General features: G+C 33.8%; 5 protein-coding genes across 14 annotated transcripts; 3 read left to right on the top strand and 2 right to left on the bottom strand.

Moving 5' to 3' along the window:
• Nucleotides 1–22,059: 22,059 nt before the first annotated feature.
• On the top strand, nt 22,060–26,263 carry LOC107912464 (acetyl-CoA acetyltransferase, cytosolic 1). The gene is made up of 14 exons (XM_016840650.2): nt 22,060–22,215; nt 22,823–22,882; nt 23,241–23,339; nt 23,446–23,619; nt 23,719–23,824; nt 23,900–24,038; nt 24,124–24,201; nt 24,280–24,345; nt 24,493–24,578; nt 24,902–25,001; nt 25,129–25,239; nt 25,324–25,365; nt 25,561–25,752; nt 25,971–26,263. Exons 2-13 carry the CDS (start codon nt 22,837–22,839, stop codon nt 25,735–25,737), a joined length of 1,224 nt encoding a protein of 407 aa, XP_016696139.1. The 5' UTR covers nt 22,060–22,215; nt 22,823–22,836; the 3' UTR covers nt 25,738–25,752; nt 25,971–26,263.
• Nucleotides 26,264–26,549: 286 nt separating this feature from the next.
• On the top strand, nt 26,550–28,776 carry LOC107912466 (protein NOI4). 2 transcript variants are annotated; one of them, XM_016840652.2, is made up of 3 exons: nt 26,550–26,835; nt 27,916–28,095; nt 28,399–28,776. In XM_016840652.2, the coding sequence occupies exons 1-3, from the start codon at nt 26,830–26,832 to the stop codon at nt 28,438–28,440; spliced, it is 228 nt and encodes a 75-aa protein (XP_016696141.1). In that variant the 5' UTR covers nt 26,550–26,829; the 3' UTR covers nt 28,441–28,776. The 2 variants fall into 2 exon arrangements, with proteins under 2 accessions (XP_016696141.1, XP_016696140.1); XM_016840651.2 differs by having other exon boundaries at nt 26,574–26,835; nt 27,916–28,099.
• Nucleotides 28,777–28,844: 68 nt separating this feature from the next.
• Nucleotides 28,845–31,474, bottom strand: LOC107912463 (uncharacterized). Of its 6 annotated transcripts, none has more exons than XM_016840648.2 (6): nt 31,032–31,474; nt 30,275–30,577; nt 30,136–30,181; nt 29,767–30,043; nt 29,315–29,378; nt 28,845–29,174 (listed from the first exon to the last, which is right to left on the bottom strand). In XM_016840648.2, exons 1-6 carry the CDS (start codon nt 31,383–31,385, stop codon nt 28,977–28,979), a joined length of 1,242 nt encoding a protein of 413 aa, XP_016696137.1. In that variant the 5' UTR covers nt 31,386–31,474; the 3' UTR covers nt 28,845–28,976. The 6 variants fall into 6 exon arrangements, with proteins under 6 accessions (XP_016696137.1, XP_040962197.1, XP_040962196.1 ...); XM_041106263.1 differs by having other exon boundaries at nt 29,315–29,405; nt 29,767–30,007; nt 31,032–31,459; XM_041106262.1 differs by having other exon boundaries at nt 29,315–29,405; nt 31,032–31,456.
• A 1,507-nt stretch (nt 31,475–32,981) lies between these two features.
• On the bottom strand, nt 32,982–37,174 carry LOC107912467 (indole-3-glycerol phosphate synthase, chloroplastic). Of its 4 annotated transcripts, none has more exons than XM_016840654.2 (10): nt 36,965–37,174; nt 36,621–36,863; nt 36,354–36,530; nt 35,600–35,674; nt 35,467–35,511; nt 35,199–35,363; nt 34,836–34,914; nt 33,851–33,933; nt 33,614–33,687; nt 32,982–33,243 (listed from the first exon to the last, which is right to left on the bottom strand). In XM_016840654.2, the coding sequence occupies exons 1-10, from the start codon at nt 37,112–37,114 to the stop codon at nt 33,222–33,224; spliced, it is 1,113 nt and encodes a 370-aa protein (XP_016696143.1). In that variant the 5' UTR covers nt 37,115–37,174; the 3' UTR covers nt 32,982–33,221. The 4 variants fall into 4 exon arrangements, 2 of the variants coding, with proteins under 2 accessions (XP_016696143.1, XP_016696142.1); XM_016840653.2 differs by having other exon boundaries at nt 33,619–33,687; XR_005921157.1 differs by lacking the exon at nt 32,982–33,243 and having other exon boundaries at nt 33,613–33,687; nt 33,851–34,764.
• Nucleotides 37,175–44,052: 6,878 nt separating this feature from the next.
• Nucleotides 44,053–52,520, top strand: LOC107912468 (GBF-interacting protein 1). The gene is made up of 11 exons (XM_016840656.2): nt 44,053–44,615; nt 45,893–45,936; nt 46,469–46,574; nt 46,981–47,110; nt 47,242–47,642; nt 47,731–47,910; nt 48,583–48,973; nt 49,130–49,412; nt 49,693–49,854; nt 50,289–50,780; nt 51,642–52,520. The coding sequence occupies exons 1-11, from the start codon at nt 44,450–44,452 to the stop codon at nt 51,930–51,932; spliced, it is 2,646 nt and encodes an 881-aa protein (XP_016696145.2). The 5' UTR covers nt 44,053–44,449; the 3' UTR covers nt 51,933–52,520.
• The last annotated feature ends 19,208 nt before the right edge of the window (nt 52,521–71,728 follow it).

Below are 71,728 nucleotides of genomic sequence, written 5' to 3'. Positions count from 1 at the left end.
GAATTGATAATAGTAAATGAAATGATATGATAATATGGAACTATATGAGTGCATATATATAATTCCCGATAAGAAAGTATATAAAAGATTATGCGATCCATTTAGAATCGAGTTCTGGGACCGAATTGAATATGAATGAGTTAATAGACTCTAGAAAGATATTCAAATGGTAAGTTAAATGGTTAAATGGTATTGATTGAACATGAAAATTGAAGAGCTTAATATCAAATGTATACATGTTTGATACATAAATGGTTCTAAATGTTTAAATGGTATAAAGATTGGCACTTGACAAATGGTATGATTTGGTCAATTCCATTGTAATGTTGAATGGCATGATATGATAAGTTTAAATGTTAATATCAAATGAATAGATGTACAAAATGGTTATATGCATATTTCATATGATATTGGAAGCTTTTGGCATGTATGTGTATGTGAAATGACTAAAGATTGAACTTGAATTGGTTAAGTGCATTTAATTAATACTTGTGATATATTGACTTGAATCATGGAAGTAACACTGATCTTTATCACTCAGCATCTGGTTTGTTTACTCTGTGCGCAAATTTAGGCATACCTCAAAGTTTTGAGGTGTGATTTATCATTCAACCATCAATCCTCAACTCAGCAATATTTGGATAGTCTCTTTTCGTTTCGATATATGGTAAGTACTTGGGTTGTGAATCGGTTATATGGCAAGTACTTGGGTTGTGAATCGGTTTTGTATATTATATGATTATATGGTTAATTAATGCTAGAAATGGTTAATTTTAATATGGTCAAACGGTGTGTTGCGTAATTGAAATTGATATAATATAAGAAAAGTTAAGTTTGCACATGTATATATGTAATGCCTAAAATTTTTGATGGTTCAAATGGTAGAATGGTATTGTATGATAAGGTTTGTTCTAGAATTAAATGGTTAATTTGATAATTTGGTTACTGATGAAACATTTAATGTAATATTTGAGGTATTGGATGTATGTGATATGTTAAAAATAAGTTGAATATGAATTTGACCAACTTGTTAGGTCATTGCGAATTGGTACCATTTGAACCATTTGGAAATAGGCAGTCACATCACGATGTTGAGCTCCTTAATGTCGAGACGAGATCGAGTTAGTGAGTTTAATCGTGATGAGGAACGTCGAAGTCGCGATGTCAACCCGATACTTTGAAAACTTTATAGTTTGGCCCTTAGTTGACCCCAAGTTACCTTAAGAGCTTTCTTAAGCTCGTAAAGGACCTAGCAATGAATAACATATTATGAATGAGTATTATGATTAATAACACGTTTACGTGGTTAAATTGAATCATAGTTGCTCCGACAACGTGTAACACCCCAAACTCGTATCTATCGCCAGAACAGGGTTACAGAGCATTACCGGAGTTTACATAATAATTAAACAGATATTTTATATAATATAACATTCATGTCGAAAACCAATCAAAATCAAACATATTGTTCCTTATACGAGCCCTTGGAGCCCAAAATACGTATTAAAAACAAGTCGGGACTAAATCGGGTACTCAAAGAATTTTTCAAAAAATATTAGAAATTTTCAAAGCTGCAGGGGTCACATGGTCATGTGGCCAAGCCGTATGACTCATATAGTCAAGAGACAAGCCCGTATCTCAAGCAGTGTGACCCCTATATATTCTCAAGAAGGCAAGTCAATATGCTCACATGGCCTAGCACACGGGGCGTGTGACTTGGCCATGTGACTCAAGTCAGAGAGTTACACGGGTATAGACATGGGCTGGACACAGTCGTGTATCCCTATTTCGAATGCGCACACGGCCTGAGACACGGGTGTGTCTCCTGACCATGTGAGTCACATGGCCTAGCCACACGGCCATGTGACCCCTGCAGCTTTGAAAAATTCTAATGTTTTCTGAAAAATTCTTTGAGTACCCAGTTTAGTCCCGATTTGTTCCTAATACGTATTTTAGGCTCCGAGGGCTCGTATAAGGGACAATATGTTTGATTTTGATTGGTTTCCGACATGAATGTTATATTATATGAAATATTTATTTAATTGTTCTGTAAACTTCGGTAATGCTCTGTAACCCTGTTTCGACGATAGATACGGGTTAGGAGTGTTACACAACAAATGTGGCATCCCATAGCTTGGACTCAGCAATCGGATCGTGTATGAAGTTTTACACTTTTCGTACAAGCCATCCTACTATGTCATATAATGCTATATCATATCATATAGTTTATAGTATATTAATAGTTTATATATACATCAATGATTGAACATTATAATATCTTGCAATACTATATCTTTTAATAATTATTAATTTTATATATTTATTATACATATATCATTATAGTATTTAAAATATTTTTAAAAATTAATATTTTAAAATTTTTGTTTCACTTTATAATTTAACATATAAATTTATTATTAATTACTTTTCCTATTAATAAAATGTTAATATAAATATGCAACGCTTATGAATATATCTTCATAAAATAAAGATTTATATTTTATTTATATTTTATTTTAAGTAATATTATAAAACTATATTAATTGTTAATGTCTATTATGGTTGTTTAGTAAAGGTGTTCATGGTTCGGTTAGGTCATGTTCGAGTCGGATTGGGCCTAAGCATGATATTAACATACTTTATGATTGCCCAAGCCTTGCTAAACTTGAAATATTGACAAAAAATTTTGCCAAAGCTCGTCCATATTTATAAATAGCTAACCTAGACCCATTTTAAACCCATCCATATTATTTTTAATTTAATATTTAATAAAATTATTTATTTAAAATTTTATATATAATCATCTTAAAATTAATTTTTAATTTAATATTTAATAAATGTTTACACTATAGAATCTTGTAATGTTGACATAATATCAAAACATTTCTAATATTACAAACAATGAGTGGCATCTAGCAGTGCATAACTGTTACCTAAATTACAATAAGTCATGGTTGGATATAACTTTTTTGTGATAATATTGTCGTGTAGTATATCTTTTTGTCTTTGATATCCAGATTGAGTAGAAGTCATGGAATAGTCATACTTATATAGTTCAATCTCTTATTTCTCGATTCTCAAGTATAATGAAATAAACAAATAAGTTTGATATCATATATAAATTCATATGAGTATGATCATACATTTCTAGTCTCACCCAATCAAGAGGCTTGAGATATCACTCCTATTATGTAAGAGAGACAAATTATATATTGATCATTCATATCTCACTACATGGATTGTGGCATATCTAGCAACAATCTTTATAGTTCAACCATTTACAAAAGATGTTTGACTATGTTAAAACATATGGTTCACAATGTTGGAACTATGGCGATCTCAAGTCTAAGAATCATATATGCAATTAACACTATGAGAAATGTTGTGACTATTACATAATAATCCAATAAACATTCTAATGATAGGTTAGCACAATATATTGCTTTCTAATATATACTTATGTGTTGACTTGATATCACATATTTGTAACAACACTTATCATCAACCAAGCATGTATTAATCTTGTTGTAATTTTTATTTTTTATTTTTTTATTTTTAAGATGCCCTTTTCGGGTTTTCATCTTAAGCATAATATTTCTTCACCGCATCCGAATTCACCGAATTCGGTAACTCCTTCCCATCCATCTCGGTAAGGATTAAAGCTCCTCCTGAGAATGCCTTTTTTACAACGTATGGTCCTTCCCAATTTGGTGCCCATTTTCCTCGCAGGTCTTTTTGTATTGGGAGAATCTTTCTCAGAACGAGTTCTCCTTCATGGAACTCTCTTGGTTGTACCTTCTTGTCATGGGCTGCGATCATTCTCTTTTGGTACATTTGCCCATGACAAATTGCCCTTAGACGTTTTTCTTCAATGAGGTTCAACTGATCATATCGAGCTCGAACCCATTCTGCTTCTTCTAACTTTGATTCCATCAATACTCGCAGAGAGGGGATCTCAACCTCGATAGGTAGCACAGCTTCCATTCCATAGACTAGAGAGAAAGGAGTTGCTCCCGTAGATGTTCGCACAGATGTGCGATATGCAAACAAAGCAAATGGAAGTTTCTCGTGCCAATCTTTATATGTCTCAGTCATTTTCCCAATGATCCTCTTAATGTTCTTGTTAGCTGCTTCAACAGCCCCGTTCATCTTTGGGCGATAGGGCGATGAATTATGATGTTTTATTTGGAACTGCTCGCACACTTCTTTCATCATCTTATTGTTCAGATTCGTGGCATTATCTGAGATGATTCTTTCAGGCAAACCATATCGGCAAATGATTTCCTTTTTCAAAAACTTGCACACTGCAGTCTTCGTCACATTGGCAAACGAAGCGGCTTCAATCCATTTTGTGAAGTAATCGATAACCACAAAAATGAATCGATGTCCATTTGAAGCTTTTGGAGAAATTGGCCCTATGACATCCATGCCCCACATAGAAAAAGGCCACGGAGAAGTCATGACATGAAGGGGTGAAGGGGCTACATGAATTTTATCGCCGTAGATTTGACATTTGTGGCATTTTCTGGCAAAATTGATGCAGTCACTTTCCATTGTCAGCCAATAATAACCGAGTCTCATGATCTTTCTGGCCATATTGAAACCATTGGCATGCGTTCCGCAAATTCCCTCATGGACCTCTTCAAGTATTTTTCTGGTTTCAACATCATTCACACATCTCAAAAGTATCTGATCCTTTCCTCTTTTATACAGGATATCCCCATCAAGAACAAATCCCGCTGCCATTCTTCTAATTGTTCTTTTATCGTTCTCATTCGCTTGTTCGGGATACCTTTGATTCTTGATATATTCTAAGATATCATGGAACCAAGGCCGTCCGTCTACTTCTTTCTCAATGCTACAACAGTGTGCAGGGACCTCGTATATGCTCATTTTGAGGGGCATTATTTCTGCTTCTCTACTTGCTTTGAACATTGAAGCCAAAGTGGCTAGGGCATCAGCCAATTGGTTCTCTTCTCGTGGGAAGTAATAAAAAGTTATTTCTTTGAATTCCTTGATCAATCCAGCCACTAAATTGCTGTACTTAATCAATTTTGAGTCCCTCACTTCCCATTCTCCACGGATTTGGTAAATCACTAGGGCTGAGTCCCCGTACACCTCCAAGATCTCGATGTTTCGTTCGATAGCTGCACGAAGCCCCATGATACAGGCCTCATATTCTGCGATATTATTGGTACAGAAGAAGTTCAGTCTTGCAGTGAACGGATAATGATTCCCGTCTGGTGATACCAGGATTGCTCCAATTCCATGCCCTAAAACATTTGACGCACCATCAAAGCACATCTTCCATGACTTCTCTTTTGATGACTCGGATTCTATTTCTATGATGCACATTAAGTCTTCGTCTGGGAAATCGAATCTTAAAGGCTCATATTCCTCTGTCGTTCGAGTTGTTAAGAAGTCAGCTATTGCGCTCCCTTTTATTGACTTCTGACTTACATACGCAATGTCATATTCCGAAAGGAGGAGCTGCCATCGTGCCATTCTTCCTGATAGTGCCGGTGATTCCATCATGTATTTTATTGGGTCCAGCTTTGAAATTAGCCATGTCGTGTGATACAACATATATTGTCTGAGTCTCCGAGCTACCCAAACCAGAGCGCAACAATATTTCTCAACGGACGAATATTTTGCCTCATATTCAGTGAACTTTTTGCTGAGGTAGTAGATCGCCTTTTCTTTCTTTCCTGACTCGTCATGTTGCCCCAGTACGCAACCCATTGAACTTTCGAACACTGTCAGATACAAAATTAATGGTCTTCCCGGAGTTGGCGGTACTAGCACTGGAGGACTGAACTAATATTGTTTTATCTTATCAAAGGTCACTTGGCATTCCTCGTTCCATTCTCCCGGGTTATGTTTTCGAAGAAGCCAAAAGATTGGGTCGCATTGGTTGGTAAGTTGAGCGATAAATCGGGCGATGTAATTTAATCTCCCTAAAAATCCTCTAACTTCCTTTTGCGTACGCGGAGGTGGTAATTCTTGGATAGCTTTTATTTTATCTGGATCAATTTCGATACATCTTTCACTGACAATGAAGCCTAGCAACTTTCCCGAGGTAGCCCCGAATGTACATTTGGCTGGATTAAGCTTTAGCTGAAATTTTCTCAGCCTTTCGAACAACTTCTTGAGGTTCATTACATGCTCTTCTTTTTCCCGAGATTTGGCAATCATATCATCGACATAAACTTCTATTTCTTTGTGCATCATATCATGGAACAACGTCACCATGGCTCTCTGATATGTTGCCCCAACATTCTTTAATCCGAATGACATTACCTTGTAACAGAAGGTTCCCCACATTGTTATGAATGTAGTTTTTTCCATGTCCTCAGGAGCCATCTTTATCTGATTATACCCCGAGAATCCGTCCATGAAAGAAAACAATGAATGTTTTGCTGTGTTGTCCACCAACGTGTCAATATGTGGCAAGAGAAAATTATCTTTTGGGCTTGCTCGATTCAGGTCACGATAATCCACGCACATTCGTACTTTTCCATCTTTCTTTGGTACCGGGACTATGTTAGCCACCCATTCTGGATATTTGGAGGCTTGTAGGAAGCCAGCGTCAAATTGCTTCTTGACTTCCTCTTTTATTTTCAACAGCATTTCGGGCCTCATCCGTCTTAATTTTTGCTGGATGGGCTTGCATTCTGGCTTTAATGGGAGCTTATGGACCACTAAATCTTCATCTAGCCCTGGCATGTCCTGGTATGACCACGCGAAAACATCTTTGTATTCGCGGAGTAAAGTGATCAAACTACGCCCGGTACTTTCTGAAATAGAAGTCCCAATCTTCACTTATTGTTTCCTCTCTTCAGTGCCCAAATTTATTGTTTCTACAGATTCTTCATGAGGCAGAACCTGTTTATCCTCTTGTTCCACCATTCTTAACAATTCAGGATACGAGACATAATCTTCAGCATTTTCTTCGGCTTCAAATTCTCCTAAGCAAACAGCCTTCTCAACATCAATTTCAAGATTCGTAACGGGCTTATTCATGTCGTCAATATCTGAGCACCTGAAAGTTGAATGGAAAAGGAAGCTATCAGGGGACATCCAAGTATTGGAAACAACAAACAAAATGTTATGTCATGGCAATGAGGCAAATGTAAGGATAGGCTATGAAATGAGAAAATGATTATGAAATTAGTGATAATGCGAAAAATCATGACAAAATACATCTTCATTGAAATTCATTTAAATGATAAAGAGCAAATGCAAACTCTTACAAAAGAACTCCATTATATCTAAGGACACAATAGAAGGTTGATGTTTGGCATTACTCTGAAGGCTTATAAACTACAAGAAGCTCCTCAGCAATCCAATTGTTCAACATGAAACCAGGAGGGCAAAGGCGTATCCTCGAGACATCTTTACTTGCACCAGCTTCTTTGTCAATGACATTTATACTAGCATTCTGAAAATCCTTTTCAATTAATCCCAGCATGTTTCGTGGATCCTCTTGTCCAGGGTACATCATTCCCGCAGATGTAAATGTTTTTGACAAAGGAGGGTACTCTATTGGTTCCCATTCTGGTTCTCGGCCCAAAGTTCTTGCAATTCTTCTCTCTTGATCCTTCTTCCACTGTCTTCTTCTTTGGCGCATGTCAGGCTGGAACCCCAAACAGTATCGAGCCTTGTGGTGCACTGGCTTTAAAGCCCTCACTATTCCTTGCAGATGTCTCCCTAAACCTCTTCTCGCACGAGCTCCCCTTCCTATGGTCAACTTGACACCCATTCTGGTATTTCTCGACAGTTTTGGCATCGGAATTCTATTTCCCTCAGCGACGAAAGTGGCATTGATGAATTCAAGGGATCGAAAGGAACATTCCACTGCATCTTTGTTCACTTCCAAGTACGGTGCATCGGCAGAGACGGATGCGACAATGTCTTCTTCTCCCTCGACAGTGACCAAACAACCGTCCATGATAAATTTCACCTTTTGATGGAGGGATGATGGGACTGCTTCAGCGGAATGGATCCAGGGTCTTCCCAAAAGGCAGTTATAAGAGGGTGTAATGTCCATGACTTGGAACTCGACATCATAAATGTAAGGGCCCACTTCCAAAGGGATTTCGATCTTTCCCATGACTTCGCGCCTCGTCCCGTCGAATGCCCTTACCGTGGAATGACAGGGCCTTAAGTAGGACAAATCTATCGGTATTCTAGAAAGCGTGGCCAATGGCATAACATTTAACGCTGACCCATTATCGATGAGTACGTTCGGTATTATGTAGCCCTTGCAGTGAGTCGTGATATGTAGCGCTTTCACCGAGCCTCTACCATTTGGCGGTATCTCATCATCACTAAAAGAGATGAAATTATCTGCATTTAGATTATTTACCCACCTATCAACCTTCTCAATGGATATGTTGTTGGCCACATAAGCTTGATTTAACACCTTCAATAAAGAATTCCTGAGCTTCTTCCTCATTCACAGGCTTTTTGGTTTCTTGCACGGGTGGAATTTCTTGCTCGACTTCGACTTCGTGCATCACTGCTTTCCCTTTTTGCTTCGAGTCGCTACTTTTCTTTACCGGTTCAACTTCTTTAGAATAGCATCATCCACTTCGAGTAAAATGACCTACCTCCCCAACATCTTCAATTATGGCTTTGGACTTTTCAACTTCCAGTGTAACGATATTAACATCATATCTCCACGGTACTGTTTTGTTGTCCTTATACGGGAAAGGAGATGGTACTTCAATTACCATCTGTGGTTTCAATGGCTCTCTCATCGCGTCGTAATAAATTACCAACGGTCGATCAGCACTATAAGGGGGCCCTGATGATTGGCTATCAGAGACGCATACTTCTCTTTCGTTGGCATCTTCACTCTTGTTAAGGACCTTGATCTCCTTATTATTCATCCGGTCTTGAAGTAACCTTTTAAAGTCCTCGCACGACTGAATGTCGTGCCCAACAATCCCATGAAAATTGCAAAAACTTTGACCTTCTTCTCCAAAAACTCTATCAGAGTGACAGAGGTTCGGCATGGCTCTAATTGGATAGCTCGTATGGTTCACTATATGCGGTTTTGGTTCTAGGTGGGTACTCGAATCGTCTGCACTGTCATCTACTAAGATTAGTACAGAGCCTCGGTCATGGCCCATCATAGGCTTACGAGATCAATTCGAGGGATTACATTTACTTATGCCTATGCGGAGGGACAAGTTAACTCACGAAAGCATAAGTCATATGTAACCCGAAAGTATTCACTAGCCTGTGCGGAGGAACGAGTTAACTCACGAAGGCGTAGCGTTTACTTTCTCTTAACAGGGACGGAGCCCGGGTATAGAGCTCATGTTATGCAACATAAATGCACGTGCACGGTGTGTGGGGAGAAACTTGTAAACCTTTACGTTTTATTTAGAAAAACTAAACCAAAACTAAAACCGCAAAAATTTAAAGCTGAAAAACAACCTGATAAAACAAGTTAGAATATATACAACACGATGCAAATGCATGATTTTTTTTGAAAACAAAAAATTTAAGGATCACGACTAAATGTTAATTTGAACAAGAAATTTTGAAAATTTTGACAACACGCGTTTAACATTAGACTCGACTCTCGAAAAAAGGTCCCCAGTGGAGTCGCCAGCTGTAGCGACCTAAAAATTGGGCACGGGCGCTAGTCGAAGTAATTATTAAAAATTTGAAAACTGAATCTCGATTTTATTTGAAAAATGAGTCGCCACCGATCTTTTTTTTTCTAGGTGTGATCGGACACCCACGAAAAAAATCAAAAAAACTTGCAAAAAGAGAGATTTTTTCGAAGGAAAAAAGAAGAAAAGAGAAGAAAAGAGAAAGAGGAGAAGAAAAGAAAGAGTACCGGTGTCGGAGGAGGTAGCGGCGGCGCAAGCGGTGGTGGCGGCTAGGGTTCGTGTAGGAGGAGAAGAAGAAGAAGAAGAAGAAGAAGAAAGAAAAAAAAGAAAAAAAACTTAACAATCGGGTCAAACCGACCCGACCCGACCTGTGACCCAAGAAGACCCAGCAGCAACCCAAACCCAAACCCAACAGCCCAAAAAAAAATTAATTAAAAAAAACAACACAAAAAAAAAACAAATCAGCCCAAAAAAAACCAAAGCAAAAAAAAGCAGCCCAAAAAGAAAAGGCCCCCAAAAAAAAAAGAAAAAATAGCCTAGAAAAAAGAAGCAGGCCACAGCAGCCCACCAGCATCAGCAGCCCGCGCGGCCCAATCCCAGCAGGCCCAGCAGTCCCAGCCCAATCTGAAGCAGGCCAGGAAAAAAAGAGAGAAAGAAAAAAGAAAAAAAGAAAGAAGAAAAAAAGAAAAGAGAAAAAAAGGAAAAAAGGAAAAAAGAAGAAAAAAAGAAAAAAAAAGAGTTTCAATTCGTGTAACCCGTTCGACGAAGCTCGTGTTTCGGGAGTTTTTCGGTAATTTCGTTTATTTTATTTTAAATTTAACCATCGTATTTTTATGTTGTTTCCTTATAATATTATTAACATTTTATGCATCTTTATATTTTTATATTTTGGTATTTATATTTTTAATTCAATTTTAATTTTATTTTATTTTAGATAATTTTAATAAATAAGGCAACGAATCGATTTAACATAAAATCGTTGATTTCATCGCTACGTTGGGTGAATATCACCGGTTCGCGTTAAAATCGATACGCCCTTTTTAAAATAAAAAATATTAAAAAAAGTCTCATATTTACAAAAAAAAAATTTCTATTTTTCAAAATTTTTCGTGCCTTCAAAAATTTTTCTCGTGTTTCAAAAAAAATATATTCGTGTTTTTAAAAATAAGACAATGAATCGATTTGACACTAATTCGTTGATTTCATTGCTATGTTGAGTGAATATCACCGATTCGTGTTAAATACAATACGTGTTTAATAAAAAATAAAAAATTTTGTGTAAAAAAATCCAGTTTTTTCAAAAAAAAATCCATTTTCCAAAATTTTTAGTGTCTTTTAAAAATTTTTGTGTTTCAAAAATTTGCGTTTTCAAAAATTTCCGTGTTTCAAAAATTTTCGTGTTTTCAAAATTTTTCGTATTTCAAAAATCCTCTTGTTTTCAAAAATTTCGGTGTTTTGAAAATTTTTGTGTTTTCAAAAAAAAATCTCGTGTTTCATAAATTTTGGTTTTAAAAAAAATATTATGTCTTAAAATTCTCGTGTGTTCAAAACAAGAAATTCTCGTGTTTCAATCGGATCACGATTAAATATTAAATTGAACTCGTATTTTTGAAAATTAAGATAACACGCGTTTAACAAGATACCAATTTTGGGCGTCGCGAGGGTGCTAATACCTTCCTCGCGCGTAACCGACTCCCGAACTCGAATTTTCTCTGGATTCTTACGTAGACCTAAAATTACCTTTTTTTTAGAAAATTTAAAAATAAAATTTTCTTCTAAAAAGAGAATTTATTAGGTGTCCGATCACACCTAGAAAAAAAAAGATCGGTGGCGACTCCTTTTTCAAATAAAATCGAGATTCAGTTTTCAAATTTTCAATAATTACTTCGACTAGCGCCCGTGCCCAATTTTTAGGTCGCTACAAATCTCAATGCATTATTGTTGACCAAGCCCAAAATAATACTTGATTAAGAACATTTAAGAATAAAGATATTATTCTTAAGATTTTATCATTATACAATTTATTTAACACAAAAATAAAGACCAAAAATAATAATGACAACATATTTATTAATAAATTAAGTAAATAAGTATGTTATTATAATCATCTTTATTATTGGTCTTTAGGCATGTAACAGCCCAAATTTGGGGCTAGTCGGAATAGTGGTTTCGGGACCACAAATTCGAAGAGAAAAAAATTTATTTTCATTATATTTTTATGGTCTACGATTTCACAAAATGATTTCGTAAAAATTTCGTTCGAAAATTTTAACGTTTGGGCACTCAATTTAGTCAAAAGAACTCAATTGTAAAAGTGCAAAAGTTGAGTTTTTTATGTTAGAGGTGCCCAATTGTTATGAAATTTTAAATTGGAGGTCTTTATATGGTAATTAGACCATTGGTTGAGTTGGTGGACAAAAATGGGTATGGTTAGGCATGTTTCCAAAGTTTTTCATTAAGGGCATTTTGGTTATTTAGTTATTAAAATGAATTAAAAACAAAATTAAAAGTAAATTTTTGTCCATCTTCAACCCCTAGGCCGAAAATTGCATGAAGAAACCATGGCTAGGTTTTTTCAAGCTTCCAAACTCCATTGTAAATCTGTTCTATCCCCGTTTTTAATGATTTTTACGTTTTTAAAATCCTTGTAACAAGATTTACCTATTTTTATCATTGTTTTGAACTAGGGTTTGTGTTTAAAAATTTACCCATGAATGATATGCATGTATTTTGATGTTTTATGGAAGAAATGAATGTTTGGAGTGTGATAAACGATTTGTACTAAGTAATTTTCGATGAAAATGCCTAAAAGGATTAATTTGTAAAAGTTATAAAATGTGACAAGTGTGTGAATAAGTGCCTATTGTGGACTGCTATAGTTATGAAAATGGTTCAGCTAGGCCTAAAATTCAAGGAAATTGAATAAAATTATTTTACAAGCCTAGGGGCAAAATTGTAATTTTGTGAAACTTTAGGGGCAAAAATGTAATTTTGCCAAAGTATATTTTTGGATTGGAGTGAATAGTATGAAGGTTATATAAGTTAAATGTATTGTTATAAATCAAGAAAGACGAGAAATTGAAATTGATCGATAAAAAGAAAAGTGAGAAAAGTGAAAAATTCTCGAATGAACCTTTAGAATAAAAAGGGATACGAATGAAGTGACAGAAATGATCACATTTATGGCACGGATTGTGTGTAGGCCACTATGTAAAAGTGAAAGTGATGGTCATGTATGTAGTACTATGTGCAGGCTACTATATGAACCAGACATCATTGATTAGTAAGGTTGTTGCTATGTGCTGATTTCACCGGACATCATTGATTAATAAGGTGGTTGCTATGTGCTGAATCCACCGAGTATCTGCTATTATTTCAAAGTATTCATTGGGAAATTGACTAAGTGTAATTGAATAATGAATATAGGTGTGGAATTGAATTGAATATCGACTTAGAAATGGAAAAGTGAATTTTGAATTGACTTGTGATTGAAAGTGAAAAAGTGAAATTATGAAAGAGTACATTTAGCAATAAAATAGTTTAGACAGCAATAGTTGTGTGAATTTGAAAAATCACCAAAAATGGTGGAGATTAAATTAGAGGCTGAATAATATATGAAATTGAAGTTGAATGAGTCTATTTTTACATAAAAGAAACAGAGAAAGCAAAAGAGTTATATATTTTGAGATATTTGAAGTTTAGTTAGACAGAGTCAGAATGAGTTCGGAATCCCCTGTTCTGACTTTGGAAAATTTTCAAAATTGTAAAAAAATAATTATGGGATAAAGTTTATAAGTTTAGGATCCTCAGTGAATCTATTTTCAAGAAAAACAAACAGAAACAATATCCAAATTATGTACAATGAGATAATTAATTTTTAGTGAAGAGAGGTCAGAACTGTCAAGCAGTGAAATAGGGGAAACTTTAAAGAATAAATTGTACTATTTGGCTAAACCAAAAATTCTAAAAATTTTATGGTGAGAAGATATGTGAATCTAGTTTTGGGGAAAATTTACAGATCTTAATTTGGAGTTCTGTAGCTCTAGTTAAAAATAATTTAGTGACTGTGACTCGAATAGACAGCTTTGAATATACATGTGAGTGAATAGTGAAATTGTAGTTAATGTTGTTTAAGTGTGTTATACACATTAAGGATGTGGAATGGAGAGGAGGAGGAGGAAAATTGGAAGAACATATGAATGATTTGTGTATAATTGGTCATATGCTTGATTATAATAGATAAGCGATTGAAAAGAAATGATGTTTATAATTGTGCATTATTAGTTATAGTTAAAGTTCATGTGATAAAATAAAGTTTCATAGTATGTGTATGTGGTATACTTGGTATATGATTTGGTATGTAGCAATGTCAGAAATGGTTTATGAATTAACTCATGTTGATAAGTTTGGTACATAAATAAATGTGGTGTTTATCCATGCTTATAATGCTTATACTATATGTTTATTTGGCTAGCATGTTTGGTGTGTGTGCTTAGGCTTTGGTCAAGTTGTGGCTGGATTACGCCACATTAAATTTATAAAATTATGCATTGAGATGGTAAATGTCTAGATGAAAATATGCTTGTGATCATAAAAGGGTGGTAAGGTTTAAAGTTTGTAATCTTTATTAAAATGGTTTATCATATGGTTAGTCTTCAAAAAGACTAGCTTGCGACTATGGTTGAGTGTAATGTTTATATATTGTGTGATATGCATAGGAAACGGGAGTGAAAAGGAAATGAAATACAAGGTTCATGCTTGAAGTGTAAAATGATGCAAAAAGGGGATGTTAAGTTAAACAATAAATATGTATTAGTATTGAACATGATGAAATTGAATTGTATGTGAATTAAATGGAAATTGCAAATGATATGATTTGAATTAAATGAATTATTGTGGTATTGAAATGTATATTGGATTGAGAACTTGAATTGAATCATGAAAATGAGAATTGTGAATTAAATGAAATGGAAATGAAGTATTGAATTGCATGAGTATGTATTGGGTCTCAGAAGCCCTATTTGTTACAAATATAGTATTTTGAAGTTATAACGTGAAGATTTATAAAAGCTTGTTAAAAATTTGAAGAGTTTAAATTTGAATGGAACTTTATAACTCGGTTTAACATGTTTATAAGTGTATGTGTTCTGGTAATGCCTCGTACCCTATTCCGGCGTTGAATACGGGTAAGAGGTGTTACAATGTGGCATTGCCAGATTCGGTCATAACGTTTAGACCGGATTTGGGGTGTTACAAGGCATACTCCAACACCAAGCTACTATTAGACAAATTAAAAAACCTAATTGATGTAATATTGATATTTTAAGAACTCAAATAAAACATTTTAAAGTTTGCGAACCAATTTAAAATATGATTGCTATTTGAGGATGCTACTATTGAATTAGTGTCACAAATCATTGGTATCGATATTTTTTTCACTTAGAATATATTAGAACTATATGAGAGTTATGATTGTTCCATACGACTTCATAAACAAATAGTTACAAACTTGATAAACAAATTATGACACAATAAATTTTAAAATATTAAACAAATAAATTTCAAAATATTTATATAATTTTATATCAAAGGAAGGTGTTTGAACGTAGGGGTATTCATAATTCGATTAAAATCGAATTAATCGATCAAATCGATTTAATTTGGTTAATCAGTCAGTTGTCAAATTTAGTTCGATTGGAGGTTGGTTAATAATTTTTTGAAATTTTGGTTATCGATTCATTTGCTTTGAAATCGAATAATTAACCGAATTAATTAAAATAAATAGTATATATAATATATATAATATGTATATTTTTGAACTATTAAAAAAATGAACCTTAGCAATGTGTTTTTCTATATGTTTTATACATATTTTAACTAAAAAATAAAAATATATAAATTTCGGTTAACTGATTGAATTAACCGAAATATTTTGGTTTAGTTAATATATTTGAAAAAAATTTGATTTGGTTAACGGTTAAACATTTTTACATTTTGAGTAATTCGATTAATAATAATTCGATTTAGTTACCGTTTGAACACCCCTACTTGGACATAGATGTACCATGCCTATAACAGCCTGTTTTCAGAAAAATCGAAATAGCGGTTTCGGGATCACAAATTTGAGTCTGAAAAGAAATTTTTTTAATATTATTTTATGGTCTACAGTACGATAATAATGTCATATGAAAGTTTCATAAAGAAATTTTACCGATTACATGTTTAATTTGATAAATGACCAAATTGCACAAAGTGCAAAAGTTGAGTTCTAATAGCTAAAGGGATTAAATAGCTATAGAACTTTAAATTGGAGGTCCTTATATGGTAAATAGACCATTAAAAATGCTTAGTGATTAAGGATGATGATTCATTCATGGAAAATAAAATAAAGAAAAGGACTAAATTGGAAAGTAAAATAATAAAAGATGATAAATGATAAAATAATAAAAATATAATCATTTATATCATCTTTCCCAAATTAAAAGCATGGAAACCCTAGCCATGGAAACCTAAGCTCAAACCAACTTATTTTTCTTGATTAGGTAAGTATTCTTTCCCGATTTTTAATAATTTTTATATTTTTGATATCGTAATAACTTAATCTAGCTATCTCGGGGATTAATTGGTAAAGTTATCAAGGTACTAAGGTTATGTCATGGATGAACATAGATGAATTATGAAGTTTTATGGTAGAAAATGAAAGGTTGTTGATAGATAAACAACTTTTGTAAAGTGAATTTTCATAAAATTAAATATTTAGGGACTAAATTAAAAAGATGTGAAATTCATAGAAAAATTCTGAATTTTATGAAATAAACGGATTGTAAATGTTATATGTAAAATTTAGCTAGGCTTGGAATAAAGATTAAATTACATGAATTTCATTTTCCGAGCCTAGGGACGAAATCATCATTAATTAAAAGTATAGGGGCAAAATAGCAATATTACCTAAGATGTGAATTGGACTGAATTGAGTATAAATTGTATTAAATTGATGTTAAATTTACTCGTATAGATCCGAATAGACCAACTTCGGAGTTAGAACAAGAAAAAGAGAATGTGTCGGATTAGAAGATTTTACGTACACGAACATTTGTTGATTGCGTACACGAACATTTGTTGAGGTAAGTTTGTGTAACTAAATTGTTTATATTTATATCTTTGAATTGAATGATATGTATGTGAAATGTATTATTGTCATGTATATGAAATTGATTACATATCCAACAAAGCCCGATAAAATGTCAAATCCTGTTTGAATAAATGTAATTCGATGGATACAGGATTTCCTGAATTGGTTGTGGTCCTGCATATGTTGGGGACACACAACAACTCGAAAGAGCTTCCCATTAATAGCTCTTCGGAGCAACTCGATCAGTTGTGATCCTGCATGTGTTGTGGACACACTGCAGCTCTTATGAGCATCGTGTTATATGGCTTTTTGTGAGCTTCTCAATAGGCTCTTCGTGAGCTTCCCGATAGGCTCTTTGTGAGCTTCTCGATATTGCTCGCTTGAACTTCCCGATATATGGCTATACAGAGCCCCGTTATATGGCTCTTTGTGAGCTTCCCGATTAAAATATCTTTGTGAGCTTCCTGATTTGGCTTTTATGAGCTTCCAGTTATAAAGCCTGGATAAGCTTCTCGTTATATGACTCGTATGAGTTCCCCGTTATATGACTCGAGAGAGGGTTTCCCAATTATGTGTTTTAATGAGCACCCCCGAATATGAATTGACGGATTATAAATTGTACACCTCGACTGTACTACATGTGTATCCATCGATATTTCAAATAAATTCAACGAGCAAAATCCTGACATGCGAAAATATGAGTACGAAATGAATTATATGGTAAATCAATTAAATTCATGCTTACTCTGTTTTATTTTCCCATGTCCTATAGTAAATCGGAAGCTCGTTGGATTTGAAGCTTGGCAGAGATCACTCACACTATCCATCGATCCAATTCGGTATATATGGTAAATCAATTATGGTTATAATGACATGTATAGGTTAATTGGTCAATATTGACATATGTATATTTTTTATAATTAGCCATTGGTATGGCTCGTGATGAATATGTTTTATTTATAATAGAAATTATGTCATGTTTGGTATGTGTTTGAAATGATTCATTTAAGCTAGTATATTTGATAAAATATGCATAAAAGTGAACTTGATATCTAGGTAAGTATAAGTATAAGATTGACATGATAATAAATTATCATTTGAGGTGCCTAAAGGCACATTGGTTGAATATTTGTATTGCATTATGAATATGTAAAAATGTTGGTGTAGGTGGAAGACAAATTTGGAGAAAAATATGGCTTGGAAAATAGCCTATTTTCGTCCTCAAGGGTAGAGACACGGGCGTGTGTCTTAGTTGTGTGTGACACACGGCCTAGCACATGAGCGTGTGATCTGGCCGTGTGTCCCCTGCATCTTAAAAATTGAGAAACAGAATGCTTAGAATTGATCACACGGCCTGACACACGGGCGTGTGACTTGGCCGTATGACCCATGCCAGAGAGTTACACGGCCTGAGACACTGGTGTGTCCCTCACACGGTCTGACCACATGGGCGTGTGTCCCCTAAACCTAGGCAAAATTTGGTATTTTCTGAGTACCCGGTTTAGTCCCGACCTAATTCTAATGTATATTTTGGGCCCCGAGGGCTCATATTAGAGACATTATGCGTTATTTCTGGTATGAATGTTATAAGGCATGAATTTATCTGTTTATCTGTTCTGTAAATTTTGGTGATGCTACGTAACCTTGTTCCGACGACGGATACGGGTTAGGAGTGTTACAATGCCGAATTTTCTTTTTCATTACAAAAAATGGTTAAATTTTAATTTGGGTTAATCTATTATACTTGAATTTGATATTTAACCATTATACTTTAACTTTTCATATAAATTAGTCTCTATATTTGTATAATATTATTAATTAGTCTAAATAATAATATCATTAACTTTTCTTTTAAAAGTATTGGGATTAAATTCTTGAACACTAAAGTTAGGGAATTAAATTCTAAATTTACAATGTGCATAGAGACTTAAAGTCATGGTTGTTTGAACTGGATCAATTGAAATGGGAACCGATTGAGGTACCAATCTGAAGAGAGGCATCAAATTGGTTGACCAGTGAACTGATACAAATTAGTTGAATTGAGCTAAAATTACTTGAACCTGTTTTTTATTATTTTTAATAATTTATTTAATTCAACAGCATAACTCACCAATCCAATTAAATTGATCCAGCTTATCAATTTGACTACTAATCTAATTTCAAAAAGTCTTACTTAAAATATATTTTAATTTTAAAATTTTTATTTTATAATCTGATACAACATATATTTTAAATAATCTTCTATCGGAGAAAGTGCGAATCGGGGTCAAACGAGAAACCCCCCCCCCCTCATTTTAATAATAAATATAATTGGTCATTTTCTTTATTTGTTTTAATTAAGGAATTTGTACAAGCAACGCCCTCTTTGTTTTCTAACATTGAATGGTCTTAATTTTAGTCTTTTCATTTTTTTTTATATTGGAACAGATGAAATCAGCAATGCAGTGAGTCAATAAAGGCTAACTTTAAATATTAGATTATACTAACACACTTAGTTTGAACCCTTTTTTGTATCAAATGGCAGACTGCAACAAAAGTGTCTTACGTAATTTTGGATTATGTACCCAAAAAAAATCCAAATTGCACATTAAATACGTTTAAATTAAAATTTTTAATTTTGAATCAAGCATTCATGATAATATGATTTGTAAAAATAAAATAATAGATTATAGGTTGAGTTGAGTTGAAGATGAATTGCATGTATACCTACTCCAAGATTGGCAACAATCTCATCTTTGCTTGGACTTTTACCTGCTTGTTGGACTCACAATTTAAGTCAATTTTGGCTTCAATACTCTTTTAATTGTTTTTTTTTTATTGGTTCCACTCTGTAAGGAACTTAAAGGTGTCATTATATGTAAAACGGTCTATTTTTTCAGCTCCCAACCCTCATTGCCAAATCCTCTTGTACCTGTCCTACTTAATAGGTTAGATTTGTTTTCATTTAGCGATAACTATTCGGCTATATATATTGACCCAATCGTTTGTATTTGATTTATTCTTTTTTATATGATTCATAATAAATGTATTAAATGCGTTGAAACATATGTTTCAAAAATAAATATTATGTATGAGTTTGTGCCGCAAGTCTTATTTTATTCGCTTAGTCAAAGTTGTGGATTTAATCTCTACACTTTAAATTGATGCGAAAAGCATTTATTATTGTTATGTTAATTATGTAACAAAAATATGATTGTTATGAGAATGGTATTATGTTCGGTAATGGTAAGAGGAATAGGAAGAGGATAGATGCCCAATCTTGAATCTATTCTAATACAAAGAAATTCAGTTTCTTTCTTTTTGGCACAAAACATGCAAAGGCCATGGGAAATTGGGAAACCATATTCTACGATTTGTTTTGCGTTGCCTGATTTGAGCTGCAATCTTTAAATTATAATAACAACATCGATATTGTCGCCTGCCAAATAAAACATGCTCAAGAATCTTTACGTTAGATCTAATCATTTTACACACAACATTAAAATAGATTAAAACTAACAAATACGACTCAAATTATCAGATTGGTATTTTTATTTTTTACATTAAAATTGGTAGCAGCAGCAGCAATGACTTTGTGAGTGAGCCGGCGCAGCCCCGAATTGACCATTTTACTAAAATATACCTGACTTATTTGTGACGAGAATTTGTGAATTTTCAAACTCCGACGTCATTATTTTTCTTTATTTTACAATTTTGCCCATTTACCTCACCTACCCTTATAATTCAAATTTTCAACTAATTTATTTATTTTCTTTGTCTTCTTCACGCTTGTGAGAGAATAATGCTTTGCTTTCCACTTTTAATTATTATTTCGATTATGTAAATTCATTATATGTATTTTTTTAATAATAATTCTTTTAAAACTTCAAGCTTTTAAGATTTAAATATAATACTTAAAAGCTAGGAACGAAAAGATGAAAGGGTTTTTAGACTTCCTCATTAGTTCATTACAAAACAATTTAGGATTAAAATGTAATTTTATTATCATATCATAAGTGAATGTTGAAATTTGCCGTTATACTCTATTTTGAATTATGTTTGTTATTATATTTTCAACATTTTGGTTTTTAATTAAATATTATCGCTTAATATTGACTTTGATGATTTGAAAATAAAATTTAACAAGAAAATATTATTTTAAATATTTTATTTTAATAGTTAATAATGAATTAATTGTGACATATTAAAAATATAATAAATTAATTTATAATTTTTATTTAATGAAAGAAAAACTTAAAAAGTAAAATTTATATGTAGGGAAACAAATAACTTTACTTTTTTTATAAATAATTTTTCTTTTTTAATATTATAATAATTAGTTTACTATTTTTATTAAAATAAAATAGTAAATTTGAATAATATAATTCAATAATTAATTCAAATTTTAATGACAAATTTCAATCAAAGAAAAGTAAAATGGAAAATTTAGAATAAAATAAAAATATAGTTGTAAATCTATCTTTAGTTCAAAAATACAAAGACAAATATCAATCAAAATAAAGTATAATGACAAATTTTAACTGAAAATAGGGTGGCAGATTTTCACATTAACCCACCAATAAAAGTATTCATTTCTATGTTGAGTTCGAACAAGATTTCGTAGTTATCTATTATTTTGTGTTTACTATTTTGTATAAGTTAAAAATACTTAATTTTGAGCTCAAATAAATTTTCATAGTTATTTATTATTTTGTATAAGTTAAAATTATTTAATTACAGTAAAGAAATTAACACGTGATAATTTTTAATTTTAATTAGAAAATTAGAAAAAATATACTCTCGTATACCGAATACAAATTGTGTTACCATATTTTCATATAAAATATTTAAATAAAAAACTAAAAAACATTAAAATCTTGAGATTAAACCCGAAATTAATAAAGATCTGTATATAAATCCCTCATCTATGAATTAATAAATATTTTTTACAAATATATATTGTATAATTATTTTCACTTATATTACGAAAATAAGGAGAAATTAGGCATAAATGTTGATTTTAAAAAATAATTAGGGAAATAACTTTTTTTTAATTTAAAAAAATAAATCGATTTTATTTAGAAGCAATAAAAAAATGCTCATTGCAAGAAGAGAGGGGAAAGAATAATATTTTTTCCCTAAATTTCGAATCTAATATAATAAAAATACGTATTATTTTCCATTTTGTAAAGAAAATTATTCTCATCGACATTCATTTTTTCCTGTGGCGAATAAAATAAAAAATAAATTCATGTGGATAGTGGATACAAGAGTCAATAAATTATTGTTTGTGGATTGATTTGTAAATAAACATTCTGCGGAGGAGGCACGTGCTCGACGGTAGTGCTTCTCCCTTCTATAAATACGTTAACTCAATTCAGTCAGTTCATCATTTCCCTCATTTCTGCTTCAATTTTTTTCAACGAAAATATCCACAGGTATTTCCACGGATTTCTACTTTCTCCAAATCCACAGGTATTTCCACAGATTCTACTTTCTCCTAATAATCTCGATCATTTTCTTGCTCCTCTCGAGACTTTTTTATTTTGATTTCTCTATGTTTTTTTATCTTGATCTTTTCAGTTTTCTGATTGAATTCATGTTTACATCAGATCTGTTTATCTTGAGAACTTATTGTTTATGCGGCCTCTTTCTTTAAAGTAATTTTTTTCTTGCGTTCGTAAGATTTTCACTCGGGTGGTACAGTGGAATTTTCTTTATGTTTTCTTTATAATATTTATGTATTTTGTTAATAAAAGAGTGTGATTCACAGTGAGAACTTTTTTCCTTTTAAGTTGTAAGATTTGGATAAGCCATATTTAAGTCGAATTTGTTTTGGGATTCCATTATCGAGCTTAAAATATTGAGTAAAATATATCTTCTTTTAAGATCAACCTTTTTGGGTTGTTATAAAATAAGTGACATTTTGTTTCTGACGTTAGTCCAAAGTTAGCTCATCCTTTTGATATGAAGTTTAAGAAGAAAATAAAAGCAAAAGTTTTATTAGAATTATGTTTTATTTCTGAGCAATTTTTAATACCCTTTTATGTTAGAATTAAGCAACAGTTTCTACTTCTTGCAGATCCATTTTCACCTATGGCTCCAGTAGCAGCAGCATCTTCAGATTCTATAAAGCCTAGAGGTATTAAATTTTCTATGAGTTGATGCATCTAGAAAGATTTGCATAGTTGGTAATTTCCATTACAGGATTATTATCTTATGCTTTTGAGTTTAAAAAATCCATGAGCGGATATATACCTTTATACGTTTACTTAGCTAAATATGTTATAGCAATACTTGAATAACGATTTCCTTATTTATAGGTGGAAATATGTATGCATATTTTATCAATTTGCACTGCTAATAACCCTTTAGCATACAAGAAATAATTGAGATCATTGAGGACAGTAGTTTAGTTGTTTCACTTTCCACAGGATAACTAAAACTTTATATTCAACTTCCTTATGGTTTGATCAATGTTTGTTGTATATTTTGTGCAGATGTTTGTGTTGTTGGTGTTGCACGTACTCCAATGGGTGGATTTCTTGGCTCTCTGTCATCTTTATCTGCCACCAAGCTTGGTTCGATAGCCATAGAAGGTTTGACTGGAAAAATCTTTGTTTACTTGTCTGATAAGTTGGTCCATTTTTATATTTTTAGGATGCTCTTCCATTTTACTTAATTCCTATATACGTCAAATTGCAGCTGCTCTTAAAAGGGCAAATGTTGATCCATCACTTGTGCAAGAAGTTTTCTTTGGCAATGTACTCAGCGCGAATTTGGGACAGGCTCCAGCTAGACAGGCTGCGCTAGGTGCAGGAATTCCTAACTCGGTCATATGCACCACTGTTAACAAAGTTTGTGCATCTGGGATGAAAGGTCTGCACCTTACAGTTTAAGTATTATTGTTTTGAGGATCTTAGAGGAGTATTTCTAAAATGTGCGTTATTCTTTTCCTTTTTGTTTGGGGCTTTGCAGCAACAATGCTTGCCGCACAGAGCATTCAGTTGGGCATTAATGATGTTGTTGTGGCTGGTGGCATGGAGAGCATGTCTAATGTACCTAAATATTTGGGAGAAGCAAGGTTAATACTGCTCTCCTTTTCATGGTTGCCTTGTTGTATTCAAGTTGTGATTTCTGATTAGTATTGGCAATGCAGGAAAGGATCTCGGCTTGGGCATGATACTCTTGTCGATGGAATGTTGAAAGATGGACTATGGGATGTTTATAGTGATTGTGGCATGGGCAGCTGTGCTGAATTATGTGCTGAGAAACATGCTATTACAAGGGAGGAGCAGGTACCATGGTCTCTCTAATTGGTCACCTGAAGAACTTCCTTTTCCTGGATAGAACTTTGGACTTATTTCTTAATGATTTCCGCAGGATAACTTTGCTGTTCAAAGCTTTGAGCGTGGCATTGCTGCTCAACAGGGTGGAGCCTTTGCATGGGAAATTGCTCCGGTTGGGCATATTCTTAGTATTAAGTTTGTACATTTTGTTACATATATTGTGTGTAAAACTAAATCTGCTATCACACAGGTTGAAGTTCCTGGGGGGAGGGGAAAGCCATCCATCATAGTCGACAAGGATGAAGGTCTAGGAAAGGTAAATCATAATTTAGAGCTATCCATCCCTTCAGACTTTGATTGCTTCCTGTTCTTTTCTTTTCCTTTCTTTAAATTGCCTAAATAAATTACATAGATATTAGACCTCTTGGGTAATAGCTAAATTCAAATATTGATATCATTTCAGTTTGATGCTGCAAAATTGAGGAAGCTGCGACCAAGTTTCAAGGATAATGGAGGCACTGTTACTGCTGGCAATGCCTCCAGTATTAGGTCATTTACTTGACATCTTTATTCATTTGTATGCTTAGACCAAAATTACATTTATATCAAAACATAATCAGATTGGAAATGCTCAAGTAAAAACCTTACCTCTTGACTGAAATCATCTATAAACTTTTTGTTTACCCTATATTGGTAGCTTGTATCCCACTTCAATGAACCCATTATTTTATAGGCCTCTTCTTGAGGGTTGTGCAATCAGGCAATTGCCTGTTTGGTTCAAAATTAAGGAACAATTTTCAACTTGACCTCATAAGTCCTTCATGGACGTCATCTGGAGTTTGTAATTAAAGTGAAGTTGGTCTTATGGGCAGTGATGGTGCTGCTGCTTTAATCCTAGTCAGTGGAGAAAAGGCACTTAAGCTGGGATTGCAAGTGATTGCAAAGATTGCAGGATATGCAGATGCTGCGCAGGTGCTTTTCACAACCATTAATAAATTTTAAGAAGTGTTCTAGAGAAACTGCCAAATCAGAAATCTTGAAATTTACTTTTGACGTTTAATTGATATACAACCTGATACTTACATGAGAAAGTTTACAGGCACCAGAGTTTTTCACAACAGCGCCAGCCCTTGCAATACCCAAAGCCATTTCAAATGCTGGCTTGGATGCTTCTCAAGTTGATTACTACGAAATCAATGAAGCCTTTGCTGTAAGGTTCCATTTATTTTTCTAAAGGTATTAATTTCTTGCTGATGAAGTTAGCAGTTTTGAAACAATGCCCCATTCTCTGCAGGTTGTGGCTCTTGCAAATCAGAAACTGCTTGACCTTAATCCAGTGAGTTTTCTCTCTCTAAGGCATCTGCATTTGTATGTTCTAGTTTGAATGTGTGAATTGATAGCATGAATTGCTAAAAGTGAGACAAAAATTACGTGATATTGTAAAATAGTTCTCTTTTTCCTGTTCCCCAGTCGGCTTTTGTCAGCAACAAAGTTGCTATTTCATTCTTAATTTTAAGTTTTTTCCCTGCAGGAGAAGGTTAATGTGAATGGTGGAGCTGTATCCTTGGGACATCCTTTGGGTTGCAGTGGAGCTCGTATCTTGGTCACACTTTTGGGGGTTTTGAAGCAGAAAAATGGGAAATACGGAGTTGGTGGTGTTTGCAATGGTGGTGGAGGTGCATCTGCACTCGTTGTAGAGCTTCTGTAAGCGGTTTTAAAGTAGGTAAGTCATCTCATGCATACCGAAATTAGTTGGTAAGGGATAGTTTTTAGATGTGAATTCTCATCTACAAAACTGCATAAATGAAGGAGCTTACAAGGAAATTTTGATACACGAGTTGGTTTATCAGAAGGGTATTAAAAAACTTTGGAACTCCTAGGATCAAAACATATCATTAATTATCTTGTCCAAAGATGTGACCATCTGCTGTTTGATTTCAGGTTCGATATTGTACGATGTTGCGACCATTTCTTTTTCGGGGGATAAATTCATGCTCTGCCAAAACACAGTTTGATGTTGTGCAATTTTTATTCCGCTCTCAAATAAGTTATGTAACGAATGGAATGTTTAATTAGGTTTGAGAAGAAATATATGTCCAATGTAGAGTTTGATTTTCCTTTTAAAGCTGTCTCTAGCATAGAGAATAAGGAAATCTTTATCATTGGATTCTCTGAACTTAGTTAACGTTGTGATTCAATTTAATATTAGTAGCTAAAATGTTAGATTTTCTCTACTCCAATGGCAAAATTGGCAATGGAATTTGAATTTGTGGTTTTGTCCAATATTAGCATATTCAATTTCTGAAAAAGATTTTTTATTATATATATTTAGAAAATTATATAAAGGTGTAAAAATAGATATGAGAAGGAAGAATGGTAAAAAGAAGCAAAGAAAATGGTCAGTTCAACAAACTAATTGAATCATGATTCCTGATTTTATTTGATTATAAGCATTAATTTAGAATAAATTTAAAAACCAAAATTAAACTTAAATAAATAGCGTCTACGCGATTTCGGTCGATCTTACCCCTGCGACTAATGCGGAGGCCTAAGCCTATTAATTCCCCATTTTCATAGTTGCAGGATTGTGGATGTTTTTTTCTTCTTTTCCCATATAAAAAGGTTAAATACAGAAAAAAAAAAACCCATAGAGCCCCCTTTCCTTTCTTTCTCTCTCTTTCATTAGAAAGAAAACCAAAGATCATCAAAGGAGAAGAGGAGGAGAGGAGAGGGGCAACCTTAAATACCGTACCTCAGCAACTCTCTCCATCGCAAACAAATCTCTCTTTTTCAATCTACCATGGCGGTAATTTCCCTTTTATTTTCCTTCTTTTATATCTATTTTTTTTCACATTTGTCTTTCCTTTTTAAAGATCGATTTTTCTTTTTGTTTCACATTGTTCGTTTTAATTATATACTTTTTTTCCTAATCCTCCTCCTCTTGCTCAATGTTTGTAGTTGATAATTTTTCTATTTATTTATTTTCAGATGAATTTTGTTGAACTTTTTGTGATGGAGTGAATGCGATTCACGATTTCGATCATACCAAAAATATAATGTTATTTATTATTTGTATTTCCTTTCTCAGCATTTATTTTTACAGATCACGCTTCTAATTTATCTATAAGTTTCATTTGGAAAAAAAAAAAACAAAGTTCTAGTGCGTTTTACCGTTTGTTGTTATTTATTAATATCTATTTAATATATGATAAAAGAAGCATATGAATTCATTTCCTAATTTTCAAATTTTGACATTCAAAGGAATTCGATAGATAATTTTATCAAATTTTCTTTTTCGATCTTTCTTATGGATCTGCTACACACTTGATTTCACTTATTGCGTGCCATCTAAGATTCGTCTAAAAGTAGTAACATTTTTCTATTCAACTTGTTGCAATGTGCCTTAATTGGCTTTTTGGTATTGCTGATTTTTGTCTGTATAGCCATTGTTTGTTATGATATATATATGTACATATCATAAAATGTTAATGTTAAGCAATAATTATTCGCACTTACATTTTTTTTCTTCCTTTTCTTATTTGTTGCCTTTTTGCGAAATTATTTCTTATACCTATTTGTTTATCCTTTTCTTTTGTATATGCATTTCGTAAAAATCCTAATCAATCTTTTTATAGCGAATCATGTGCGTTCTGCATTTTCTTTTATTCGCCCATTGCTTACAAGTAATAGTATAGTTATTTGTATTTCTAATCTATACTTGCCAAAGTCATGACCAGCTGTATTTTATTATGTTCTTTTTCTTGAATGGAGAAATATCATCATTTGAGATCTAAGTAGGTTGAATCGTTTCATGAATGTATCAATTTGTGGCAAGTTTCGTTGAGATGATATATCTCCCCCTTAAATAAGCAGTCATGGCATACAGGATAAGGGTCGCCCATTGCCAAAATTTGGTGAATGGGATGTCAATGACCCATCATCAGCTGAGGGCTTTACAGTTATCTTCAACAAGGCTCGAAATGAGAAAAAGACGGGTGGAAAGATTGAGTCGCCAGGGGCCAATGACCCTGCATGCAAGCAAGAGGCTGTCGCTGCAAAGCCACAAGTAAGTAATAATCCTGCGTATGCCTAATTTTGTTTGTAGCTATATAAAAATTCCTCATGTTTTACCTTGTTCACTCTTTGAAGCAAGCATTACATTTCTGTCGTAAATATCTTTCTGGTTATATAAAAAGCATTGTCTTGACAACTTTGTTTCCAGTCTGGAACTGTTTGATCAAGGGCAAATATGCATGTTGAACCCTTTCGTTCTCAATCACTTTCAGATTCAATGGTCTTGTATTGTTTCATTATGTTTATAGATTCACAATATTGATTTTTATTATGTTGATGGTCTGAAATACCGCAGAAAAAATGGTTATGCTGCGTACAAGCTACTCATGCAGACTAAAGAGATGGCTCTTACGTTGTTAAGAGCTACCAAGAGAGTATATTATTATATATCTACATAAAGCCCTTACCCCCTTTCAAAACAATCCAGAAGACCGGAGCCCGTATCGGAAGCTATGATGGGTCATGATGGAATCGTTGTTGTTTGCAACAAACTCGGGCTCAGGGATGAGAAAATAATGTTGTTTTTATGTTTATGTGATGCTGGTAGCTTGTTATTGCAGTTTTTGAAGCCTTGTCCATATATATATTATGTCATGTGTTGAACACTTTTGTTTATGACATTTATATGCTATATGATAGCTTTATATTATATTATATGAAACCCTTTCAATTTTATCGGTTGTTTAATTAAAATTGATTGCTGGGATTCAATTGGATGCAAGTCTGAAAATAACAGCGATATAAACAACTGCAATTGAAATCTCTCATTTGCATTACTCAAAATGACCCAAGTTAGCGGTAGTTTCCCTTGTTCCTTCCTATACAACATATGAACATTGTATAACAGACCTTCATCTAATATGCAAAATTAACTTACAGTTGCAAATAGTTGGGGATGCTAGAAATACTCGTCTCCTCCGTGCATAGCTTCTTGTAAAGTCTCTTTTGATGATCGGTAAACTGCAAAAATAAATCCCTTAATTCCTTTGCTTTCTTGTATTCCTCAGTCCCAGAACAAACCACTTTCAATTCACTGCTAAACCCACCCTCCCTTCTGTTCAGTAATTTGTTCTGTACATTGCCAATGCTTATAAAGTGTCAACAAGCATGGAGGTCGAAATGATCTAAAGTTATATGTGGGTGTGCATCTACATCTTTGAATCTTCAATTCTCTGTGAAAAATAGAATTAGTACAATTGCATGGGACTTACCGGGGATTTAAGCATCAAGGTCCAATGATCATTCAATGACAGTTTTTCAGTGGCTACCAATGGTCTGCAGGCAGTGATATGAAAGGATGATCTGAGAACAAATATTATGTATAATAATCCAAAAAAAACAAAGCTATAACAGAGCTCGGCTTGAAGGTAACCAAATTGTGTAAAAATGTAGCAGAAGGGTGACAAAAGAACAAAATTGACTATCTAATTAGTAATTACCATCTGAATGTACTACGTCAATCTGATTACGGAGAATAGGAATAGAGGGACCAAAAGTGCAAGCTATGAATAAATGTGCCAACAACCAACGACAAAAATGACGATGGGTCGGGTTAACAGTAGCACAAACAAGATTATAGAATCACTAGTTAATGAAAGTAATTTTGAAGTCATAATGCTATAAAGGCAACACAGCCATATAATACGCCTATGTTACAACTTACCTTCCATTTGAGGATACAGTGAATTGATTAGGACTCTGCAAAAAACCAAACAGCTGTTCAACATCTTTCTTGCAATCCATCATAATGACACCATTGGTGTATGGCTCCCATGGTAAACTCGGGAAAATATATACTTGCGTTGCAATTGAAGTTTGTTCATGAATGAACTTGGAAACCGCTGACGAGGATAAATCTTTTTCAAGATTCTGAACTAGAATTACGTAAAGCCTTTTATCGCCTCCTACATCAGTATCCTGTCTATTGTCACAAGTCCCTCCTATAACGGTAGCACGCAAAACTCCCTTACTACACACAATGAAATGTATCGATTTAAATTGAGCGTTTATAGAAACAAATATATGGACAAACCTTGGGGTGGCCACACTTCACTCAAAGACCGCTGAGCATACTTTCCCTATGAATAGGCAAACATAGCAGCAGTTATCTCCCTACTGCTATATGCTTAGAAAAAAAGAAACTCTAGAACATCACAAACAAAGGATGGTACCTGTCTCAAACTACCGGAAAGTGGGCGACCATTGGTTTCTCTAAGTCGAGCAACAATATTGCAGACAAGGTCATCACTGGTAGTGCCGGGAACAAAGTCAGGTAAGGCTTTCACTATGTTTTGCATCGATATCTCCATGAAATATATAAGTTTCGGGTGTAACTCGGAATCCTGGAGAAGGCATATATCTGCAACCCCCTTGTTTGCCAAATTCCCAACATTAGGACCATGCAGCCAAAAGAGCAGGAAGATGCACTCACATTCTTCTTGGCCATTTAAATTAGAGTGCTTCTTACGCAGAACCTGACAAAAAAGATGGCCCATTTTCTGAATAGAAATAAGAACTCAACCATGATATTTATATAAAATAAAGTAGATAAGCATAAACCAAGTATTCTTCAGCACAAAAAAAGGGTGTCTGTCAAATGGCAATACAAAAGCATAACATTTATAAAAATCAACAATAACAATTCTAAAGCTAAAATAGGAAGCAACACTAAAATGAAAGTCTTTTAACAGTTTCATTTCATCAAAAGTAAATATCAAATGTGTTACATAATGGTTTTAAACCTCTTTAGCAATGAAACTATAACTTAGATGCACCTTTATTTTCCCATCAAATTTTACCAACAAAAATGTATAAAATAATAACAATGGAGCCTTTTTTTTTTCTTTTAAATGAACAAAAAATGAAAATGGAATATTATATATGTGTGTGCACGCATAGTTTGAACCAAAGGAAAAGAGTTGTACGGACATCGTCGACAATGGCATCGTAAAAGAGAACTTCGCCGGCGGCGAAAGAATCCGAAGCACAAACGCGCATGCCTTTGACGACCTTGGAGCAATTAGGATCCTGAAGTTGGGCGGAGACCTTACGAAACCTCCCCAAAAAATCGTGAAGCTCGTCCTCCGACTTAAAATTATCGGCCAGGAAAACGTTGTCTGATTCGGCGGGGAATTCGTCGTACTTGACTCTCAGCTTTTCACTTCTCTCGCCCTCTAACAATAACTGAACACTGTACCAGGCGTCGTCCGGGTACGAACGGAACTCCGTGTCGTAGCCCTCCTCCGCCGTGACTAAGTAGTGACTGTCGCCGGAATGCGACATTACTGACGGTGTGTCTTTCACTCTCGTCTTCTGCAATTTGAAAGATGTTGGGATTTTTGTTTGGTTTTGGATTTTTGCGGAGGAAAAGGGACACAGAGAAAAAAATGCTTAATTCCAACCGACGTCCCTAAATTATGACCAAAATTTTAAATTAGTTACTAGACTTCAAATTGTTTTTAATTGAATGATGGCAAAGTATTAAATTTGTATTTAACCATTAACTTAAGTGTTAAATATTAATTACAATCAACATGTGACCATATTTTAAACGTGCCTTTGGATTAGATATTCAAACTGTCGTATGCCTAAATTTTGCTCAATAAATTTTAAATATGCTAAAATAAACATTTAACATACAAGCTGATGTTAGGGTAATGAAAAGATATATAAAATATAATTGATAATTTGAAGATATTCCACAAAATTCCAGTTCTCCTTTATACCTTTCATATCACATCTACATCTCATCATCTTTTAGACTTTGCTTAACTTAGTTCTTATTCTAAATCTTTGGGGATGTTTGTCAAGCATTCAAGAAGAAAATCGCCGGTCAAGCTACGACGAACCAAGTGGCATTAGATCAGTGGTTAATCCACTCCACTCCTTGTTCAGTTCAGGCAACTCCGAAATTTTTACCTCCGACTTACTTGTGTAAGCAAGAGACGGAGGCTGAAAGCTTAAACGTTGTCCACTCCCATCAGTTCGTACAACTTCCTCAGCTAGAGAGCCCATCCCTGCCATTATAATCATCTGCAGCAGCAACAACGAGAAAGTGACTGACAGGAGAACCCTCGACAAGTTTGTTGCTTCTCAGTTGAGCCATGAAGACAGATACCATGGTGAAGTATCTTTGCAACGTATCTATAGATTTTGCGTATGTTTATCTCCTTTCAATATTTGAGGCGGTTACTTGTTGGGGAAGACGAAGAACACAAAAAGGAGAAGAGCAGAGTAAACCGCGGGAAAGATGGCAATTTTTCTTTTGACTAACTTTGAAATACTGTTGGGTTGAAATAAAACGGGGATGGCTGTTTGGATTACGTAATCATTTTATTTAAAGGGATTAAATTGAAAAAAAGGAGTTTTAAAGGATCAGCAAGACAAATTTTATTTTAGAGTAATTTACTTTTTCCTTAAAGAACAAAATGTGTTAAAAATCTAATGGATGCAATTTTTTTTATTATTGATTTAACCGAATGAATTCTTCCATATAAATTATTTTTAAAACATTAAATAATTAATGAAATACCCATTTAGGTTGGTAAAATTTATAAACTTTAATAATTACAAATTTGATAAACTAACATAAGAATAACTTTCATAGATTCCATAACCATTCATTTTATATCATACCAAATCAAATGAATTATATCCAAATCCATGTCCATTTTTGTAATTTCCTCCTCTACCATTTTTATCTCTCCTGTTTATTTAAATACCAAACACTTCTGCCATCATAATAATAAGCTTCTCCAAAGGGTAAAGAACCAAACTGTGGCCTCCATCACCATCATCATGGTAACAATTACTTATGCCTTGAACCTTAGCTTAGCAAACAATCCGAGCAATGTCTTTACCAATCATAACATAAACTTATAGAATACATGAAATTTATGTCATTAATTTAGTAATAACTCATGTTTAGCATTGTTTTTCAGAAAAAAAAAAAAGAAAAAGAAAGGGGATCATTTATCATATAGTACAACTGTTCCAATACCGAAAAGTAACTGATACAAGAAGCACACCCGTACTCGATCTGACTTGTTATAACAACTCACAAAGAAATGTCTCTACCAAAAAGTCCGGTTATTCCTTTTCCAGGGTCGCTTTGCTTCACTATCGATTCCCCAACCAAAACCTGTAATGGAACAATGTTGCGTATAAGTAAAGATGGATGTGCATAGAAGACGCATCTCATAGCTGTTGATGCCAATTCAACTTCACTGTCATCCCACTAACCAAATTACTTCTTGGATGATCAAATGTCTAACAGTCGGATTATTACTGCTACATGATTGATGACTATCATCTATCTTCACCTGGTAATACTTTCGGTATTACTTCAACCCCATACCAAAAGAAAAGTGCTATTATTTTCAACTTTTCTTCTCTTGTCTAACATTGTAACGTGCAACAGAAAAGAAAAATACTATCTTCTTGTTCCAAACTCATCAAGAAAAAATAAATTAATATCATGCAATTTGCAATTTGCTCAGGATTTAACGTAACTTACTGCTTTAACACCAGCTTCTTGCACATACCCAACATGATCTGGAGTAAATAGCCCAGATTCTCCAACTACCTGATGTGGTAAAGTAAACAATAAATTATTTAAACAACATATATGAGATGAGTTGCATGAACAAGCAATAACCTTTTTATCTTTAAATGCATAGAAACGGATACGGTGAAGGGCGCGGGTTTTCTAATTTATCAGAATATATATACGGTGAAGGGTCACTTACAATTATATCTTTCTGACAGATCAGTTGGCCACGCTCTCCTTCAAGAAGCTTCTTTGTGTTACTGATATCTACCTCAAATGTCTCTGAAGACAAGAAAATGGGGGAACATTGATACCTCTTTAAGTCTATATGCTAGAGACGAAGCTTACCGAGTTCGTAGCAGACTATTATTGGTACAAGGAAATAATATGACACATTGATTGTAAACAATATAGTCATAGGTACAGTAGAGACATTTCAGATATTGATTTACATGAGAAAAGAATAATCTTAGTACTTATTTAAAGTATTAATAGTTTATACACACAAAATGGCCATCAAGTAGGAGGTAACCAACACCTGAAAGGCTAAAACCAATCAGGAATGTTTGTATCACCCAAATATAGCTGCGAGGACCAAATTTTCTCCTAAAAGATGCAAAGATACAAACTCATTATAAAAGTTGATATCATACACTCATTCCCTTGCTTCTGAATACCAAAAGTCCAAACAAATTTTATTTTGAGAATTTGATATTTTAAAAATGTTACCGATAAAATTTGTTAGAATTAATATTGGACTTTTGGGTGGTTTGGTGGCTGCAGGGATCCAAGAACATCCAACTATCTCTTCACTATATTGCAAGTTTCGATTTTGACTACTAGAAACCTTATCCAGGTACATATTCTAAGGGATGTGGCATAAAGTGGTGAACTAATCTTGGATTTTAGATTTGGAATTCATTTCCTCCCTTCTACTCCAGAACTAAAGGCTGTCTACCATTGTCTCTAGTAAGCCAGTTGTCAAACATTCACTGTGGACACCTGTCATCAGCACCAATTAACCAGAAGAAGGTTCTTGGAAGTTGGAGTGACTCAATTAACACACACTGTACACATTCTCAGGCAGGTCTAGAAGTTACTGCAAAGAAGAAACTTTAAACTACATGGATCAGATGTCTCATGAAGCAACTCAATTAGCAAATGTGAAACTTGTAAAACCTTACCAAGGTTTCGATTATTGATACCAATAAGCTCAATCCCCTCTATACCAAGAACACGATCCATTTCCCTCTCATCGTGCACCTAAAGAAAGACAACAAAAGCAACAATAAGGCATAAGAATGTTGGAAAGAAGAATCCATATATGAAAATTGACTAATGCTAGAAGCTCTTTACGAAGCCTTGGGTTCAATCATATAACTCATAAAAGACTAATATTTTTCTAATTGAAGCAAAAAGAAAGGTTTGATATGCTCAATATATTATGGAAATTCAACTCCCTGAGTGGAACACGTTTCATAACCCAGAAAACACCTCAACAATTCAAAAGTAATGGAAAAATGAAAAACAAAGAAGCTCTGCCTAACCTCTACAAGTGCAGCCAAACCAAGCATCTTGCAGATTTTAACCATGTATCTGATGTCAAGATCAGGCAAAACAGCAGCAATTAAAAGTATTGCATCTGCTCCTTTGATTCGAGCATAGTAGATCTGCCATGCATCTATCACAAATTCTTTGCACAGTAGAGGACACTGCATTCATTGTAAGGGCCAGATTTATACAGGTTTACCAAGTGTACATATAACAACAAATCAAGATTGTAGATTGAGTTAAAAATTTACTTATGCAACAGAACTGTACTCCAGCATTTCTTATTGCCTCCAGATTTTCAAAGCTTCCCTTAATTGAAGAGGAGGTAAAAGCAAGTCACAATATTAGCATACAGACTGAGGAATTGAACACAATGTTAAAAAAAACAATATGTTACCTTAAAAAACTTTTCATCAGTCAAAACACTGAGACAAGCTGCTCCACCCTTCTCATACGCTCGTGCTATTTCAACCTATTATGAGCAACCATTTATACTTATATATGAAAGTTTCTCGGTGATAAAAAAGATAGCATGATGGATGGAAAATACATAGTTCTTTTAATTCACTCTTTCTAGATAGAAACATACTCTAAAATTTTGAACATTTCCTCCCTACCGTAAGTTCAAGAAGAAGCCCTTAATCTTTCAGAGTTTATATACTTGCATTATTCTTCTTCTATAAATGACAGTGGAAGTTGTAAGTTGATACGTGCTTTATTTATTTATTTATCAATTTTCATAGGTATGCATAAAGCCTTTATGTATCCTCTAACCTTGCTTGTGGATTTTCACAAATCAACATACTTAATGGAGCTCAAGCCTCCAACCTTGTTCGTGGAAGCGTCTCCATTGTATGAAAAAGATTATCCAACTTTTAGCATCAAAAGTTTTTTCACAGGAAATGATAGAAGACTGGTAAATGCCCCATAACATGTTTTATAAAAAGAATTAATGAGTAAATTCATTACTAAATAAACCGAATTTAATTCCTTAACTCCATGGCCGATTATACAATAACAGCCTAACCAGCAATTACCAGAATGAAGCTAAAAAAGCTTGTACTAGGATAATTTCCCTTCCATCATGAATAGAATAATAAGAAAAGGAAGCTCAATTATTATAAACTAAAAGAAAAAGAGAAGTCCTTTACTGGATCAAAATCCTCTCTGAGAATTCCTCTGCTAGGTGAAGCCTTCTTAACTTCAGCAATTAAACCAGGCAATCCAGTCCGCGAATGCGCAGCCTTAAGAGCCCCAACAAAGTCTCGAGTCGGAGGTGCATTCTCGATAAACTTCTTCAATGTAGCCAAAGGCCTCCTCTCTTTCATCTGCCAAACCCAAATATAATTATTACCACGGGTTCTAAAATGGTAAAAATCCAATCATTTCCAAATTAAATTAAAAATTGCAGAAATTACTTGGGAAACTTCCGTGTCTTTGTGCCAAACGATTTCTTCGAGAATGTTACGAGGAGTGTTGCCGTCGTTCTGCAAACGGAACTCGAAGGGACCCACGTAGTGCAACGGGGGACCCGTCGGAGGCCGTCGCCGTATTCGTATACCCTGACTAGCTGCGACTTCGTTTTGGAACATTCCAACTTCCCATTCCTTTACTTTCAAAGCATCTTCCTCCTCTTCCTCTTTCGGGGATATCGTCCCCGGCTACACACACACCAAGAAAAAAAAAAGAAAAAAGAAAAAAACAATTGAGGATATAAGGTTTAGTGTTTATATTGTAGCTGATTATTATTGTTGATGTTTACGTGCTGAGCTCGAATGGCGGGAAAACTGGAGCGACGGAGTGGAAGGTCCATTGAGAAGCGTCTGGCGAAGGAATTGGGCGGTTGATTAAAGGAAGGAAAAGAGCGCAACGAAGTCCCAGGACTTGACTTCAGGGAAATGAGTCCCTCCATCCTCCAATCCAATATCCCTAATTCAATCTGGAGAATAAGTTTAGTAGGAAAAATATGGGAAGGGTATTGCAAACCAAATTTATTTGACATTTATAAAATGTGCATTAATCATAGTAGGAGGGAGTTCTTAATTTAATTAAATTTGATCTAATTCTTTGATTAAAAATGATTGGCTAAGAGATTTCTTTTAACTATTGAATTTGGGGTAGTTTGGGTAATAAATTATAGTTTAGGTACCACTTAGACTAATCGAGTATATATAATTTAAGTACCATTTGTAATAAAAGAAAATTTAAATACTAACTTGGAAAACCATTATGTAGTTTAAGCCTAAAAAATTCTTAATTATTATAAAATCATTAGTAGAAATTCGCATTTCTTATAAATTTTATAACTGAAATATATAATTACTTATTATATAAATAATTAAATTCTTAGACAAAAGTTTTTGTTCATGGAAACATAATAGTTTAATATTTTTACTTCAACTTTTTAAATTTTACAATTATATGTGATTTGATTTTATAAAAAAATAATTTTAAAAGTTTGGATTGAGTCAGGAGAGGACCCAAAAAAACTAATGCTCTGTGATTTGAAAAGTTTTGAGTCGAATTTTTAACATTCCACCTTTGTTACACTGATAAAAAATATTGTTGTTTTAATCCACGTCAAATATTTTCTTTACGATAACAAAACACACACACTTATCACTTAATCAAGATTATTGCTTTTCTTGTAGCTTCATAATTGTACCTAATCTAGGTTAACACATGATGCATAACCTTTTGAGATTGCTTTTGAAAAACCTACTAATTAGAGAAATATATGAATTGACTAAAGCTTGTTCCATGTTTGTTTACGGTTAATAAATATTAATTATTAATTTTAGTAAGTTAATTATAATTTATTCTCTGTTGCATGTATTATGTAAATGTATGTATATTTTTGAAATATAATAATGCATTTTTTTCCGAGTGATAAACAAAGTAAGAAGTTTTACTAATTTCATCTTATTTTTGCATAAATAGTGCATATAACGATACCCTTTTTTTTAATGAATATAATGATACATTAATGAAAGTAAATGAGAGGTTGCCTTATTTTTAAAGTTAAAAAACCATTTTTTCTTACTTTTCCATCTATATGAAAAATATCATCGGGAGAATTACTTTCTTTCTTAAAAAAAGGAAAAGTGGAAAATAACTTTTAAGACATTTTTAATATAAAATATTAGAATCACATCCTAAATAATTGAATGGGATAAATATTAAATTGATACATAAATTTTATTTTGTGTAGTTATACTATGAACATATGAAACTTGTATAATCGTTCATATGTATACGTGAAACTTTGATTATAATTCAATTGTACACATTTAAAGAAATTAACACATTTATTTATTTTTCATGTTGAATTAATATAATTATCTGTGAATGTAATATTCCATGTATAGTGGTGTCAATTCAATAATGTTATTAATTTGAAAATTAAATTAAATTAAAATTTTATGTATAATATTACACATTAAATCAAAATTTAACCCTAATTAAGTTGTTAACTTTTCATCATATCAAACCTCCTTTTTCATGTCAACTGACGATTTGATAATAATACAAGTCCCTTCCTACTCGATTAGTGAATAGTTAACTAAGGTGAAATACAGTTAAAAGGAAAAAAAATAGAGAGCTACAAATATTGGTAAAGAAAATTCGTTATTTTCAAATATATTGTAATAAATTCTATTTTATAATTATTGTTTGACAGAATTTAAGAGTTTTACTAAAAAATACATTATCTAAAATATTATAGTAATTACTGGCCAAAAAATATTATAATAATAGGTTCAAATTTTTAAATAATATTTTTATTAATATATAAATAAATTTTATACTACTCAGTTATCATAATATAATATAGTATTAAAAAATCATTTATTTTAAAATTTTATATATTACATGTAAAGTTATATATTTATTTAAATCATTAATATTTACCGAATGAGTATTAACTCAATTGATATTTTTTATTGTAACAATTGAGAATGATGTACGATCAAGTACGTCAAGTGCACATTTTCTCTCATTTTAATTTTCGGGGGTTTATAGTAAGAGAAAATATTTACAGCCAATTTAACATTACTTTCTAAAAACAGTTTGGGGAAGAAAAAAATAGTTTTGAAATAACAGCATGGTTAAAGAATATGCTTTTGAGACAAAAAAAATGCTTTGTTGCCTAAAAGCACTTTTGAAAAGTAATGCTAAACTAAGCTTTAATACGTTATCAATGAAGTTTCTAGACTCCATAAGCAAAGTTAGAAGGTTGACAAGTGTCTGATAGATGTATAGTAAAATACTTAAAAAACATATATTGAAAAAAAGACATATATCAATTTTTTAAGGCTGCTTGTGGAATAAAAAATAGATTGTGAGTGCACCAAATACTTATCCTTATAGTAATAGTAGTAATTGTATAAAAAATGTTAACACAACTATAATAAGGATTATCATTTGATACACAAGCGATATAGTTTTTTAACTCTACAAGCAAGGTTAATAACTTAATATGCCACCGTGTGTCGATTTTTTTCTCAATGCCATGTGTCTCTCTGTGGGCAGCATGCTTCCATTGGAGGAGTTCTAAGGTACTCGAATGCAAGCTGGTTATGTGGTAATGCAATGAGTTTCGGCAAGGAATCAACTTTTAAAGTTGAAACAAGAGCAATATTTGAAGGCCTTTTCATAGTATGGGGAAAAGGCTTAAGAAAGGTCGAAGTTGAATGTGATAATGCGGTTTTGGTTGTAATAATTTTAGCAGGGAGAGGCACCAGCAGTAGTTTGGTGGAATTAAGGTTATTACATTAGTTGCTGCGTAGGAAATGGGATGTAAGAGTTTGTCATATTTCGAGGGATCAAAATGGTATTGCAAATCACTTGGCTAAACATGCTGCAATAGGAAACCCTGTGCTCCAATTGTTTGAAGCTTTGCCAGATTTGATAAAATATGTGTTGACTACTGATTGTAATGGTTCTAATTGAGTTTAATATGGATTGGTTGATGTAATCACTTTATGCTGTGCTTTTATCTACAAAAAAAAACAACAAAAAGACATGTGACAAGATTTTAACTTCGTATTTTGGAATTAAAAAATTTCATTAGTGTATGAGATAGTTACCATTGTATTAACGACAATATCTATATTTTTACTTTTATAAAGACTTAAGTATTAAAAAGATTTATGGAAAAATAATTAAAAAATCAATTGAGTCACTCGTTGAAAAATACAATCAATTGAGCCATTAATTGAAAGTAACCAAGCAATTGGAGCCTTCAAATATGGTTTTCCATTGAAGCTCTTGAGGGATCGTTAAGTGTTCTCCGACAAGGAAATTTTGATGACGTGATGGTTGACATGAAAAAATGTTAACATAAAAGGTTTAATTGATTTTTTAAATTATTTTAGGAGGGCTTGAATGATATTTTAGGGATTATGTAAAAATTCTAAAAAAAAGGATAAAAATTTGTAAAATGAGTAATAAATTTAAAATTCTGTATAACATTTAATAATTTTTAGTAACTTATATAGTTTTTTTTTTCTAAAATTTTTAAATATTTTAGTAATTTCTAATCAATTTTAAAACTTTGTAACAAAAAATTGTCACTTGGTTTTATTTTCCCACACATGTGGCTCTACATCATAACTTAAATTATCTTTTACAACATCTATTACATGACCTCTGATTGATCAAAATTATTACTCATCACTCACCTTAAGCTGTCAAACACTAAATTCATTATCTCTCATACCATTTACTCGACACCCCATACAAGTCTGATTAACATCATCACACTTTAAACTCCCTATAAAAATTTAATCCAAACCTTCGTAATAACAAATTTTATTTTTTATATTTCTTATATATTTTTTAAATTTTTACAACTTTTTTTATACTTTATCATTTTAATTATTTTATATATTTTCTATAATTTCTAAATTTTTATAATATTTATTTAATATTTCATATTTTTCATAACATATTAATAATATTTTATAATATTTGGTAGTTTTTAAAATTTTATTATATTTAAATATTTTTATAGATTTTCTATAAATTTTTTAATATTTTAATAAATTTTAAGTTTAAATAAATAAAATATCAATTAAACCTCCAACATTTTTCCACGAAAGATGCAATGTCATAAAAATTTTATGTGAGATGTAAAAATTATTATATGGACCATTCCTACTATCTCACATATAGTCATATCAAATTATTTTATGCCACATCATTAATTTATTTCCTATCTCAAATTAAAAAAATATCTTCATCCACGTAAAATTTTTTCTTCAGAACATATCTATATTTCAATGGAATGAGGAAAGAAAGCAATTTGAAAATTCTAAACCCAGAATTGATAAAATATTGATCTCCAGCAGACACAGAAAAGATACCCAAAATTAGAAATGAACCTTCCTCAACATTCAAAAATCAAAGGCTAAATTTTAATATCAAAGATAAATCAAAATCTCTTGTCAGTGAAAAATTAATTTCTTCCAGTATTTACAACGAAATAAAAACTATACAACTATAATCCATAGAAAAAGATGGTGAAGAACAAGGCAAAAAAAAAAAAAAAAATCCCTAACAAAATCCATGGTTAGGAGATGAGTCGCGGGTTAATCATTAACCCAAAAGCACTTTTAAGATTTTTTTATCTTTTCATCCATTCATGTTTAAAATGAATATTTTATTTCTTAAAAGTATTTTTTATAGTAATATTAAACACTTAAATCTTAAATTAAACTTTTCAAAAACAATTTTCAAAAACAATGTTAAACTGCTCTTAAAAAGACAGAGGCTCAAAATTAAATTAGGAGTCAAGTGAGATATTAGTCGATGTTTCATCCATTGAAAGTGATGCAGATTTTACCTAAAAAAAAATTGTCGTGGAGAAAAGATAATTTGTTTTAGTTTGAGATGAAAACAAAATTGTTGATGTAGTATACAATAATTAGTTGGGAGCATATATGAGATGGTGAAAAAGGTTCATATAATAATAGATGACACTTTAATCGTTACATCAACTATCACGTTAGTATTTAATGATTTGTCAGGAGTTTCAACAAAAAATTACATGAGAAGCTCGATTGATTGCAAGCTTCCATTAAAAGTTCAATTGTTTACATTTTTCAGCAAAAGATTTAATTGATTTTTAAATTATTTTCTAAGAGTTTTTTTAGTACTTAAATTTTTTATAAATTAATAAAATTCTAAAATAATCCTTAAAACTTTAAAGTTTTATTTAAATAAGCCCCATACTCCGTATGAAATATTAGTTTATGTTTTATTTAGTTATAAATTAAATGTTATAAGTTTTTTATATAAGTTAAAAATTAAAATTTATTTTATTTATACAAAATTAAGGGTTTATTTGTTTATAATCTAAAAGAATCTATAACCTATATATAAAAGGAAGGTGTCCTTCTATCAGTATACGAAATCTTAAGTAGCTTTCTTTTTTATTTTTGTTTGAATTTCAAATGCATTACACATGATTTTATATATCTATTTTTTAATTCATTAAATAATATATTTGTATAATTTAAAAACATGTTTATTAATTAAATTAGAGTCTGTCTTATTTATACTAAAATTTTATTAATTTTTAAAATTAATTAAAAAAATAAAATAATTTATCATTTGAATATGAGTCAAAATTTCAACTACAAATAACCATTACTTTAATATTGCATTTCCTTTGACATAATATTTCTAAATACAATGGTAACAACATAAACTATCGTGTAAGTACTATTAAAATCAAATAACAATAAAAGTATTGAATATCAAATAATAGTAACTAAACTTATCAAATAATAATGAAAATCATGTCGTTTTTGGTGATGGAAACAAAATCTTAAAATATAAATTTTCTAGTAATTTTTTTGAATGTTATTTGAATAAAAATAACCTGCTAATACCTATATTTATTGTGCTAAATGTTAATTGATAAATAATTTACAATAATAAATGTAATCTAATATGGGTTCAATAAAAACATCATGAATAAATAATTATCATATTAATAATTCGTTACGAACGTAAAACCTATCTATTAGTTTTATATTCAAGAATTAATAAAAGCCTTATTAATAAAATAATTACTATCATATTTAAAATAAATTAATATTTATATAAAAAAATATATTTAATTAATTAAAAATTTAAATTTTTATTTACCTAATTTTATAAATTCACAATTTCATAAATTAATAATATAAGGTAGAGTTTTTAAAAGACGTGATTCACATTAACATACTATCATACTAATTAATATTACTTTTATTATTATTATTATTATTATATAATACCAATAAATTATTTTTAATGTTAGTTTAATGTATAATTAACAATAAAGGAATACTCTTTGCTTCAAAATTTTTTCTAAACCCATATATATATATACATTATAAATTAGTGGTTAAATTTCAACTTTGGTCTCTCTATTATTCCTAAATTGGTAATTTAATTTTTTTAATTTTAATTTCTAAGACACATTGATCTCTATATTTTTTATAATATTATTAATTAGTCAAAATGATTGATATTGTTAATTTTTTTTATTAAAATATTATGTGATTGAGTCTTTATTAAGTTGATATCACGAATCAACTAGATACTAATTCAATTAAAAAAAATTATAAAAATACATTTTTTAATTAAAATAGATTAAATAAAACTTTAATTAAGTGATAAATTTAAAGATTTACAAATATAATTAGCATAAATTAAAATAGTATTGTATATATTTTTTAAAAATAAAAAATAAAAATAACCTCAAATAATATAACTATTTTTGTAACTTCTACTTCCAAGGGCTTCAAAAATAATATATATTTGATAAAAAAGGGCAAGGCCCATAAAAAAATCGTAAATAGTAAGGTTTTATATAAAAAAATAAAATATAATTTAAAGTGAACCCCCGAAAAAAAAAGGTCTACATTTTGCTCCCTCCTCCCCGTCAGTCTTCCATTTTCCTCTTGCTTTTCATTTTTAGATCAATAAAAAAAAACCATAAAATTTTTTTCCATTTAAAGTTTGATTTCTTTCTGGAGTACCTGCCTCTCTTCAGTCTCCAACTCTCCATTTCTCTCAATTTTTTTATACACTTTTAAAAATAACACCAAAACATTTATCATTGTGATATACTAATAATCTAGAAATACAGTTGCTGGTGGAATACAAAGGGAAGGGGGAAGGAGAAATAGCTTTGTTTGAAGAGGGGAAGTGGGGAATAAAGGAAAAAAAGGGGGAAATCGAATTTTCTGAGAAGATGAGCGGTGGGGGGTTTAGGGTTTCATCAATTACAAGCAGCGTGAGGAAAACGATCCAAAACATAAAAGAGATCACCGGTAATCACAGTGAAGATGAGATTTATGCTATGCTTAAAGAATGTTCTATGGATCCCAATGAAACCGCTCAGAGGCTCCTTCTTCAGGGTACTTTTTTCTCTTTATATTCTCCTTTTAGGTTTCTTTCTAGCTAAGTTTTCCATTTCTTTATGAATTTTTAATGGTTTGTCCCCCTGGGATTACGGAAATGGGGGGGGGGGTGATCTTATACTTTTTTGGGTGCTTTTTGTTTGTTTTATTGTGATCTGTGTTTCCTCGAGCTTGTCTTTGATCTTAATTTAATTTTTGGTGATTTGGGTTTTGTTGCTGGGGACTGTAGTAGGATTTTTTTTTAGTATTTTAAAAGCTTTTAGAGTATAATGAGTTTGCACTGTTCTTGGTATTATTATTACATTTTTATTTGATATGTATTTTTTCATTTCTTTTATTCCTTTATTTACATGTTATATATACATGCAAGTGCAAGCTTTGGTTTTTTATTCTTCTTTTTTTCCTTCGCGAATTGCGTGATTGTTGGTGTTCATATCTCGTTTCCTTAATCCCCTCCAAGGGTTAGTGATTTAATGTGTCTGTATTATCTTTACAAGTAACAGAACATAACTCTAGAAATGATGTTTTGATTAAATTGCTTCTTAAATGGTCGTATCTGCAGCAAATTTTATTATTTTGCTGCTCATTGTTTAATTTTTCCACTTTCTGTTCATTAGTTAGGACAGTATTATCTGTTTGCACTTTTATGAAGCTATCATTTTGTGTAATTAGATTAATTAGGTTTCCAGTTCCAGTATTCTCATTTTCTTGTTTTCCTTCACATATCTTACTCTGAGTGCCACAGCTAGGAAATGTGGCGATTACTATTATAACACTAATTCATTGTGAAAGTATTCTCGTTAAGTGACACATTTGGTTGGCATTTATTGCCGTCGAGTGTTTTGAAGACATTTAACACGTTGATAGGCATTTGCAAAAGGGTGTAACTTATTAACCCTTAGGAGTTTTGCCATTTCTGTTGGTTTAATCACTATATCAATACTTTCTAGCTTTCCCTATTTTTTTCATTGTTCTATTCCAAAGTTTATCTTTTGATGTTGTAGCTGCTTAAGTTTGGTACCCAAATTCAGCAATGATATCATCTTATGGCCTTATATGCGCTGCAAGCTTTCAGTTTTCTCTACTTACGAGTTATGGCTTTGTGTTAGGCAAACAGCACTCAGATATACGTTGTTCTTAGCAAATGTTACTCTCTTGTTTATGTCTAACTACATTTTGCTGATACATTACCATTTTAATTGGTGCCATTCTTTGTGAACACTGCACCATTTTAATTGCTCCCAAATATATGACATTTTTATATTGTCTTTCAGATCCTTTTCGCGAAGTAAAAAGAAAACGTGATAGGAAAAAAGAGGTAAGAGAATCTACTGAAAATTGCAGAAGTATTTTCTCTCTTTCTTTTTGAATTTATGTAAGTTCTGCTATTTTCTGTTTTTGCAATGTTGAACCTTCTTATTGTTAAGATATTGGTTCAGATAAGTCCTATTATGTAGATGATGGAGGGAAGAGGCTTAGATAAGTCCTACCAGTTTTTGTTTTACCCGTAGTAAATTTCTTTTGCCTCTAAGGTTTCAGTCAGGGCTAGAGAGTTTGGGTGTTAAGTAGTGGGAGGTGGACAAGATTGACTGACAACAGGATGAAAGGGTGAAGGACTACAAAAGGTAATAGGGAAGTAGGGTCCATGGTGTCAAGAAAGTTGAGCTTCCGTAGTGTTTGCATGCTTTTTCTTTTTAGTTTTAAAATGGGGGTTGGGGGGCAGCAGAGACTACTTGGAAGTATTTGTCAAGAATATACCTTGTATTTCAACTGGAGAGTATTTTTTTTGGCTTGGTTCAGACTCTGTTTTATCATTGGAGTTCATGTGATTTTATTGCTCATTGTTGCAGAGTTCGAACAACAAAGAGTCTGCAGAGTCGCGGTGGAGATCTGGTTCACAGGGAAGGGGGAGTCGGGGTGGCCGGGGAAATTTCTCTGCTCGCTATGCAGCACATGGTAAACAGACATTTGGAACAGAAGTTTATTTAACATTATTGTTTCTTGAATAATGTTAGGCTTCTGAAATAATGAGTTGATTGTGCTGCATGAACTTGTGTTTGTTTCAGCCATGTGACATATTTAGTATGGTTCAATGAACAAGTTTCATAGTTTTGCTTTGAACATGTTTTTCTTTTCCCCTTCTTTTGCTTTTTGTTTAGTTTTGTGTCAGATGTGTTTTATGTTACATCCTCTGGTGTTGAACTGTCGATGTCCGGGCTGTTGACTTGCTATTGTCCTTGTATCTTTGCAGTTCTTTCAGTTTGATAAATCAAATTTCCATGTCTCTCGAGCTAGATTTTATAAATTTTGAATTATTGTCAACAATTATCTTCATGCAATTTCTGCTTTTTTATCTTATCAGAGGCTGGTGTTTCCAAGAGTTCTGGTCCTGGGAGAGATAATGGAGCAAATCAAGTTGCAGAGAAAGCCAGTGGTCAATCTTCATCAACCTCTCAGGAGACAAAAACTAATGAATCAACTATGGTAGCCAGGTGGCCAGAATTTGCAGATCTGCTATCTTATATAATTTTCATTTTTATATTTTTTGGTGTCTATTGATAAATATATGGCTTCAATTAAATGCAGTTTGTTTGAATTGCATTTTTATTGTTATGTTTTATAGCCCTGTACCTGTCATGGCTGATGGTCCTACTGGTGTAGTGGCTGAAACATCCTCTGCACCTGCAAGAAATGCTGCCAATCAACCTCAGGAACATTCATCTGTTGCAAGCTATGAGTTCGGAAGTGCACCATCCCCTGCTGGTGCAATAAACAAACCCGCAATTACATTTGAAAGTGTGGACATGAGTGGGCCACCTGCAGCAAGCCCTAGTGACTGCTTCCCATCGACTAGTTCGGCATCTTCTGCAACAATCTGCTTCTCGTCCTCAGACCCTGTGCTAGTTCTGTCCAGTGATTCTCAGCCCCTTGGCACTCTGGGAGCAATCAAACGTGAAGTGGGAGGTGGCCAGGCTTCTGCAGAATCAGATGCAGTTGTCCCTACTGAAAGAAAATTAGCTTCTGGTCAGGATTTTGAAAAATTAATCAGTTTGGAGACTCCTATTCCTTATACTAATCAATCTGATTAATTTCTTTCTTTGACTTATGGCAGCTACTGAAATTAGTAGCTCTTTTGTGCAAGGAAAGATGCCTAGTAAATCTTCTGGAGCACCAAAAAATCTTCTGAGTGAGTCTGGCCAACCTTCATCTGCTGCAACCCATGGTTCCTCTACAAGCCGACCTTCATCCAATTATGGTGGCCGCTCACAACAAATAATTGGCCCTCAGAAAGGTAGGTGGAATGAATATTGTATTTATCAATGCTGTTTTGTAACTTTTTTATGTATTGGTCATTGTTAATGAAATTTGAGATGGGTTTCTTGTTGGATTTTGTGCTATAAAAGAAAAAAAAAGTGGATTTTTGGCTTTTTGCTAGACTGTACTTGGATGCTTATGTTGTCTCGATCTAGTCTAGGCATCAAGATCTGTGGGATATTCTTGGAGATGGGATTTATACGACTTCACTATATTATCCCTTATAATTGTTGGAATCTATAACTATCTTTGGTAAATGGGTATCAGTGACCTTTTCCTTTGAGCAAGATATAATTCAATTGTATGCTTGTTGTAAGTTTGAATCGAAATCATCATTATGATTGAGACGGCTAGAGGAATTGTCCTTGTCAAAATAGAAGTGGCCCCTTAAGTAACAGTGGAACTTTGAGAAACTATAAGGGAACTTTTTAAAGCTTAAGATGTAGAATCTTTTAAGACAAGTTTACTTGGTTTTTCATTCTTCCATATTACTTACTAGTGGTTGGATAATTTTAATGAAAATGTGTGCTTTTGGAGCATATTTTAGCTGTTACTTACAAATGTTTGGACTACTTTATATTCTTACCTGAAGATAGTTGAAAGACTTGATAAATATCTGCAGATATTAATTCCTATATGTCATTAACAGTTGGTTCTAATAAGGAGTGGAAACCAAAGCCAATCAGCTCTAATGTTGGGCAGGGTTCTGGAACAGCTGGTGCATCTGAAGTTCCTACTAGTTCATTTGAAGCTAATGCTTATTCACAGCCTGTTTCAAATGTTCTTGACTCTGAAGAAGCAACTTCAAAATTGCAGAAGAAGCTAGAGGAGTTGCATCTCCCACAACGTCAACATGTTATAATTCCAACCCATATCCATGTCCCTGAATCTGAAAGAACCAAGCTGAGTTTTGGAAGTTTTGATGCTAGTTTTGGAGTAACATTGAGCTCTGTTGGTTGTCAGGAGAGTGCTAAGAGTCCTACACCTTTGTCTGAGGCTTCTCAGGATGTTGATGAAACTGCAGAGGAGCAGAATTCTAGGTTTGTTCACTTTTGACTTATCTTATGGGCAATTTTAACCCCTTTTTCTATGGAATAAGCAGTGTTAACCTTTCTAGGGACCATAATCGTGCTACTATTTGGTGGGTTTTTGTATGCTTGGCTCATGCTATTTTCTTGTTATGTTACTGATTCTAGCAATCAAAACGCATTGACAACTGCTGAGGACGGAGATCACTCTGATCATCCACAATCACCTGGACATTCTCCTGAAAATTTGTCTGGTGATGGTGATATCTCTAGTTCTATTCCTGAGTATAACGAAAATAAGCAGGACAATGCATTGCCCTCTGGAGGCCATCCATACTCTGTGGTCCATACGCCTCCTAACTACAATATTGGACTTGTCCCTCCTATTTTAGCACCCCTCGAAAACCCTGAATCTCAAGCTCGTGAAGTTTCTCGTCTTTCAAGCTTTGTTGTAAGCATCTCCCTCCATCCCCTCTGCTTTTCCTTTATAAATGCTGCTCTGCTATTTTCTTTGTATTATTCAAGCATAAGTTTCTTTTAGCTTGATTTTTTATGTAAAATGTAGTAGAAAGTTTCATATGTTAACTAATTTATGTCAAATCTCAGTTTGAGTTTCTCCTTTGGTCATTTTGCTGATTGCTATAATATTGTTTCTATAAAATCAATTGCAATTGTACCAGTTGTTTGTTCTAATACTAATTTCTTGTGTTATTAAATGCTTTGATGTTTAGGTTCAACAGCCATTTGATCCAGCAACTTATTATGCCCAGTACTACCGTTCAAGTGCTGATAATGACGGTCGACTTTCTCCGTTTCCTTCTGCTGGAATTGCTACAAAATACAATGGGAATGTTGCAGTACTTCCTCCACAGACTTCTCAGCCTCCACAAGAGGTGTGCAGAGATTAAGATTAAGCACCTTGCATAACTTTACAGGGAAAAGTGTCAATTTTACTAGAGCAATATTTAATTGTGGAAAAAAATTATGGGATCTGTTGTTAGTTTAATGAGCATGTTTCTTTTTCTTTCCTAATTGACTATATTGTTGGCAAGTAATAACATTTGATATGCCTCATTTTTATTGAAATTTGGTCTGTTGTGTAGAACTTTTAGTCGCTGAAATATAGGTACTCAATTCTTGAACATTCTAGATAGATGATTCTCCTAGAAAAATAAGTATCACTTGTTTGGTAGTGGTGTTATTCAGCATAATCTAATTATGCTGTTACCACTGGATGCATCCAAACTCTTAACCCATACGTATTGCTGTGTTTCAATTCAATTTTGCTGGGATTTGGAGCTTATTTGCATAAATTGGCATTTGGCAGGGTGGAAACACTTCAGTACTGACAGCAGGAAGTCCAACCCCAACAGTAACTCAAGCTGCTGGTTTGATGCAAAGTTCTATATCTGTGACTCAGCAACCAGTCCCTGTCTACCGCTCAGCAGCTGGGGTGCATTTACCACATTATCCTCCAAACTACATTCAATATGCCCCCTTTTACTCTCCTTTCTATTATCCTTCTCCTGCAATCCACCAATTTATAAACAATGGTGCGTTTCCTCTACATCCTCAAGCTGGAACTGTTTATCCTTCTGCACCAGCACCACCTACAACAGGAGTCAAATTTTCTCTTCCTCAATTTAAACCTGGAAATAATCCGGTGAATTCTACACATATTGGAATGCCAAGTGGTTATGGGCCTTATGGCTCCTCCCCTGCTGGTTATAATCCCAGTTCAACTGGAAACTCAACTACAAATGAGGATCTTGGTGCATCTCAATTCAAGGAAAGCAATGTCTACATCACAGGGCAGCAGGTTGGCAACATGTTCTCATTTCTATTTCTTTTTATTTCTTGAAGAAGTAAGGAAACAAAAATTTATGATGACTTGTTGGTTCATTGCCCACTTTGTTCTTAGTTTATTTTGATATGTTATGGTTGCATGTCTTTGGACCCAATTTTTTTATATCCTGCACATTACCCTTATATTACCCTTATATTTTTGGACATTTATAACATAAGACAAGAATGTAAGAACAATCTTTCAGGTTTTTGTCTCAATTTCTTATCTTGTTTTTTTTTTCTTTGATACAATTTAGTTTCCTTTTCTTAATGATTGTTACATGAATCTTAAAAGACGATGTTTTAAATAGCTCAGATTGTCTAAAGTTTGTCAAGGTAGATGGAGGATGGCTGTTATGTTTGTCTTGAGATATCTAAGATTCTAAGAGGCAGTAGTTCTTTGTGGCTGGGAATTGTCGTTGGTGTTTGAAATTTAATTGTGCATACGCCCTTGGATTATTTTACTTCCCTTTTCTCTCTTTAAATTTCTGTTATGAGAAGCCTTGTAAATGGATTTCTTGATTTTTTTTGTTTGTTCCAGTTTAGGGGAGCCTGAGGGTGAAGTTGATAATTTCTGCTTATTAGATGAATTCCTATCCCTTTTGGACCAAAGACAATGCCACATTGATGTACTAAATTCATGTTAATTTAAGGCCTAAAATGGTGATCATATTGTCATAGGTTGACTTAAATGTTTGCTACAGTTCTACATAATATGCTTATCCGTACCTGTCTCTGCCTTGAAGCACTCTCTTTGGTTTTGGAAAGAATGTCATTGCTATTAACCATTCTTGACTATTTTTTTTTATTGTTTTACATGTTTGCTTTCCTGCAGAGTGAAGGTTCAGCTGTATGGATTGCTCCCCCTGGTCGAGAGATATCCAGTCTGCCAGCCAGTTCATTCTATAACCTTCCCCCTCAGAGTCAGAATGTAACTTTTCCTCCAACACAGGTTGGTCCTGGCTCCTTTGCTGGTATTTATCATCCCCAAGGAGTAGCAGCAGGTGTTCATCCTCATCTACAACAGGCTCAGACTATGGCTGGAGCTGTTGACATGGGGGGGCCTGCTGCCAATGTTTATCAGCAGCCTCAGCATGCACAGATGAACTGGCCCAGTAACTATTGAAACAAGGATTGATATGTTCTTTTTTCTTTTTTTGTAAATCAACTAAACAAGACATTCAATGTCTCCAATCTTGTGCTACTTTTGGGAACTCCAACGGGTTTGAATGGAGAGGAGCATTGAGAAGATACACAATTAACCAGAGTTGAGATTGTTAATCCGTTCAAAGGAGGCCAGGACAAAAAAAAAAAAAATTGCCAATGGTATCTTCTGTTTGCTTGAGTTGAGGGCATAAAGATCCAGTTTCGCCTTTAACTGATTTTGACCGTTTAAAGTTAGTGAAGGTAGGCATGTGCAAGTCTGTCTCTTGCTATATGGTGTTTACCCAATTTTCCTTTTCATAGTTCTTGAACTCTTAGCATTTACTATTAAGGGTGAGAATCTTTTCCATTCTTTTGTTCCCTTTTATTTAAGATTTTGGGGGGTTTTGGAAGGTAAGATTTAGGTTGGTGGAAATTTCATTTCCAGCTATTCTTCTTCTCTTTCCTCTGTCTTACCTGTAAAGTGAATTTTGATAGCAGGAAAAGGGTGTACTGAACTGAAATGTTGTAATTGGTATAAGCAAAGGCCAACAAATTTTCAATTGTTTCAGTTGAGACTTTTGACTTGGATTCTGTCCCAAATGCTTTTCATGATACATTAGTGAAAGGCTTTATCTTATATGCAAGTGAAGTATCTGTTTTCTTGGCTTGCACAATTCCAAAGGTATTTGTATATTTGTTGTCAAACTATTTATTGTTTAATATTATAATAGATCGAGGAAAATTGAATCATATCCAAATATCTACTGGCAAGAAACAGAGGCGAATGGCCGGGGGGGGGGTTGAGCCCCTTAAATGGCTAGTATTTTTAAATATTTTTAAAATTTTAAATTAGTAAAGGTAAAATTGTACTTTGGCTCCTTTAAAATTATAAAAGTTTGAATTAACCCTTTAAAAATTATAAAAGTATAGACTATGAAAAAAATTAAAATTTTATTCGCCCTATTAAAAATTGTTCTGGCTTCACCTTGGCAAGAAAGTTACAGTTTCTGTTGGGGTATTTTATGATGAAAACAAACAGATAGCTGTATTGAGCAGCAGAAACTTTGCGTTACTTATTTGTAAATGCTGCTGTGGGTGGCATGTTTAAAAGTTATTGAATGTCGATGAACTTTGGGCCTCTTTGATCTTCTCTAGTTGAGGTCGTGGCTCAATCTCAGCAATAGCCACAGAGGGAGAGTTAGAACGACCTCCTCAGCCCCAAGCTTTGGGGGAGTTCATTGGATTCATTGGTTCAGTCCAGGTGAGAAATTCTCTCATGTCCTACTTTGTTGGAGAATCGAAAAAACCCAATGGATAGGTTTCTGCAACACTCTCTTGTATCAGTGGAAGGTTAGTAATCGAACTCCAAGTTGGTGATCCAAGGTGAGGTAGGTGGGTCGTTTATACAAACAAAAATGGAGCAAAGCAGATTCGTAGACAACGATGCCAAAGCAGAAAGCTGGTTTTGCTGCCACTAAGAGGAGCATGCAAGGATGAATGAAGGCGGCCTTGCAAAGAAATGGTGTTTTATTATTTATGCCAAAATTAGTATGACTCGAATAAAATTTCAGCTTTGTTTCTGAAAATTCAATTCTCCAACGTAGTTGACGGAGATATTCTCCTCCAACGAACTGCTGAAAATTTCCATAATCGAACACAGATTTGTAATACAAAACGACTAATGGGCGTTAAAACCATTAAAAATAATTCCTACAAAATAATTCTAAGTAGTAGTAAAGAGTAGTAGTAGGGCCGAGTCTACAGAGATTAGTGTTATAATCAACTTTCGCGTTTAACTTGTGACCAGAATTTCTGTCGTGTCGATAGTCATGGCTATAGTCGTGCTCACGACTCCAAATGGACCTGCTGAAAAATAAACAAATAAATCAGGAGAGTTTTGAAATGTTTAAAAACTGAATAATTGAAATAGCATAAATAAATAATTAAATAAATTAGAAATTAAATTCGGATTTTGTAATCAAAGTTAATAAGCCTCAGCCCTAAATTCGGTGGATTCCGGATTTTTGAATCGATCCTTAAAAATTAATTTTCTTCTCCAAACAATAAGTTGGTTATAGTAGTTAAGAACGTCACCACCAATTCTTCCTCTTGTAGTTGGTCCTGGTACGACTTGCAAACAAACCCTTACCTATTATTTAACCTAGATACACGTGTTTTCGATTCAAGATTTCGGCAGCCTTGCGCTCTGAAGAACCCAACTCAAATTAAAGACCTCAACCGCCTGGGTCGTTTAAACCCGATCACTTCTTCCTTGATTGTTCTCAAAGATCCGAATACAGCACGGCCGACTCGTTTCTCCAACTATCAGCAAACATGACTCTAACCTAATGTGCACTTTTTTACTTGGAAATCGAGTTAACTTTAAGGGATGAGTTGTCAATCTCGATACTTAGGAAAAATGTGAATACCGATTGGAAGGATTTTTAATATGGATATGTATATCACAATTCCCGACCGGAAAGAACACCAGCCTAAAGGTAAGATGAAATTTAAGGAAACATGGATTTAATCATGCTTCATAGGTTTCGAAAGATGATTTGATGATAATGGAGGAAATTGGGAAGGGAAAGGGTTTGAAAGACAATTAGACAAATTTTGGTAAAGAATAAAGAAATGGAAATGAAAGTAGCAGTATGCTACTGACGCATCAAATTGGAAGGAAAAAAGAAATTCTTATTTAATTCCAACTGAATTCCAATGTAAAATATAACGTGTCTTTACAAGGTACTTTAAAGCCTTATTTATACACATGATATTTACTAAATTTGGCTTTAATCACCTCAACATATAATTAAAATTAAATAAAAATAAAAATTAGATTTTTTCTAATTTTGGCTTTTATAAAGTCAAGAATCTGATGAGTCCTTGGCTTTGTCCACATTTTTTATTTGGCCTCACTTTGTTGACTGTGTTTCAATTTGGTCATTTTCTCCTCGTTTTTTTACTCATAGCATTTCAATTGCATCACTGACAAGATTAAAATATAAAAGCACTAATTCAGCAGGGATCAATTAAAAAATTAACCGAATTAAACACAAAAAGTCATGCAAATTAACATGTTATCAAATCCCCCTTACTTAGCTCATGCTTATCCTCAATCATATTGTACTTTTAAACATTAGAAATTATTTAATAATTCATTAAAAATCGAGTCTCTTTTTCGCATCCATAATCAATGTAAACAATATAGGGAAAAAGATAAATAAATGCTCAAAATACTTAGTTTGATCAACAAGTGTCATAAAACTAAAATATGTGAACTAAATCATTTCACTAAATTGAGTTTGAATCCAAAATTTGGAAGGTATTATTAATTAATCACGCAGTAATAAAAATTTTAGACATAGTCAAACCTTTTTACGCGAACTAGGATGACAACCCAAGCACTCTATCTCAGTTACTCAGTTCAAACAGTCTCTTTTTTTTTTGAGGCTTGGTTAGTGGAATGTTTGTAAGTTCTTAATTTGTCACTCGAACCTTTTTACGCGAGATGAAATGACAACCCAAGCACCTCACCCCGGTTACTAAATTCGGTCATGTTTTTGAAACTTTCACTCATAACTTGAGCATTTATTTATTTATTTTTCATTTTATTTATTTATTTATATACAAGCAAATATTTTTTTTCCAAACAATCAATTTATATGAAAAATCTAGTTACATATATCAACTTTAAAACACAAATGTCGACTAATCTAGATACTTGAACACTTTAATTCAAAAATTACCCAATTATCCAAATTGACTAAGTAATGAGATTAGAGGCTCAATATCAAATAAACTATCGAATAAATCTAGCATAAGATTGAACATATGCAAAAGAGAGACATGCAACAAAAATCATGCATATTTACCATTTTACTTACCATTTCAACCCCCCATTTAATCTATGCTTGTCCTCAAGCATGTTTTATACGCAACAAAAGACAATAACCCAAAGAACAAGTGAAAAAAAGTTAAGAATACTCCCCATGTATCTTTTAACGATGTTGTCGGTGTTGGGTTTTGTTTGTAGGTAAATAATTTTTAGCATTTAGCACGTTGTGCCCACGCCACCATCATTATTCGACTTTTGGAAAATTTACAACCTCTATTACGTTCCCGAAAACATCAAATTAACTGGATTAAATAAAAATCTATTTATTCATTTACAACCTAAATCTTACTTAAACTCAAAATTAAATAAATGAAAATAAATTTGAGTTGCCTTCCAAAAAGTACTTTTGTTTAACGTCGTTAGCTCAACGACGTGGAAATTTATTTAACCGGCTCCTCAAGGACTAATTCCTCAACCATGTGGACTTGAAAATTTTCGTAGAAAGGCTTTAATCGCTGTCCGTTGACCTTGAAAATTTTTTCGGATTCTTTGCTTTTAACCTCGACTGCACCATGTAGAAATACATGAATAATAACAAAAGGCCCTAACCACTTAGTTCGAAGCTTACCTGCAAAGATTCGTAGTGTAGGGTCATAAAGTAATACTTTCTACCCTGCCACAAATTGTTTACGGGTTATCTTTTGATCATGGTATGCCTTGATCTTATCCTTATAAATTTGAGCACTTTCATATGCTTCTCGTTGAATTTCCTCAAGTTCCTGAATATGTAACTTATGATACTTACTTGCAACTTCCAACTCCATGTTGCATTGCTTGACCGCCCAAAACGCTTTATGTTCTAGTTCAATAGGAAGATAACACGGTTTACCAAAAATTAGTCGATAATGAGACATATCTATGGGTCCTTTATAAGCTATATGGTACGGCCACAGTGTATCATTTAGTCGCAAACTCTAATATTTTCTATCTAGCTTAACGGTCTTCTCCAACATCAACTTGATTTCTCGATTCGACACTTTCGTTTGACCGTTTGATTGAGGGTGATAAGCTGTAGGGACTCGTTGCACTACCCCGTATTTTTTCAAAAGTGTATCGATTACCTTATTACAAAAATACGTTCCACGATCATTGATCAATGCTCGTGGTGTGCCAAATTTGGAAAAAAAATATAACTCTTTAGAAAATTGAGTACCGTTTTGGCGTCAGTATGACTAGTGGCTTTTGCTTCCACCCACTTTGACACATAGTCAACAACAAGTCAAATATAAACGTTACCGTATGATGAGACAAAAGGTCCTATAAAATCAATACCCCATATATAAAATATTTCACAGACATGTACACAGGTTAGAGGCATTTCATTTTTTCAGCTCAAGTTTATTACCCTTTGACACTTTTCGTATGTTTTACAAAACAAATATGCATCTCGAAAAATATGTAGCCAATGTAGTCCACATTCAAGTACTTTATGCGCAGTTCGTTTAAGGTCAAAATGTCCACTACATGTGTAAGAATGACAAAAAGATAGAATCGATTTTGCCTCAGTTTCTGCAATGCATCGTTAAATTACCTAAACGGAATAGTATTTTCAAAGGTAGGGGTCGTCCCAAACATAGTATCGCGATTCACGTTTGATCTTATCTTTTTCAGATCGTGATAAGTTAGAAGAGACTATAAATGTAGCAAGGTAATTCACCATGTCTGCTTACTAAGGAAAATTGTCTGAATAACAAGCAGACTTTTATCTGAAAAATCGTCTTTAAGTGGTGTGACATCCTTCGATGGAGGTATTCGGCTCAGATGGTCAGCTACCAAATTTTCACGTCCTTTTTTATCCTTTATTTCGAGATCGAACTCTTGCAAAAGTAATATCCACCTAATAAGCCTCAATTTTGCTTCTTTTTTCTCGATCAGATATTTAAGAGCTGCATTACCAGAGAAAACAACAATCTTAGTCCCTAATAAATACGAACGAAAATTTTCCAAAGCAAAGACTATATCTAGAAACTCTTTTTCAGTAGTCGAGTAATTGCTTTGGGCAGCATCCAAAGTCTTATACGCATAGGAGATAACGTATGGTTTTTTCTCGATTCTTCTCCCAATGACTGCTCCTACGCTATGGTCACTCGTTGCACATTATTTCGAAAGGATAATTCCAATTTGGTGGTTGAACAATGGGTGCCAAAATGAGCTTATGCTTGAGTGTGTCAAATGCATCAATGCATCTCTGCATGATTGGTCAAACTCAAACTCCTTGTCCTTTTGTAAGAGATTACAAAGCGGTTGCGTAATTTTTGAAAAGTCTTTAATGAATCATCTGTAGAAATCTGTATGACCAAGGAAATAACGAATCTCCCTCATAGCTGTGAGTTATGGCAGTGAGTTAATAATGTCATCTATTGCTTTATCGATAGAAATTCCCTTAGCAGAAATGATATGACCTAGAACTAATCCTTTATCCACCATAAAATGACATTTATCATAATTTAGAACAAGATTAAATTCTAAGCATCTTTCCAAAATTTTTGCAAGATTTGACAAACACACCTCAAAAGACTCACCATACATAGTAAAGTCATCCATCAACACCTCAATTATTTTCTCGATGTAGTCAGAAAATATACTTATCATACACCTTTGAAATGTGGCTGATGCATTATAAAGTCCAAACGACATCTGTCTGTAAGCGAACGTGCCAAATAGACACGTAAACATCGTCTTCTCTTGATCCTTCCTGTAATGGCCCAAATTTGAGGTTATCGGAACAGTGGTTTCGGAACCACAAATCCGATGAGAAAAATTTTATTTTTCTTATATTTTTATGGTCTACAATTTCACAGAATGATTTTTTGAAAATTTCGTTCGAAAATTTCGACGTTTGGGCACTCAATTTAGTCAAAAGGACTAAATTGTAAAAAGTGCAAAAGTTGAGTTCTACATGTTAGAGGTGTCCAATTGTTATGAAACTTTAAATTGGAGGTCCTTATATGGTAATTATACCATTGGTAACTTGGTAGACAAAAATGGACATGAGATAAGTGAAATAGAAAATTTTTAAGTTAGGGGCAATTTGGTAATCTAGTAATTAAAATGAATTAAAAGGGAAAAAGATGGCAAAAATCATCATCTTCTTCATATGAACGAAATCAGCAAGGGGGGAAGCCATAGTTAGGGTTTTCAAGCTTCCAAGCTCCATAGTAAGTGATCCCAAGCCCCGTTTTTAATGTTCTTTACGTTTTTGAGATCCCGGTAGCTTAATTTAGCTTATTCTAGCAATAATTTAACCTAGGGTTTATATTTGGAAAAATACCCATAGGTGAAAAGTTTTTATTTTGATGTTTTATGATAGAATATGAAGCTAGAAATTATGTTAAACAACTTTTGCTAAGCGATTTTAAGTGAAAACGAGTAAAACGACATAATCGGTAAAAATACCTAATGTTCATAAGTACATGTTAGAGTGGGAATTTGATGTTTCCATAGAAGGGAAAAATGTTCAGAATGTTATAAAACATAAGAATAAGAGATGAAGTTTAATTTCCGAGCCTTGGGGCAAAAATGTAATTATGTAAAAGTTTAGGGGCAAAATTGTAATTTTAAAAAGTTAGAGTCGAGGGCTGTTTTGATGAATGTGATTATTAAATAAGTTAAATTTACTATTTTAGATCAAGAAGTACGAAACTCGAGGTTAGACAAAGGGAAGAATAAAGTTGAAGACTAAGTTGGTGAATTTGGCTATAATTGGTACCGAGGTAAGTTTACGGTAAATAAATGCAATATTTCAATATTTATTATTAATGCTGTTAATTTCCAGCAATTATGAATTTATTTTATGAATTTATTTGATGATGATCCAAGCATGAAATGATAGAGAATTAAAATTTAAAAGTCCCGTTGATACATAAGGATGGTACTGGATACGAATGTCATGACATTTGGGACGAGAGGTCCCATGTAAGACCATGTCTGGGACATGGCGTTGGCACCGAGATGAGAGGTCCCCTATAAGACCATGTCTGGGACATGGCATGGGCACCATCACGAGAACATCCCATGTAAGACCATGTCTGGGACATGGCTTTGGCATGTTATTATCAGAAGAGACCCGAGTATCCTTATTATTCCAATGTAGCTCAACGGGCTTGTAAACGAATCATGTTCATGAAAGTTCAGTTTAAAGCATAAATGGCAAGCTCAGGTAAGTTGTAAGACTTAAGAACTTATTATACTATCAATTGATGTTCAACGATGCAGCAAGGATTGAGTAAGTTATGCACACAAGTATTCTAAGTAAACAAGTAAGAGAACTAGTATGAGATTAACTAAAGAGTAAACTAGAGATATAGACATTGAGTTTAATTATTTAAGTTAAATATTGTTATTTATTTGCTAGTAAACTTACTAAGCTTTATGCTTACTTCTTTTATTTCTCTTTCTCTTATAGTATTGCAAAGCTACTTCAAGGATCCTAAAGAAGTCGGAGATCGTCCACACTATCAACTACAACTGCTCGGTATTTTATATCGAAACACGTTTGAGTTATGGCATGTATAGGGATTTAGTTATTTTGTATGTTTGTAATGATGATTTTGCTAATGAGTGATGTGTAAGTATTTGATGATGTATGGTTATTAAAATGATTAAGGATGAAGGTGTTTGTTGTTATGAAAGATTAGGTGATAAATTATGCATGGAAATCATGAAAGGATAAAATTTTGCAAAGAAACAGAATTCAGGCAGCACAGTGACGTGAATTTGAAAAATCACCCAAGATATTATAAAATGAATTAGAGGGTGAATGATATATGGAATTAAAGCTTGTTGAGTCTATTTTCATGGAAAAATAACGGTGTAGAAAAAGGAAATTTATATTTTAAGATATGTGAATTTTAGTAAGATAGGGTCAGAACTATTTTTGGAGTCCCCTGTTCTGAGTTTAGAAAATAATTACAAATTGTAAAAAAATGGTTATGAGTTGAAATTTACATGCTTAGATTTCTTAATGAGTCTATTTTCTGTAGAAACAAGTAAGAACTTCATATGAAAATCCACCTGCAGTATTCATGGATTTGATGAACCGGATATTCAGACCGTATCTGAATTGTTAACGAAAACGGCATAACCAGAAACTCATAATGCCCATACCTGGTTCTGAAAGCTGTCTTTGGCACATCTGGCTCTTTTACCCGTAACTGATAATAACTCGATCGGAGATCAATCTTTGAAAATACTGTGGCACCTTTCAGTTGATCAAATAAGTCATCAATTCGAGGCAATGGGTACTTATTCTTTATAGTTACCTTATTAAGCTGCCGATAGTCAATACACAATCTCAAAGACCCGTCTTTCTTTTTCACAAACAGAACTGGAGCACCCCAAGGTGAATGACTCGGACGAAAAAAACCTCTGTCAACAAGTTCCTGTAACTGTGCCTTTAACTCTTTTAATTCTGTAGGAGCCATACGATACGGAGCTATGGAAATTGGGGCAGTTCCCGGAATCAGATCTATAAAAAATTCCACTTCTCTTTCTGGTGGCAACCCTGGTAACTCCTCTGGAAATACATCAGAAAATTCACATACAACTGGCACTGCCTGTATCTTTGACTCAGATACCTTAGTATCCAACACATACGCCAAATAAACATCATACCCTTTTCTAACACATCTCTGAGCTGTCATAACTGAAATCATATCGGATAATCCCTTTGTCTGATTAGATTTAACCCAAAATAATTCTCCATTCTGGCATTTCAACACAACATATTTTTGTCTACAGTTTACTACTGCATCATGCTGAGTTAACCAATCCATGCCCAATATCACATCAAACTCATCAAAAGGCAATAACATCAAGTCAACCGGGAAACAAATACCTTTTACCATCAGTGGACAATTTTTACAAACTTTATCCACTATCACAAACTGGCCCAGGGGGTTCGAGACTTTAACCATAAATTCAATAGGTTCAACAGACAAATTTTTAACAAATGCTAATTTTGTGCATATATATGAATGTGTAGAGCCAGGATCAATTAATGCAATAACAGTAGTATCATAGAGAGAAAATGTACCCGCAATTACATCAGGAGAGGACGCCTCTTCACGAGCTCGAATAGCATATGATCTTGCAGGTGCTCTAACATCTGATCTAACCGCTGAATCTTTGAATGCACCCCTATTACTTGCCCCCACTCCTGGGTTTCTCTGCGGTCTACCTCTGGTAGGAGCATTACCTGATCTCGCACTCGTTATTTCTTCTCTTTTAGTTGTTTCAGGACAATCCCGAATAAAGTGATCGGATGCTCCACATCTGAAACAAACATTTTCACCTGCTCTACACTCTCCGGGGTGGCGTCTCCCACATTGAGGACATTCCGGTCTAGGAAGTCGAGTACTGCCAGTACTTGCAACTGTAGTGGTTTGAGCTCTAAAACCCTCGAATCTTCTACTTCTGCTTCGGCCAGAATATATATGTGGAAAATGTGATCCGCTAGAGAGCTCCCTAGGCCTCTTAGATGTAGACTGAAATGATTTACTCATTTGCCTCTTCTTTGTATCCTGCGCTCCAGCTTCAGCTTTGCTATTCTCTTTTTCTTTTAACAAGTCTTCTACTTTACAAGCTCTTTCTACCAGAACAACAAACTCTCTGATTTCCAATACACCCACTGATAGTCGGATGTCATCATTAAGCCCATCTTCAAATCTCTTGCACATGTTGGCTTCGGTGGATACAAATTCCCGAGCATACTTACTAAGTCTGACAAATTCGCGTTCATATTCAGTCACGGACATCTTACCTTGTTTTAGCTCAAGAAACTCCTTCCTTTTCTGCTCTGTAAATCTCTGGCTGATGTACTTCTTTCGAAACTCCTCCTGAAAGAAATCCCAAGTAACCCTCTCACTCGGTACGATAGACACGAGAGTCTTCCACCAATGATAAGCGGAATCTCTGAGAAGTGAGACCACACACTTCATACATTCTTCCGGTGTACAAGATAATTCTTCAAAAACCCTGATGGTATTCTCAAGCCAGAATTCTGCTTTTTCTGCATCGTCATCTTTGGTAGCCCGAAATTCTTCAGCCCCTTGCTTCCTAATCTTATCAACAGGTGGTCTCTCCCTGATAAATACACCTGCAGCTGGGGAAGCTACATGGGGAACCTGTGAATCTTGAGGGGGTGAAGGTCTTACAGCCGGATTCGTACGAACGAACTCGGCAAACCAATCAGTCATGGCTTGGAAGAAGGCTTCTCTAGCTCCTCCTCCCTGTCTATCTGATGCAGGTCTTTCACTAACATTAACATCTGATGGCACCATCCCTTCTGCGGGAATAGGCGCATTACTCTCTACTTCATCTGTACTAGCTCGTTCAGGATCCATAACTATAAAAGAAAACATTTTAAAATCGTCAGGAGTCGTCACACTATCAAAATATATAAGTATGGCATGTATAGGTAGACTCTTATTCTTACTGAGTATTTCCGAGAACCGACTAAACCTACTCTGATACCAATAAAATGTAACACCCCTTACCCGAGACCATTTCCGGAGTCGAGCACGAGGCATTACTTAGCTTATCTTACCAATTCGGAGCATAAAAACTAGGTTTGAAAATTTATTTCATTATTCGTAGCAAATCTGTCCAATCGCGCAGCAGTTACTAAATTAATTATAACTTGAGCTACAGAACTCGAAATTTAATTCTGTAAATTTTCCCTGAAACTAGACTCATATATCTACTTACCATAAAATTTTTAGAATTTTTAGTTCAGCAAATTAGTACAGTTTATTAGTTAAAGTCTCCCCTGTTTCACCACCTGACTGCCCTGACCTCTAGTCACTAAAAATAAGTTTTCTCACTGTAGGATTTTCATATGAAGTTCTTACTTGTTTCTACAGAAAATAGACTCATTAAGAAATCTAAGCATGTAAATTTCAACTCATAACCATTTTTTTACAATTTGTAATTATTTTCTAAACTCAGAACAGGGGACTCCAAAAACAGTTCTGACCCTATCTTACTAAAATTCACATATCTTAAAATATAAATTTACTTTTTCTACACCGTTATTTTTCCATGAAAATAGACTCAACAAGATTTAATTTCATATATTATTCACCCTCTAATTAATTTTATACTATCTTGGGTGATTTTTCAAATTCACGTCACTGTGCTGCCTGAATTCTGTTTCTTTGCAAAATTTTATCCTTTCATGATTTCCATGCATAATTTATCACCTAATCTTTCATAACAACAAACACCTTCATCCTTAATCATTTTAATAACCATACATCATCAAATACTTACACATCACTCATTAGCAAAATCATCATTACAAACATACAAAATAACTAAATCCCTATACATGCCATAACTCAAACGTGTTTCGATATAAAATACCGAGCAGTTGTAGTTGATAGTGTGGACGATCTCCGACTTCTTTAGGATCCTTGAAGTAGCTTTGCAATACTATAAGAGAAAGAGAAATAAAAGAAGTAAGCATAAAGCTTAGTAAGTTTACTAGAAAATAAATAACAATATTTAACTTAAATAATTAAACTCAATGTCTATATCTCTAGTTTACTCTTTAGTTAATCTCATACTAGTTCTCTTACTTGTTTACTTAGAATACTTGTGTGCATAACTTACTCAATCCTTGCTGCATCGTTGAACATCAATTGATAGTATAATAAGTTCTTAAGTCTTACAACTTACCTGAGCTTGCCATTTATGCTTTAAACTGAACTTTCATGAACATGATTCGTTTACAAGCCCGTTGAGCTACATTGGAATAATAAGGATACTCGGGTCTCTTCTGATAATAACATGCCAAAGCCATGTCCCAGACATGGTCTTACATGGGATGTTCTCGTGATGGTGCCCATGCCATGTCCCAGACATGGTCTTATAGGGGACCTCTCATCTCGGTGCCAACGCCATGTCCCAGACATGGTCTTACATGGGACCTCTCGTCTCGGTGCCCATGCCATGTCCCAGACATGGTCTTACAGGGGACCTCTCATCTCGGTGCCAACGCCATGTCCCAGACATGGTCTTACATGGGACCTCTCGTCTCGGTGCCCATGCCATGTCCCAGACATGGTCTTACAGGGGACCTCTCATCTCGGTGCCAACGCCATGTCCCAGACATGGTCTTACATGGGACCTCTCGTCTCGGTGCCCATGCCATGTCCCAGACATGGTCTTACAGGGGACCTCTCATGATCTTAAGGATGCCAATGCCTTGTCCCAGACATGGTCTTACATGGGATCTCTTTACCCAAATGTCATGACATTCGTATCCAGTACCATCCTTATGTATCAACGGGACTTTTAAATTTTAATTCTCTATCATTTCATGCTTGGATCATCATCAAATAAATTCATAAAATAAATTCATAATTGCTGGAAATTAACAGCATTAATAATAAATATTGAAATATTGCATTTATTTACCGTAAACTTACCTCGGTACCAATTATAGCCAAATTCACCAACTTAGTCTTCAACTTTATTCTTCCCTTTGTCTAACATCGAGTTTCGTACTTCTTGATCTAAAATAGTAAATTTAACTTATTTAATAATCACATTCATCAAAACAGCCCTCGACTCTAACTTTTTCAAAATTACAATTTTGCCCCTAAACTTTTACATAATTACATTTTTGCCCCAAGGCTCGGAAATTAAACTTCATCTCTTATTCTTATGTTTTATAACATTCTGAACATTTTTCCCTTCTATGGCAACATCAAATTCCCACTCTAACATGTACTTATGAACATTAGGTATTTTTACCGATTATGTCGTTTTACTCGTTTTCACTTAAAATCGCTTAGCAAAAGTTGTTTAACATAATTTCTAGCTTCATATTCTATCATAAAACATCAAAATAAAAACTTTTCACCTATGGGTATTTTTCCAAATATAAACCCTAGGTTAAATTATTGCTAGAATAAGCTAAATTAAGCTACCGGGATCTCAAAAACATAAAGAACATTAAAAACGGGGCTTGGGATCACTTACTATGGAGCTTGGAAGCTTGAAAACCCTAACTATGACTTCCCCCCTTGCTGATTTCGTTCATATGAAGAAGATGATGATTTTTGCCATCTTTTTCCCTTTTAATTCATTTTAATTACTAGATTACCAAATTGCCCCTAACTTAAAAATTTTCTATTTCACTTATCTCATGTCCATTTTTGTCTACCAAGTTACCAATGGTATAATTACCATATAAGGACCTCCAATTTAAAGTTTCATAACAATTGGACACCTCTAACATGTAGAACTCAACTTTTTCACTTTTTACAATTTAGTCCTTTTGACTAAATTGAGTGACCAAACGTCGAAATTTTCGAACGAAATTTTCAAAAAATCATTTTGTAAAATTGTAGACCATAAAAATATAAGAAAAATAAAATTTTTCTCATCGGATTTGTGGTTCCGAAACCACTGTTCCGATAACCTCAAATTTGGGCCATTACAACTCTCCCCCCTTTTTAGGATTTCCGTCCTCGAAAATCTTACCAGTAAAGAGATTCGGGTATTGCTTCCTCATTGTCTCTTCCGGTTCCCATGTTGCTTCCTCAATCCCGTGCTTTTGCCATAGCACTTTCACCAGATTTACCTTTTTGTTTCTAAGCTCCTTTGTTTCTCGTGCTAATACTTTAACCGGTTCTTCATTATAAGTCATATCCGGCTGAATTTCTACTTCTGTTGGAGTAATAACATGTGAAGGATCTAATCGATACCGTCGTAGCATAGATACATGAAATACATTATGAATTTTGTCGAGTTCCGGTGGTAAAGCCAATCGGTAAGCAACTGGTCCAATTCTTTCTATAATCTCATATGGTCCGATAAATCTTGGACTCAATTTACCCTTTCGACCGAACCGGAGAACTTTCTTCCAAGGAGACACTTTTAAGAATACTTTATCTGTGAATTTTAGTAAGATAGGGTCAGAACTGTTTTTGGAGTCCCCTGTTCTGAGTTTAGAAAATAATTACAAATTGTAAAAAAATGGTTATGAGTTGAAATTTACATGCTTAGATTTCTTAATGAGTCTATTTTCTGTAGAAACAAGTAAGAACTTCATATGAAAATCCTACAGTGAGAAAACTTATTTTTAGTGACTAGAGGTCAGGGCAGTCAGGTGGTGAAACAGGGGAGACTTTAACTAATAAACTGTACTAATTTGCTGACCCAAAAATTCTAAAAATTTTATGGTAAGTAGATATATGAGTCTAGTTTCAGGGAAAATTTACGGAATTAAATTTTGAGTTCTGTAGCTCAAGTTATAATTAATTTAGAAACTGCTGCGCGATTGGACAAATTTGCTGCGAATAATGAAATAAATTTTCAAACCTAGTTTTTATGCTCCGAATTGGTAAGATAAGCTAAGTAATGCCTCGTGCTCGACTTTGGAAACGGTTTCGGGTAAGGGGTGTTACACTTCCGTGCTACTGGAATTTGGAAAAACCCTAAGTAACCATCAAGACAACAATAATGAGATTTCCCAACTAAAAGTTCTAACATTTAGTCAATAAAAGGAGGTGAAAAATGATCTTTTTGAGCCAAGGAGTTCAACTTTCTGTAATCGATGCAGACTCTCTACCAGTTTTGGACCCGGGTGGGAACCATCTCACCTGCTGAATTCTCAATTACGACCATGCCAGTTTTTTTTTTTGGTACTACATGAATGGGGCTGACCCAATTACTGTAAAAAATGGGATAGATCATCCCAGCATCAAGTAACTTTTGAACTTTTTTCCTTATCACTTCCATCATGGGCGGATTGAGACGCCTTTGAGCCTCTCTTTTGGGAATTGCATTATCTACAACTTAAATTTTTTGTGCATGCAAGTTGAGGGGCTCAAACCCTTAATGTTGGCAATCTTTCATCCAATTACCTTTTTATAATCTCTAAGAACTCGTACTAAGTTTTCCTCTTCTACCTTCGAGAGTTTACTCGAGATTATTGCCGGTAAGGTATTTCTTTTATCGAGAAAGGCGTACTTCAAATAGTTTGAAAGTGGTTTGAGTTCCAACTCTAGAGTCTGCAAAACAGATGGTAAAAGCTTAGTTTGTGAATGAGATAATTGAAATTTTTTACTTAGATTTTTTTCATAATTACAGTGCCTCTATATGAGCCACTATTTTGCGAGCAGGCTCTTTAAAAGTTATCCACTCCTCTAGTTCCTCCATGGCATCAAAGTCTAGACTTCTGCAAAGAACAGTTCGAGATTCATCCTCGTCATAATATTCTAAATGTAATCCAGCTAAAGGATTGATTATATCAATATTAGAAACATTAGAAATCATGCTAAGGCAGTTCATATCCTCATTGACATTGAATTTCACCACTTCTCCATCGAACTCCATAGTGAGTATCCCACTTCGTACGTCAATCTTTGTTTGTACGATACTCAAGAATGGCCTCCCAAGAAGTATGTCAGACGAATTAGCCGAATTGTCATCCTCCATGTCGATAATGTAGAAGTCTGCAAGAAATATTAGCTCGTTTACCTTAACAAGAACGTCCTGCAACACTCCCTCTAGATGCACTACAGATCTATCTGCAAGCTGAAAAATTACACTTGTTTCATTAAAAGGACCCGCCTTAAGTAGTTTATAAATTGACAAAGGTATAACATTAATTGATGCACCGAAGTAACACATTGCTTTTTTAATACCGACACTACATATTTTACAAAATATGAAAAACATAAATTGGTCCTTACATTTAGGTGGTATTTTCCTTTGCAGAACGGCAAAGACATTTTCTCCAACACTTACCTTTTCATTGCCTAGAAGCTTCCTCTTACTCGTGTATAATTCTTTTAAGAATTTTGCGTATCGTGGAATCTGTTTAATCGCATGGAGAAGAGGTATGTTGATTTTTACCTTTCGAAAGGTGTCGAGGATCTTCTTCTCTTTTCGCTCCTTCTTGCATTGGACAAGTCTTCCAGGAAACGGAGGTGGTACTGCAAATGATTTTTGTCGTGCTGACTCTACTAGAGCCTCTATGTCAAGTTTCTCCTTATCTCGACTAGTTTCGTGGGCACGACTCGTGCCAGGCACGGGCTCCAAAACCTTCTCACTCCTCAATGTCATAACACTTGCATTGTGTTGAGGGTTTGGCTCAGTTTGGGATGGCAGCTTACCTTGGGACTCCAAATGGCTAACCATGAGCGCAAGCTTGCTCACTTGCTTATCCAACTCCTGCAAATGCATGTCAGTTTTTTGTTGAAATTTCTCAGTACTATTGGCTAGCCTTTCCACAATGGCTTCCAAAGATGACTTTGGGGGTGGTAATTGTTGATTCGGAGGTGGCCTTTGTTGGTAGGGTTGATTGAACCGAGGATTTGACCTATAACTTAGATTCGAATGATCTTTCCACCCCACATTATACGAGTTCGTGTAGGGGTCATATCACTTTTGAGGCAGACTTGGAAAGTTCCCAACAACATTTGCTTGTTCTATCGAATCCTCCTGTAAAATTGGGCATGAGTTTGTCTGATGGTTTGGCTTAGCACAAATTCCATACAACTGTGCTGGGCCCGTTTTATCTGTAAGCAAAGTTTGAACAACGTTAGTCAACTTATCAATTTTATCTTCTAGAGATAGAGAACTTAACCCATGAACCTGTATCGTAGGTTCTGTGGCCGGTCGAAATTGTTGAGAGTTAGCAGCTGTTGTTGAAATCAACTATCGTGCTCTCTGAGGAGTTATATTGACTAGTGCCCCTCCACTAGCAGCATCTATCATTTTCATTTCCATCGGGAGCAAACCCTCATAGAAATACTGCAAGAGTGACTGTTTAGTCAGTCCATGTTGTGGGCAACTTACACACAACTTTTCGTATCGCTCTCAATAATCATAGAGCGATTCAGTCTCCTTCTAACAAATTCCCACGATATCTCCTTAGTTCGGCTGCTCGAGTTGCAGGGAAAAACCTATCAAGAAACAAATGAGACATGTCAGCCTATATGTTGACAGATCCCGGAGGTAAATTAAATAGCCACTCTTTACCAGAGTCAGCTAATGAGAAAGGAAAAGTACAAAGTTTGATTTGGTCCTCAGTTACTCCCTGAGGCTTCATGCTTGTGCACACTATATGAAACTTTTTAAGGTGAGTGTGCGGATTTTCGTTCTGTAATCTACGAAAATTGGGTAGTAAATGAATCAAACCCGACTTTAACTCGAACGACATTCTTCCCGTCGAATAGGTTATACATAAGGGTTGTTGTTCATCCGGTGCCGTTGCAATTTGGCATATAGTTTGTTCGGCCATCTCGTCTGGTTCGTCAAACTAAAAAATTTCCTTGGTGTAAGATATGGTTTCAAATCCTGGATTTGGTAGTTTACCGTGTTGAATGGATTCTTTCTGTAGTTGTCAGGCCAATTTCTCAATTTCTGGTTCAAACTTTAGAGTTCCTGGTTCTGATCTGGTCATAAGGTAAACAAACAAAAATTAGAAAAATATCTCCAATCTTTAGCAACAGCGCCAAAATTTGATGGGCGTCGAAACCACCAAAACTAATTCCTACAAAACAACTCTAAATAGTAGTAAAGAGTGGTAGGAAGGTCGAGTCCACAGAGATTTGTGTTATAATCAACTTTCACTTTTAACTTGTGATCAGAATTTCTATCGTGTCGATAGTCGTGGCTATAGTCGTGCCCACGACTCCAAACGGACCTGCTGAAAAAAAAAATAAATCAGGGGAGTTTTGAAATGTTTAGAAACTAAATAATTGAAACAACATCAATAAATAATTAAATAAATTAGAAATTAAATTGGAAATTAAATTCAGATTTTGTAATAAAAAATAATAAGCCTTAGCCCTAGACTCGATGGATTCCGGATTTTTGAATCGATCTTTGAAAATTAATTTTCTCCTTCAAACAATAAGCTGGTTATAGCAGTTAAGAACGTCCTAACCATCAATTCTTCCTCTCGTAGTTGGTCCCGGTACGACCTGCAAACCAACTCTTACCGATTATCGAACTGAGATACAAGTGTTTTCGATTCAAGATTTCGGCAGCCTTGCGCTCTAAAGAACCCAACTCGAATTAACGGCCTCAACCGCATGGGTCATTTAAACCCGATCACTTCTTCCTTGATTTATTCTTGGAGATTCGAATATAACACGACCTACTCTTTTCTCCAACTGTTAGCAAACACGACTCCAACCCAACGTGCACTTTTTGACTTGAAATCGAGTTAACTTTAAGGGATGAGTTGTTAATCTCGATACTTAAGAAAAATGTGAATACCGATTGGAAGGATTTTTAGTATGGATACGTATCTCACGATTCCCAACTGAAAAGAACATCGACCTAAAGTTAAGATGGAGTTTAGTGAAACATGGATTTAATCATGCTTCATAGGTTTCGAAAGTTGATTTGATGATAATGGAGGAAATTGGGAAGGGAAAAGGTTTGAAAAGCAATTAGACAAATTTTGGTAAAGAAAAAAGAAATGAAAATGAAAGTAGCAGTATGCTACTGACTAGACCTGTTCATGGGTCGGGCCACCTAGCTTGGCCCGAAGGCCTGCCCGAAATGTGGGAGTGTTTGGGCAAAAATATAGGCCTGAAAAATGGACTTGGACAAAAAACGAGCTAGGCCTCGGGTAAGGCATTTTTGGCCCGGGCCCGGTCCGAATTCACTAAAGAACAAAAAAATCTTTTTTAAAAAAAAATATTATTTTCTTATTGTTTTCTCCCTATTTTGCTACCATTTTACTATTATGATGCTACTATTTTGTTGTTATCGTTTGGATATTGTATAAAACTTATTTTATTGTTAATTTTGTTATTATTTTAAAGGCATATGCTTGTTAAGTTGCGTATATCTTAGTGTTATTTAAGTATACATATTTTTTAAAATTTATTTTCAATTTGTTGGGA

This window comes from Gossypium hirsutum, chromosome D11 (assembly GCF_007990345.1).
Source record: "Gossypium hirsutum isolate 1008001.06 chromosome D11, Gossypium_hirsutum_v2.1, whole genome shotgun sequence".
Lineage (NCBI taxonomy): Eukaryota > Viridiplantae > Streptophyta > Magnoliopsida > Malvales > Malvaceae > Gossypium > Gossypium hirsutum.
Note: the sequence above shows the minus strand (reverse complement) of the source record. Positions and strands in the feature narration are given on the sequence as shown.

Bases quoted from the DNA above. Each gene is read 5' to 3' on its own strand.
- LOC107912463 (XM_041106262.1), bottom strand. From the start codon at position 31,385: ATGTCGCATTCCGGCGACAGTCACTACTTAGTCACGGCGGAGGAGGGC. The intron at 30,578-31,031 runs GTCCGTACAACT...CTTTTTTGTCAG, and splicing joins ACGATGCCATTGTCGACGAT to GTTCTGCGTAAGAAGCACTC. The intron at 30,044-30,135 runs GTTTGTCCATAT...CTACCGTTATAG, and splicing joins TGAAGTGTGGCCACCCCAAG to GAGGGACTTGTGACAATAGA.
- LOC107912468 (XM_016840656.2), top strand. From the start codon at position 44,450: ATGAGCGGTGGGGGGTTTAGGGTTTCATCAATTACAAGCAGCGTGAGG. The intron at 47,911-48,582 runs GTAGGTGGAATG...TGTCATTAACAG, and splicing joins AATAATTGGCCCTCAGAAAG to TTGGTTCTAATAAGGAGTGG. The intron at 48,974-49,129 runs GTTTGTTCACTT...TACTGATTCTAG, and splicing joins GCAGAGGAGCAGAATTCTAG to CAATCAAAACGCATTGACAA.
- LOC107912466 (XM_016840651.2), top strand. The intron at 28,100-28,398 runs GTAATAATCCTG...GAAATACCGCAG, and splicing joins CGCTGCAAAGCCACAAGTAA to AAAAAATGGTTATGCTGCGT.
- LOC107912464 (XM_016840650.2), top strand. From the start codon at position 22,837: ATGGCTCCAGTAGCAGCAGCATCTTCAGATTCTATAAAGCCTAGAG. The intron at 24,202-24,279 runs GTTGGGCATATT...GCTATCACACAG, and splicing joins TTGCATGGGAAATTGCTCCG to GTTGAAGTTCCTGGGGGGAG. The intron at 25,002-25,128 runs GTGCTTTTCACA...GAAAGTTTACAG, and splicing joins GATATGCAGATGCTGCGCAG to GCACCAGAGTTTTTCACAAC.
- LOC107912467 (XM_016840653.2), bottom strand. From the start codon at position 37,114: ATGGAGGGACTCATTTCCCTGAAGTCAAGTCCTGGGACTTCGTTGCGC. The intron at 35,675-36,353 runs GTAAAGGACTTC...TGCTCATAATAG, and splicing joins TCAGAGAGGATTTTGATCCA to GTTGAAATAGCACGAGCGTA. The intron at 35,512-35,599 runs GTAACATATTGT...TCTTCAATTAAG, and splicing joins CTGATGAAAAGTTTTTTAAG to GGAAGCTTTGAAAATCTGGA.